The 72,089-nt window shown below is 35.2% G+C and overlaps 5 pseudogenes across 2 annotated transcripts; 4 read left to right on the top strand and 1 right to left on the bottom strand.

The window, feature by feature from the left end:
- Nucleotides 1-21,113: 21,113 nt before the first annotated feature.
- Nucleotides 21,114-35,023, top strand: LOC147474060 (midasin-like; annotated as a pseudogene). The gene is made up of 24 exons (XR_015210167.1): nucleotides 21,114-22,044; nucleotides 22,121-22,196; nucleotides 22,281-22,371; nucleotides 22,456-22,588; nucleotides 22,669-22,725; nucleotides 22,819-22,995; nucleotides 23,093-23,218; nucleotides 23,312-25,142; nucleotides 26,341-26,536; nucleotides 26,637-26,717; nucleotides 26,838-27,143; nucleotides 27,397-27,587; nucleotides 27,681-27,735; nucleotides 28,787-28,940; nucleotides 29,296-29,369; nucleotides 30,424-30,595; nucleotides 31,956-32,069; nucleotides 32,148-32,248; nucleotides 32,346-32,435; nucleotides 32,519-32,584; nucleotides 32,672-32,836; nucleotides 32,914-33,123; nucleotides 33,624-34,517; nucleotides 34,613-35,023. The product of XR_015210167.1 is annotated as a midasin-like (transcript).
- Nucleotides 35,024-35,026: 3 nt separating this feature from the next.
- On the top strand, nucleotides 35,027-36,207 carry LOC147474059 (midasin-like; annotated as a pseudogene).
- Nucleotides 36,208-36,907: 700 nt separating this feature from the next.
- Nucleotides 36,908-40,192, top strand: LOC147474058 (elongation factor 2 pseudogene; annotated as a pseudogene).
- Nucleotides 40,193-52,801: 12,609 nt separating this feature from the next.
- LOC147474057 (alpha-amylase type B isozyme-like) lies at nucleotides 52,802-62,048 on the bottom strand (annotated as a pseudogene). The gene is made up of 3 exons (XR_015210166.1): nucleotides 61,964-62,048; nucleotides 53,389-53,648; nucleotides 52,802-53,172 (listed from the first exon to the last, which is right to left on the bottom strand). The product of XR_015210166.1 is annotated as an alpha-amylase type B isozyme-like (transcript).
- Nucleotides 62,049-62,077: 29 nt separating this feature from the next.
- On the top strand, nucleotides 62,078-63,541 carry LOC147474056 (protein NUCLEAR FUSION DEFECTIVE 4-like; annotated as a pseudogene).
- Nucleotides 63,542-72,089: the final 8,548 nt, after the last annotated feature.

Below are 72,089 nucleotides of genomic sequence, written 5' to 3'. Positions count from 1 at the left end.
CGCACCATAGATTTAGCCTTAAAAAAATGGGGTATTTAATATGTATGCCAATATAATATCATGGACCTGAAAGATAACACTCATGTGAGTGTAACAGGTTTGTACTAGCTTTCGAACCCGTCCTACGAACGGGTGCCGTTATATTAAATTATTGTAAAAATGATTAGCAACTATGCATAGCTATGAGATATGAAAATTATATTAATCAGTCATTCAAATTTCTTGCACCACTCTCTATAAAAAGAAAGCACCAAACCTTGATAAAACTCATCGACTTCTTTTTGTTGTTAGGTTTAATAATAGAAGTTTGATTGAAGTTTTGTGAGAATGCCCAATGTGACGAAGATAATATTGAAGCTACTTGAATAGCATGACATTCTTAATCATAATAAAAAAAATTATGATAAACACTACTTAAAATGCAAAACTATATTTGTCGAGACATTTATTCCCCCTACATATAATACAAACATGTTTTAGGGTTATTAGTTCAATGTATTTGCATCAAGTTTCTGATTTTCCATTAATTATTCTTTGAGATTAGTTCAATGTAGTGCGTTGCATTCGGTTTCAATTTCTCATTAATTATTCTTTGAGGTTAGTTCAATGCGGTTGTATCAAGTTTCGATTTCCATTTAATTATTATTTGAGGTTAGTTCAGTTGCAATTGCATCCACTTTATAATTTTCCGTTAGTTATTCATTAAGGTTAATTCAATCTGATTTGCATCCAATTTTTGATGTTTAGTTAAGTACTCTTTGTGATTTGTTCAATACATCGCGCATCCGGTTTACGATTTCCCATTAATTGTTTTTCTAGGTTAGTTCGATAGTTTATAATTTCTAGTTATTTATGCTTTGAGGTCAGTGCGATATAGTTACATCCGGCTTCCGATTTCCAGTTCACTATTCTTTGAGGTTATTTCAATGCATTTGCATCCAATTTCTGATTTCCCGTTAGTTAATCTCTAATTTTAGTTTAATGCAGTTGCATCCAGTTTATGATTTTCCGTTAATTATTATTTGAGGTTAGTTCAATACAGTTGTATCCAATTTTCAATTTTATGTTAATTGTTTTTTGAGGTTAATTCAATGCATTTGCATCAAGTTTCTGATTTCCTGTTAATTATTTTTTGAGGTTAGTTCAATGCATTTAGATCAAATTTTTAATTATTTATTTAGGTTAGTTCAGTGTAGTTTCATCCCTTTTTCAATGTTTTGTTAATTAGTCTTTGAGATTAGTTCATTGCAATTGCATATAGTTTCCAATTTTCCGTTAATAATTCTTTAAGGTTAGTTCAATACATCTGCATCTAGTTTCTGATTATTTATGCTTTGAGGTTAGTTCGATGCAATTACATCCTGTTTCTGATTTCCCGTTAACTATTCTTTGAGGTTATTTTAATGCATATTTGCATTTAGTTTTTGATTTCTCACTAATTATTCTATGAGGTTAGTTCAATGCAGTTGCATTCAATTTTTGATTTTATGTTAATTATTTTTTGAGTTTAGTTCAATGCATTTGCATACAGTTTCTGGTTTCCAACTTATTATTATTTGAGGTTTGTTTGATGTATTTGCATACCGTTTACGATTTTCCGTTAAATATTTTTTAAGGATTTGCATCCAATTTCTAATTTTCCGTTAGTTATTTTCTGATGTTAGTTTAATGCAATTGCATCCAGTTTCCGATTTATAGTTAATTACTTTTTGAGTTTAGTTTATTGTATTTATATAAAATTTTCGATTTCCCGTTAATTACTCTTTGAGTTTAGTTATGTATTTGAATCCAATTTTCGATTTCCTTTTAATTATCCAATGTGGTATGTAAAACCAACTTCTACTTATCCATCTGTAGTGTCCTTGCAAACATGACATAGAAAATAAATTATGTTTGATTTACTATGTGGGATCATCAAAGATTATCCAGTTCCCGATTTCCCATTACTTATTTTTTAAATTATGCATGACTCACTACGTGGAATCTGCAAAGATTATCTACGAACGGGTGTTATTATATTAATTATTCTAAAAAATATTTGCAAATATACATAACTATTATATATTAATATTATATTGATCACTCATCCAAATTTCTTATAACGTTAAAACCTCACTCTCCATTGGAAAAAAAAACTCACATTTGATAAAACCCTTCAACTTCATTTTGTTGTTTAATAATATAAATTTGATTGAAGTTTTGTGAGGTCGCCTAATAAGGCAAAGTTCATATATATTGAAGCTACTTGAATAGTAAGGAGTTACCAGTCATACGGAAAGAGATAAGATAAACACCATTTTAAATGCAAAACTATACTTATCAAGACATTCTCACAACATATAATCTAACTATGTCTTGAGGTTAGTTCAATGCATTTCCATCCAGTTTCTGATTTTTCGTTATTTATATTTTGAGGTTAGTTCAATGCAATTGAATCCAATTTCTGATTCTCGTTAATTATTCTTTGCAGTTAGTTCAATACATTTACATCCAATTTCCAATTCCCTATTAATTGTTCTTTGAGGTCAACTCGATGCATTTACATCCAGTTTCTGATTTCCCATTAATTATTCTGTGAGATTAGTTTAATGTATTTGTATACAGTTTTCGATTTCTCGTTTATTATTTGATAAGGTTGCATTTGCATCTAGTTTTCGATTTTCCATTAATTATTGTTTAAGGTTAGTTCAATGAATTTGCATCCAATTTCCAATTTCCCGTTAATTATTTCTTGAGGTTAGTTCAATGCATTTGCATCCAGTTTATTTTTTAAGATTAGTTAAGTGCAGTTGCATCCGGTTTCCGATTTTCCGTTAACTATTCTTTAAGATTAGTTCCACGCATTTGCATCATGTTTCCAATTTATAATTAATTTTTCTTTGAGGTTAGTTTAATGCATTTGCATCCAGTTCCCGATTTCCCGACAATTATTTTTTTTATATTAGTTTGATGTATTTGCATCCAAATTTTGATTTCCCGTTAATTATTTTTTAAGGTTAGTTTAATGCAGTTGTATATATATTCCGATTTTCTATTAATTACTTTTAAATATTAGTTTAATGCTTGCATTTGCATCCAGTTTCCGATTTCCCGTTAAATATTATTTGAGGTTAGTTCGATGTATTTGAATATAGTTTTCGGTTCTCCATTAATTGTTCTTTGATGTTAGTTTCATTTAGTATTATATATGTTTTGAAATATTTGTCATTATTGCTTTGCCGTTATTTTTTTTTCCATTTTCTATTATATATTTTGATATGTTATTTTTTGTATAATTTAATTTTTCACATGTAATTTGTTTTGGTTTGGTATATAATTTATTTAATCCCAACGTCCACTTTAACTTAAAATTATATATATATATTGTGGCCAGAATTGTGATATATATATAGTGTTGAAAATTTATAAATTTATAAATTTAATTGGAATCTGCCGTAATTATTGTGACCATAATTGTGATTTTTGGAATCCTTCACTATGAATAAATGTTGAAATCCCATTGTGGATGACGCATCAAATCGAAAGGGTTTTAGGAAAATTGTTTTCGGTGGAAACTATTATTTTTAGCAATTTAGTTTTTTTGTCTCATTTTTTTTTTTTTGTAATTGGCTATATTTTTTGGGAAAAGTTAGAGACTCTATGAAACTCTATATAGGATTGTTTTTGTGAAACTCTAGATGGAATTGTTTTTTCGTAATTAGTTATAGTGTTTAGAAAAAGTTAGAGACTCTATGAAACTTTATATGAGATTGTTTTCTTATTTATATCATACTTTTTTATAAGTAGTAATAGAGTTTAGAAAAAACTAGAGTCCTTGCGAGTGTTCCAAAAAAATAGATTGGTAAGGGTGTTCCAATTCTTTATATATATATAAAGAATTGGAATATGTCATAATTATTGTGGTCGTAATTGTGATTTTTTGAATTCTTAACTATGAATAAATGTCTAAATCACACAGTGGATGGCGCATCAAATCGAAATGATTTTAGAAAAATCGTTTTCGGTGGAAATTATTGTTTTTAGCAATTTAGTTTTTTGTTTACTATTTTTTTTTTCGTAATTAGCTATATTGTTTAGAAAAAGTTTGAGATTTTGTGAAACTCTAGATGTAATTGTTTTTTCATAATTAGCTATAGTGTTTAGAAAAAGTTAGAGAGTATGTAAAACTCTAGATGGGATTGTTTATTTATTTATATCCTACTTTTTTATATTTAGTAATAGAGTTTAAAAAAAATTGGAGTCTTTGTGAGGATATAGTTATAATATATATCTAAGTATAAAGATAAATATTTGTTTCCTATTTTATCTTCTATTTTTTCTTAATTAGCCTTGACACGTGAACACTCTAGAAACGCTTCCTCAATTGAAGATGGTAGAGCTATAATATATATATAAAAATCGAAATGATTTTAGAAAAATCGTTTTCGGTGGAAATTATTGTTTTTAGCAATTTAGTTTTTTGTTTACTATTTTTTTTTCGTAATTAGCTATATTGTTTAGAAAAACTTTGAGATTTTATAAAACTCTAGATGTAATTGTTTTTTCATAATTAGCTATAGTGTTTAAAAAAAGTTAGAGAGTATGTAAAACTCTGGATGGGATTATTTATTTATTTATATCCTACTTTTTTATATTTAGTAATAGAGTTTAAAAAAAATTGGAGTCTTTGTGAGGATATAGTTATAATATATATCTAAAGATAAAGATAAATATTTGTTTCCTATTTTATCTCATATTTTTTCTTAATTAGCCTTAACACGTGGACACTCTAGAAACGCTTCCTCAATTGAAGAGGGTAGAGCTATAATATATATATAAAGACTAGTTTGACTGTTTGACCAATTATGGACCTGAAAGATAACACTCATGTGATTGTAACTGGTTTGTAGTTTTTGTACTAGTTTGACTGTTTGACCAATTAGAAAAGCCAAAAGTAAGTAGTTTGTGTATTATCTTCCCATTATCTTTATATATATATTATAGCTCTACCCTCTTCAATTTTAAGCGTTTAGAGTGTCCAATCAAGGCTAATTAAGATAAAATAGGAGATAAAATAGGAAACAAATATTTATATTTATCTTTAGATATATATTATAACTATATCCTCACAAAGACTCCAATTTTTTTTAAACTCTATTACTAAATATAAAAAAGTAGGATATAAATAAATAAACAATCCCATCTAGAGTTTTACATACTCTCTAACTTTTTTTAAACACTATAGCTAATTATGAAAAAACAATTACATCTAGAGTTTCACAAAATCTCCAATTTTTTCTAAACAATATAGCTAATTACGAAAAAAAAATAGTAAACAAAAAACTAAATTGCTAAAAACAATAATTTTCACCGAAAACGATTTTTCTAAAATCATTTCGATTTTTATATATATATTATAGCTCTACCCTCTTCATTTGAGGAAGCGTTTCTAGAGTGTTCACGTGTCAAGGCTAATTAAGAAAAAATATGAGATAAAATAGGAAACAAATATTTATCTTTATACTTAGATATATATTATAACTATATCCTCACAAAGACTCCAATTTTTTTTAAACTCTATTACTAAATATAAAAAAGTAGGATATAAATAAATAAACAATCCCATCTAGAGTTTTACATACTCTCTAACTTTTTCTAAACACTATAGCTAATTATGAAAAAAACAATTACATCTAGAGTTTCACAAAATCTCAAACTTTTTAAAACAATATAAATAATTACTTAAAAAAAAAAAAAATAGTAAACAAAAAACTAAATTGCTAAAAACAATAATTTCCACCGAAAACGATTTTTCTAAAATCATTTCGATTTGATGCGCCATCCACTGTGTGATTTAGACATTTATTCATAGTTAAGGATTCAAAAAATCACAATTACGACCATAATAATTATGACATATTCCAATTCTTTATATATATATAAAGAATTTGAACACCCTCACCAATATTTTTTTTTTTGAACACTCGCAGGGACTCCAGTTTTTTCTAAACTCTATTACTACTTATAAAAAAGTATAATATAAATAAGAAAACAATCTCATATAAAGTTTCATAGAGTCTCTAACTTTTTCTAAACACTATAACTAATTACGAAAAAAAACAATTCCATCTAGAGTTTCACAAAAATAATCATATCTAGAGTTTCATAGAGTCTCTAACTTTTCCCAAAAAATATAGCCAATTACAAAAAAAAATATGAGACAAAAAAACTAAATTGCTAAAAATAATAGTTTCCACCGAAAACAATTTTCTTAAAACCCTTTCGATTTGATGCGTCATCCACAATGTGATTTCAACATTTATTCATAGTTAAGGATTCAAAAAATCACAATTCTGGTCACAATAATTACGGCAGATTCCAATTAAATTTATAAATTTATAAATTTTCAACACTATATATATATCACAATTCTGGCATATATATATATATATATATATATATATATATATATATATATATATATATATATATATATATATATATATATATATATATAATTTTAAGTTAAAGTGGGCGTTGGGATTAATAAATTATATACCAAACCAAAACAAATTACATGTGAAAAATTAAATTATACAAAAAATAACATCACAAAATATATAATAGAAAATGAAAAAAAAATAACGGCAAAGCAATAATGACAAATATTTCAAAACATATATAATACTGAATGAAACTAACGTCAAATAACAATTAATGGAGAACCGAAAACTAGATTCAAATACATTGAACTAACCTCAAATAATATTTAACGGGAAGTCGGAAACTGGATGCAAATACAAGCATTAAACTAATCTTTAAAAGTAATTAACAGAAAATCGGAATATAGATACAACTGCATTAAACTAACCTTAAAAAATAATTAACGGGAAATCAAAATTTGGATGCAAATACATCAAACTAATATAAAAAATAATAATTGTCTGGAAATCGGGAACTGGATGCAAATGCATTGAACTAACTTCAAAGAAAAATTAATTATAAATTGGAAACATGATGCAAATGCGTGGAACTAATCTTAAAGAATAATTAACGGAAAATCGGAAACCGGATGCAACTGCACTTAACTAATCTTAAAAAATAAACTGGATGCAAATGCATTGAACTTATCTCAAGAAATAATTAACGGGAAATTGGAAATTGGATGCAAATTCATTGAACTAACCTTAAACAATAATTAACGGAAAATCGAAAACTAGATGCAAATGCAACCTTATCAAATAATAAACGAGAAATCGAAAACTGTATACAAATGCATTAAAGTAATCTCATAGAATAATTAACGGGAAATCAGAAACTGGATGTAAATGCATTGAGTTGACCTCAAAGAACAATTAATAGAGAATTGAAAATTGGATGCAAATGTATTGAACTAACTGCAAAGAATAATTAACGAGAATCAGAAATTGGATTCAACTGCATTGAACTAACCTCAAAATATAAATAACGGAAAATCAGAAACTGGATGGAAATGCATTGAACTAACCTCAAGACATAGTTAGATTATATGTTGTGAGAATGTCTTGATAAGTATAGTTTTGCATTTAAAATGGTGTTTATCTTATCTCTTTCCGTATGACTGGTAACTCCTTACTATTCAAGTAGCTTCAATATATATGAACTTCGCCTTATTAGGCAACCTCACAAAACTTCAATCAAATTTATATTATTAAACAACAAAATGAAGTTGAAGGATTTTATCAAAGGTGAGTTTTTTTTTCAATGGAGAGTGAGGTTTTAACGTTATAAGAAATTTGGATGAGTGATCAATATAATATTAATATATAATAGTTATGTATATTTGCAAATATTTTTTAGAATAATTAATATAATAACACCCGTTAAATAGATAATCTTTGCAGATTCCACGAGTGAGTCATGCATAATTTAAAAATAAGTAATGGGAAATCGAACCTGATAATCTTTGATGATCCCACATAGTAAATCAAACATAATTTATTTTTTATGTCATGTTTGCAAGGACACTACAGATGGATCAGTAGAAGTTGGTATTACATACCACATTGGATAATTAAAAGAAGATCGAAAATTGGATTCAAATACATAACTGAACTCAAAGAGTAATTAACGGGAAATCGAAAAATTTATATAAATACAATAAACTAAACTCAAAAAGTAATTAACTAGAAATCGGAACTGGATGCAATTGCATTAAACTAACATCAGAGAATAACTAACGGAAAATTAGAAATTTGATGTAAATCCTTAAAAAATATTTAACGGAAAATCGTAAACGGTATGCAAATACATCAAACAAACCTCAAATAATAATAAGTTGGAAACCAGAAACTGTATGCAAATGCATTGAACTAAACTCAAAAAATAATTAACAGAAAATCAAAAATTGAATGCAACTGCATTGAACTAACCTCATAGAATAATTGGTGAGAAATCAAAATATGCATTAAAATAACCTCAAAGAATAGTTAACGGGAAATCAGAAACATGATGTAATTGCATCGAACTAACCTCAAAGCATAAATAATCAGAAACTAGATGCAGATGTATTGAACTAACCTTAAAGAATTATTAATGGAAAATTGGAAACTAGATGCAATTACAATGGACTAATCTCAAAGACTAATTAACAAAACATTGAAAAAGGGATGAAACTACACTGAACTAACCTAAATGAATAATTAAAAATTTGATCTAAATGCATTGAACTAACCTCAAAAAATAATTAACAGGAAATCAGAAACTTGATGCAAATGCATTGAATTAACCTCAAAAAACAATTAACATAAAATCGAAAATTGGATACAACTGTATTGAACTAACCTCAAATAATAATTAACGGAAAATCATAAACTGGATGCAACTGCATTAAACTAAAATTAGAGATTAACTAACGGGAAATCAGAAATTGGATGCAAATGCATTGAAATAACCTCAAAGAATAGTGAACTTGAAATCGGAAGCCGGATGTAACTGTATCGCACTGACCTCAAAGCATAAATAACTATAAATTATAAACTATCGAACTAACCTAGAAAAACAATTAATGGGAAATCAGAGATTGGATGCAGATGTATTGAACAAATCACAAAAGTACTTAACTAAACATCAAAAATTGGATGCAACCGATGAATTAACCTTAATGAATAACTAACGGAAAATTATAAAGTGGATGCAATTGCACCTGAACTAACCTCAAATAATAATTAACGGAAAATCGAAACTTGATACAATTGCATTGAACTAACCTCAAAGAATAATTAATGAGAAATTGAAAATTGAATGCAACGCACTACATTGAACTAACCTCAAAGAATAATTAATGGAAAATCAGAAACTTGATGCAAATACATTGAACTAATAACCCTAAAACATGTTTGTATTATATGTAGGGGAATAAATGTCTCGACAAATATAGTTTTGCATTTTAAGTAGTGTTTATCATAATTTTTTTATTATGATTAAGAATGTCATGCTATTCAAGTAGCTTCAATATTATCTTCACACATTGGGCATTCTCACAAAACTTCAATCAAACTTCTATTATTAAACCTAACAACAAAAAGAAGTCGATGAGTTTTATCAAGGTTTGGTGCTTTCTTTTTATAGAGAGTGGTGTAAGAAATTTGAATGACTGATTAATATAATTTTCATATCTCATAGCTATGCATAGTTGCTAATATTTTTTACAATAATTTAATATAACGGTAGGACGGGTTCGAAAGCTAGTTTATTTAGAGTTCGTCTACCCCGGAGTGTCCTCATATGGATGAGGATTTCGAGACCGTTGGATGTGTGATCTAACGGTCCGAAAATCAAAAACAAATTCACATTTTTTATTTTGATTTTCGGGTCTGAAATAAAACATAGGTATTGACGTTAGATCCGGTTTTCAAGATAAGAAAAATCTCAGCCGTCGCTTTATGTTAAAGTTAATAGTGAACTGAACACTGGCGTACTTGGTCACCCTTTCTCTCTCTCTTCCTTCCTTCACAAAAAACCTATCTTTCTTCTTCTGAGTTATCTCTTTTCTCTCTTCCTTCTCAACAATGAAAATGAAAAACCTCTTTTTCTTCCTAATGAATTCTCTATATATGGTTTACCTTTTTCTCTCTCTTCCTTCCCAACAAAAAATAAAAAACCTCTCTTTTCCTATACATGTGTGCTTGGGTGTTCTTGGGTTTCAGTTTGAACCCTAACACCCTCAATACAGTCAACTATTTGTAGTTGAGAGTATTGAGGGTGTCGGTGTGCAAACTGAAACCGTCCTCGGACAAGCTCTTGGAGAAAAGATTAGACCTGTATTGATAGTAAACAAGATGGATCGTTGCTTTCTTGAGCTTTGATGGTCAGAAATTCCATCCTCTCCTCAGTGATGCAAAGGTGAGTTTTTTTTTTTCAATGGAGAGTGAGGTTTTCACGTTATAAGAAATTTGGATGAGTGATCAATATAATATTAATATATAATAGTTATGTATATTTGCAAATATTTTTTAGAATAATTAATATAATAACACCCGTTCGTAGATAATCTTTGCATATTCCACGTAGTGAGTCATGCATAATTTAAAAAATAAGTAATGGGAAATCGGGAACTGGATAATCTTTGATGATCCCACATAGTAAATCAAACATAATTTATTTTTTATGTCATGTTTGCAATGACACTACAGATGGATCAGTAGAAGTTTGTATTACATACCACATTGGATAATTAAAAGGAAATCGAAAATTGGATTCAAATACATAACTGAACTCAAATAGTAATTAACGGGAAATCGAAAATTTTATATAAATACAATAAACTAAACTCAAAAAGTAATTAACTAGAAATCGGAAACTGGATGCAATTGCATTAAACTAACATCAGAGAATAACTAACGGAAAATTAGAAATTGGATGCAAATCCTTAAAAAATATTTAACGGAAAATCGTAAACGGTATGCAAATACATCAAACAAACCTCAAATAATAATAAGTTGGAAACCAGAAACTGTATGCAAATGCATTGAACTAAAGTATTAAACTCAAAAAATAATTAACAGAAAATCAAAAATTGAATGCAGCTGCATTGAACTAACCTCATAGAATAATTGATGAGAAATCAGAAACTAAATGCAAATATGCATTAAAATAACCTCAAAGAATAGTTAATGGGAAATCAGAAACAGGATGTAATTGCATCGAACTAACCTCAAAGCATAAATAATCAGAAACTAGATGCAGATGTATTGAACTAACCTTAAAGAATTATTAATGGAAAATTGGAAACTAGATGCAATTACAATGGACTAATCTCAAAGACTAATTAACAAAACATTGAAAAAGGGATGAAACTACACTGAACTAACCTAAATGAATAATTAAAAATTTGATCTAAATGCATTGAACTAACCTCAAAAAATAATTAACAGGAAATCAGAAACTTGATGCAAATGCATTGAATTAACCTCAAAAAACAATTAACATAAAATCGAAAATTGGATACAACTGTATTGAACTAACCTCAAATAATAATTAACGGAAAATCATAAACTGATGGATGCAAGCGCATTAAACTAAAATTAGAGATTAACTAACGGAAATCAGAAATTGGATGCAAATGCATTGAAATAACCTCAAAAGAATAGTGAACTGAAATCGGAAGCCGGGATGTAAGCAGATCGACGACCGACCTCAAAGCATAAATAACTATAAATTATAAACTATCGAACTAACCTAGAAAAACAATTAATGGGAAATCAGAGATTGGATGCAGATGTATTGAACAAATCACAAAGAGTACTTAACGAAACATCAAAAATTGGATGCAACTGTATTGAATTAACCTTAATGAATAACTAACGGAAAATTATAAAGTGGATGCAATTGCACTGAACTAACCTCAAATAATAATTAACGGAAAATCGGAAACTTGATACAATTGCATTGAACTAACCTCAAAGAATAATTAATGAGAAATTGAAAATTGAATGCAACGTACTACATTGAACTAACCTCAAAGAATAATTAATGGAAAATCAGAAACTTGATGCAAATACATTGAACTAATAACCCTAAAACATGTTTGTATTATATGTAGGGGGAATAAATGTCTCGACAAATATAGTTTTGCATTTTAAGTAGTGTTTATCATAATTTTTTTTATTATGATTAAGAATGTCATGCTATTCAAGTAGCTTCAATATTATCTTCGTCACATTGGGCATTCTCACAAAACTTCAATCAAACTTCTATTATTAAACCTAACAACAAAAAGAAGTCGATGAGTTTTATCAAGGTTTGGTGCTTTCTTTTTATAGAGAGTGGTGTAAGAAATTTGAATGACTGATTAATATAATTTTCATATCTCATAGCTATGCATAGTTGCTAATATTTTTTACAATAATTTAATATAACGGTAGGGCCGGGTTGAAAGCTAGTTTATTTAGAGTTAAATCTACCCGAGTGTCCTCATATGGATGAGGATTTCGAGACCCGTTGGATGTGTGATCTAGCGGTCCGAAAATCAAAAACAAATTCACATTTTTTATTTTGATTTTCGGGTCTGAAATAAAACATAGGTATTGACGTTAGATCCGGTTTTCAAGATAAGAAAAATCTCAGCCGTCGCTTTATGTTAAAGTTAATAGTGAACTGAACACTGGCGTACTTGGTCACCCTTTCTCTCTCTCTTCCTTCCTTCACAAAAAACCTATCTTTCTTCTTCTGAGTTCTCTCTTTTCTCTCTTCCTTCTCAACAATGAAAATGAAAAACCTCTTTTTCTTCCTAATGAATTCTCTATATATGGTTTACCTTTTTCTCTCTCTTCCTTCCCAACAAAAAATAAAAAACCTCTCTTTTCCTATACATGTGTGCTTGGGTGTTCTTGGGTTTCAGTTTGAACCCTAACACCCTCAATACAGTCAACTATTTGTAGTTGAGAGTATTGAGGGTGTCGGTGTGCAAACTGAAACCGTCCTCGGACAAGCTCTTGGAGAAAAGATTAGACCTGTATTGATAGTAAACAAGATGGATCGTTGCTTTCTTGAGCTTTGATGGTCAGAAATTCCATCCTCTCCTCAGTGATGCAAAGGTGAGTTTTTTTTGGAGGAGTGAGGTTTTCACGTTATAAGAAATTTGGATGAGTGATCAATATAATATTAATATATAATAGTTATGTATATTTGCAAATATTTTTTAGAATAATTAATATAATAACACCCGTTCGTAGATAATCTTTGCATATTCCACGTAGTGAGTCATGCATAATTTAAAAAATAAGTAATGGGAAATCGGGAACTGGATAATCTTTGATGATCCCACATAGTAAATCAAACATAATTTATTTTTATGTCATGTTTGCAATGACACTCTGAGATGGATCGATAGAAGTTTGTATTACATACCACATTGGATAATTAAAAGGAAATCGAAAATTGGATTCAAATACATAACTGAACTCAAATAGTAATTAACGGAAATCGAAAATTTTATATAAATACAATAAACTAAACTCAAAAAGTAATTAACTAGAAATCGAAACTGGATGCAATTGCATTAAACTAACATCGAGAAATAACTAACGGAAAATTAGAAATTGGATGCAAATCCTTAAAAAATATTTAACGGAAAATCGTAAACGTATGCAAATACATCAAACAAACCTCAAATAATAATAAGTTGGAAACCAGTAAACCGTATGCAAATGCATTGAACTAAAAGTATTAAACTCAAAAATAATTAACAGAAAATCAAAAATTGAATGCAGCTGCATTGAACTAACCTCATAGAATAATTGATGAGAAATCAGAAACTAAATGCAAATATGCATTAAAATAACCTCAAAGAATAGTTAATGGGAAATCAGAAACAGGATGTAATTGCATCGAACTAACCTCAAAGCATAAATAATCAGAAACTAGATGCAGATGTATTGAACTAACCTTAAAGAATTATTAATGGAAAATTGGAAACTAGATGCAATTACAATGGACTAATCTCAAAGACTAATTAACAAAACATTGAAAAAGGGATGAAACTACACTGAACTAACCTAAATGAATAATTAAAAATTTGATCTAAATGCATTGAACTAACCTCAAAAAATAATTAACAGGAAATCAGAAACTTGATGCAAATGCATTGAATTAACCTCAAAAAACAATTAACATAAAATCGAAAATTGGATACAACTGTATTGAACTAACCTCAAATAATAATTAACGGAAAATCATAAACTGGATGCAACTGCATTAAACTAAAATTAGAGATTAACTAACGGGAAATCAGAAATTGGATGCAAATGCATTGAAATAACCTCAAAGAATAGTGAACTGGAAATCGGAAGCCGGATGTAACTGTATCGCACTGACCTCAAAGCATAAATAACTATAAATTATAAACTATCGAACTAACCTAGAAAAACAATTAATGGGAAATCAGAGATTGGATGCAGATGTATTGAACAAATCACAAAGAGTACTTAACGAAACATCAAAAATTGGATGCAACTGTATTGAATTAACCTTAATGAATAACTAACGGAAAATTATAAAGTGGATGCAATTGCACTGAACTAACCTCAAATAATAATTAACGGAAAATCGGAAACTTGATACAATTGCATTGAACTAACCTCAAAGAATAATTAATGAGAAATTGAAAATTGAATGCAACGTACTACATTGAACTAACCTCAAAGAATAATTAATGGAAAATCAGAAACTTGATGCAAATACATTGAACTAATAACCCTAAAACATGTTTGTATTATATGTAGGGGGAATAAATGTCTCGACAAATATAGTTTTGCATTTTAAGTAGTGTTTATCATAATTTTTTTTATTATGATTAAGAATGTCATGCTATTCAAGTAGCTTCAATATTATCTTCGTCACATTGGGCATTCTCACAAAACTTCAATCAAACTTCTATTATTAAACCTAACAACAAAAAGAAGTCGATGAGTTTTATCAAGGTTTGGTGCTTTCTTTTTATAGAGAGTGGTGTAAGAAATTTGAATGACTGATTAATATAATTTTCATATCTCATAGCTATGCATAGTTGCTAATATTTTTTACAATAATTTAATATAACGGTAGGACGGGTTCGAAAGCTAGTTTATTTAGAGTTCGTCTACCCCGGAGTGTCCTCATATGGATGAGGATTTCGAGACCGTTGGATGTGTGATCTAACGGTCCGAAAATCAAAAACAAATTCACATTTTTTATTTTGATTTTCGGGTCTGAAATAAAACATAGGTATTGACGTTAGATCCGGTTTTCAAGATAAGAAAAATCTCAGCCGTTAAACTTTATGTTAAAGTTAATAGTGAACCCCGAACACCGCGTGCTTGGTCACCCTTTCTCTCTCTCTTCCTTCCTTCACAAAAAACCTATCTTTCTTCTTCTGAGTTCTCTCTTTTCTCTCTTCCTTCTCAACAATGAAAATGAAAAACCTCTTTTTCTTCCTAATGAATTCTCTATATATGGTTTACCTTTTTCTCTCTCTTCCTTCCCAACAAAAAATAAAAAACCTCTCTTTTCCTATACATGTGTGCTTGGGTGTTCTTGGGTTTCAGTTTGAACCCTAACACCCTCAATACAGTCAACTATTTGTAGTTGAGAGTATTGAGGGTGTCGTGTGTCTAAACCGAAACCGATCCTCGACAAGCTCTTGGAGAAAAGATTAGACCTGTATTGATAGTAAACAAGATGGATCGTTGCTTTCTTGAGCTTTGATGGTCAGAAATTCCATCCTCTCCTCAGTGATGCAAAGGTGAGTTTTTTTTTTTCAATGGAGAGTGAGGTTTTCACGTTATAAGAAATTTGGATGAGTGATCAATATAATATTAATATATAATAGTTATGTATATTTGCAAATATTTTTAGAATAATTAATATAATAACACCCGTTCGTAGATAATCTTTGCATATTCCACGTAGTGAGTCATGCATAATTTAAAAAATAAGTAATGGGAAATCGGGAACTGGATAATCTTTGATGATCCCACATAGTAAATCAAACATAATTTATTTTTATGTCATGTTTGCAATGACACTCTGAGATGGATCGATAGAAGTTTGTATTACATACCACATTGGATAATTAAAAGGAAATCGAAAATTGGATTCAAATATATAACCTCAACTCAAATAGTAATTAACGGAAATCGAAAATTTTATATAAATACAATAAACTAAACTCAAAAAGTAATTAACTAGAAATCGAAACCGGATGCAATTGCATTAAACTAACATCGAGAAATAACTAACGGAAAATTAGAAATTGGATGCAAATCCTTAAAAATATTTAACGGAAAATCGTAAACGGTATGCAAATACATCAAACAAACCTCAAATAATAATAAGTTGGAAACCAGAAACTGTATGCAAATGCATTGAACTAAAGTATTAAACTCAAAAAATAATTAACAGAAAATCAAAAATTGAATGCAGCTGCATTGAACTAACCTCATAGAATAATTGATGAGAAATCAGAAACTAAATGCAAATATGCATTAAAATAACCTCAAAGAATAGTTAATGGGAAATCAGAAACAGGATGTAATTGCATCGAACTAACCTCAAAGCATAAATAATCAGAAACTAGATGCAGATGTATTGAACTAACCTTAAAGAATTATTAATGGAAAATTGGAAACTAGATGCAATTACAATGGACTAATCTCAAAGACTAATTAACAAAACATTGAAAAAGGGATGAAACTACACTGAACTAACCTAAATGAATAATTAAAAATTTGATCTAAATGCATTGAACTAACCTCAAAAAATAATTAGAAAATCGAAACTTGATGCAAATGCATTGAATTAACCTCAAAAAACAATTAACATAAAATCGAAAATTGGATACAACTGTATTGAACTAACCTCAAATAATAATTAACGGAAAATCATAAACTGGATGCAACTGCATTAAACTAAAATTAGAGATTAACTAACGGAAATCAGAAATTGGATGCAAATGCATTGAAATAACCTCAAAGAATAGTGAACTGGAAATCGGGCCCGGATGTAAGCGTATCGCGACCGACCTCAAAGCATAAATAACTATAAATTATAAACTATCGAACTAACCTAGAAAAACAATTAATGGGAAATCGAGATTGGATGCGGATGTATTGAACAAATCACAAAGAGTACTTAACTAAACATCAAAAATTGGATGCAATCATTGAATTAACCTTAATGAATAACTAACGGAAAATTATAAAGTGGATGCAATTGCACTGAACTAACCTCAAATAATAATTAACGGAAAATCGAAACTTGATACAATTGCATTGAACTAACCTCAAAGAATAATTAATGAGAAATTGAAAATTGAATGCAACGTCACTACATTGAACTAACCTCAAAGAATAATTAATGGAAAATCGAAACTTGATGCAAATACATTGAACTAATAACCCTAAAACATGTTTGTATTATATGTAGGGGAATAAATGTCTCGACAAATATAGTTTTGCATTTTAAGTAGTGTTTATCATAATTTTTTTTATTATGATTAAGAATGTCATGCTATTCAAGTAGCTTCAATATTATCTTAAATCACATTGGGCATTCTCACAAAAACTTCAATCAAACTTCTATTATTAAACCTAACAACAAAAAGAAGTCGATGAGTTTTATCAAGGTTTGGTGCTTTCTTTTTATAGAGAGTGGTGTAAGAAATTTGAATGACTGATTAATATAATTTTCATATCTCATAGCTATGCATAGTTGCTAATATTTTTTACAATAATTTAATATAACGGTAGGACGGGTTCGAAAGCTAGTTTATTTAGAGTTCGTCTACCCGGTGTCCTCATATGGATGAGGATTTGAGACCGTTGGATGTGTGATCTAGCGGTCCGAAAATCAAAAACAAATTCACATTTTTTATTTTGATTTTCGGGTCTGAAATAAAACATAGGTATTGACGTTAGATCCGGTTTTCAAGATAAGAAAAATCTCAGCCGTCGCTTTATGTTAAAGTTAATAGTGAACTGAACACTGGCGTACTTGGTCACCCTTTCTCTCTCTCTTCCTTCCTTCACAAAAACCTATCTTTCTTCTTAAAGTTCTCTCTTTTCTCTCTTCCTTCTCAACAATGAAAATGAAAAACCTCTTTTTTCTTCCTAATGAATTCTCTATATATGGTTTACCTTTTCTCTCTCTTCCTTCCCACAAAAAAAAAAAACCTCTTTTTCCTATACATGTGTGCTTGGGTGTTCTTGGGTTTCGGTTTGAACCACTAACACCCTCAATCTGATCAACTATTTGTAGTTGAGAGTATTGAGGGTGTCGATGTCTAAACTGAAACCGATCCTCGGACAAGCTCTTGGAGAAAAGATTAGACCTGTATTGATAGTAAACAAGATGGATCGTTGCTTTCTTGAGCTTTGATGGTCAGAAATTCCATCCTCTCCTCAGTGATGCAAAGGTGAGTTTTTTTTTTTCAATGGAGAGTGAGGTTTTCACGTTATAAGAAATTTGGATGAGTGATCAATATAATATTAATATATAATAGTTATGTATATTTGCAAATATTTTTTAGAATAATTAATATAATAACACCCGTTAAGTAGATAATCTTTGCATATTCCACGTAGTGAGTCATGCATAATTTAAAAAATAAGTAATGGAAATCGAACCGGATAATCTTTGATGATCCCACATAGTAAATCAAACATAATTTATTTTTTATGTCATGTTTGCAATGACACTCTGAGATGGATCGATAGAAGTTTGTATTACATACCACATTGGATAATTAAAAGGAAATCGAAAATTGGATTCAAATACATAACTGAACTCAAATAGTAATTAACGGAAATCGAAAATTTTATATAAATACAATAAACTAAACTCAAAAAAGTAATTAACTAGAAATCGAAACTGGATGCAATTGCATTAAACTAACATCGAGAATAACTAACGGAAAATTAGAAATTGGATGCAAATCCTTAAAAATATTTAACGGAAAATCGTAAAACGGTATGCAAATACATCAAACAAACCTCAAATAATAATAAGTTGGAAACCAGAAACTGTATGCAAATGCATTGAACTAAAGTACTAAACTCAAAAAATAATTAACAGAAAATCAAAAATTGAATGCAGCTGCATTGAACTAACCTCATAGAATAATTGATGAGAAATCAGAAACTAAATGCAAATATGCATTAAAATAACCTCAAAGAATAGTTAATGGGAAATCGAAATGGGATGTAATTGCATCGAACTAACCTCAAAGCATAAATAATCGAAAACTAGATCTTGGATGTATTGAACTAACCTTAAAGAATTATTAATGGAAAATTGGAAACTAGATGCAATTACAATGGACTAATCTCAAAGACTAATTAACAAAACATTGAAAAAGGGATGAAACTACACTGAACTAACCTAAATGAATAATTAACAGGAAATTATAAATTTGATCTAAATGCATTGAACTAACCTCAAAAAATAATTAACAGGAAATCAGAAACTCGATGCAAATGCATTGAATTAACCTCAAAAAATAATTAACATAAAATCGAAAATTGGATACAACTGTATTGAACTAACCTCAAATAATAATTAACGGAAAATCATAAACTGGATGCAACTGCATTAAACTAAAATTAGAGATTAACTAATGGGAAATCAGAAATTGGATGCAAATGCATTGAAATAACCTCAAAGAATAGTGAACTGAAAATCGGAAGCCGGATGTAACTGTATCGCACTGACCTCAAAGCATAAATAATTAGAAATTATAAACTATCGAACTAACCTAGAAAAACAATTAATGGGAAATCAGAAACTGGATGCAGATGTATTGAACAAATCACAAAAAGTACTTAACGAAACATCAAAAATTGGATGCAACTGTATTGAATTAACCTTAATGAATAACTAACGGAAAATTATAAAGTGGATGCAATTGCACTGAACTAACCTCAAATAATAATTAATGAAAATCGAACTTGATACAATTGCATTGAACTAACCTCAAAGAATAATTAATGAGAAATTGGAAACCCAGAATGCAACGCGTCTACATTGAACTAACCTCGAAAAGAATAATTAATGGAAAATCGAAAACTTGATGCAAATGCATTGAACTAATAACCCTAAAATATGTTTGTATTATATGTTGGGGAATAAATGTCTCGACAAATATAATTTTGCATTTTAAGTAGTGTTTATCATAATTTTTTTATTATGATTAAGAATGTCATGCTATTCAAGTAACTTCAATATTATCTTACGTCACATTAAATTCTCACAAAAACTTCAATCAAACTTCTATTATTAAACCTAACAAAAAAAGAAGTTGATGAGTTTTATCGAGGGTTCGGTGTTTTTCTTTTTATAGAGTGGTCTGAAAATTTGAATGACCGATTAATATAATTTTTATATCTCATACGTATCGATAGTTCTTAATATTTTTCTGATAATTTAATATAACGACACCCGTTCGTAGGATGGATTCGAAAGCTAGTTTATTTAGAGTTCGTCTACCACAGTAACCAGTTACTGGGATCAAATCCCAGCAACCATTACAAATTGCCGTTGGATTGTCTTGGTTACGGATCTCAGCACACACACACAGATCGCGGCGCACACACACGGATCTCGGATCTAAATCAACGGTGACTTGTAACGGTTGCTAGGATTTGAACCTCAGTGATGTCATGGTGTATCCAGAAAAAGGAACTGTTGCGTTCTCTGCTGGTCTGCATGGTTGGGCGTTTACCCTCACCAACTTTGCAAAGATGTATGCGTCCAAGTTTGGTGTTGACGAATCAAAGGTGATGGAAAGGCTCTGGGGCGAGAACTTTTTTGACCCAGCTACCAAGAAGTGGACTGCGAAGAACACTGGTTCTCCTACCTGCAAGAGAGGGGTTCGTTCAGTTCTGCTACGAACCGATCAAGCAGATTATTAATACCTGTATGAATGACCAGAAGGACAAGCTGTGGCCTATGTTGAAGAAGCTTGGTGTAACCATGAAGTCAGACGAGAAGGAGTTGCTTGGCAAGGCTTTGATTGATGAAGCGTGTTATGCAGACCTGGCTCCCTGCCAGCACTGCTTTGTTGGAATTGTTGGAAATGATGATACATCACCTCCCCTCGCCTTTAAAGGGCAGAGGTCCTCTTGATGACAAGTATGCTGAATCAATCAGGAACTGTGATCCTGAAGGACCTCTTATACTCTATGTCTCGAAGATGATCCTGCATCTGACAAGGAAGGGGCGTGTGTTTGCTGGAAAGGTCTGAACTGGTTCGAAAGTGAGGATTATGGGTCCTAACTATGTCCCTGACCAGAAGGACTTGTACACAAAGAGTGTCCAGAGAACTCTTATTTGGATGGCCTTGCGGTAATACAGTAACACTGGTTGGATTGGATCAGTTCATTACTAAGAATGCTACATTGACAAATGAGAAGGAAGTTTCTTATATGCGTATAATTTTGATTTGTATTTGTCTTACATCGTACTCTGTAATTTTATCCACTCTCGTTATGCATTGGGATGATGAGGACTTATTTTTCTTCGGGCTTGCAACAAATCCATTTTTGAAGGCCTTCTTGCTTCTTTTTTCTTCTTGGTTGGCTCTTAGAAGAAGTAACACCCCCAACAAAAAACTATGATCATGCTTGGCCAAGCAAGGAATCCCATCTTAAGATTGGACTTTGAAACTCCTCAATTAGTTGGCTAGTGAAAGCTCACAAATCAAACTTGCTGTTGGGATAACTGGAAATGCAAATATTCCTCTAAGTGGTTTTATTAGCTTCTTTTTCTTTGGCTCAATATCTTTGTTATTCTCAGTTTCATTAGTTATTTGTTGCTATGCTCATTTATATCTAATTGCAACTTAAATGTTACATCCACCTGTGCTGAAAAGTTGACGCGGTACCACCACATAGAGCTCTATGTCTGACTGTATGATGTTTTGGCAAGTAGGTAAGAGCACGCTTGGGGTCTTGTGGAGGAGAGTGTTGATTAGTCCATGTACAAGTGAATATTTCTTACTTATAATTAATAAGTTGTACCCAGAGTTGGAAGCTGTTGCTAAGAACCTTATAGGTATGTGTGTAGATTTCATTGTGCTAACTGCTTGAACATTTTTATGCTTAATGATAATGACTTGTATCAATGACAGAAGCCTACGAAGGGATTAGGTCTTCTCATTCACACCAGCTTGGTGCGTCTCAGCTGTTTACCAGATTTTCATTGCGGTAGGAGAAGCCTTTCCCACATTTGTTTCTTTTAACTCTCCTTCAAAATTTGTTATACATCATCAATTTGAATGTCAATGGCAGAGATCTGCTGAAGTGGTGCAAACGCATACAAAGCTTAGGATTTCTGGGGCATAGTTTGTCAGCCCACGAACGTAAAATCATTTATGTTGAGGTGGGATACTTGCGGCTCATTTTGCGACAAAGAACTACTTATATTTGCTATTTTGTCCCTAATGAGTAGGTTTTTGTTGTCCAGGCTGTAGATATTTTTGCAGCTTCCTCAGCTTCTTGTGTAAATCGGTTGCATAATGAAAGAAATTGCGAAAATCTGGGGAGTATCGGCCTTAGAAATAGAAACTTTACATCCCCATCATAAGCCTTCAGTTCAGGTCTATTGATTATCTGTTTTTGAGTTTATTGCTTATCTTTCCGCTTCATTACTTTAGGTTTTACCTCTTTAAATCTGTAGGAGTTGCCATCTGGATTTCAGATTGGTCGAATTACCCTGAATTGGAGTAGAAATGTGGTATGTGTGATATTTAAGCTTTGAATTTGAACATGATTCCTCGGATTATTCTTATTCTTATTCCGTTTGAATATCTTTATATGTTTCCCTCAGGTACATAACCAAACAAGACCTTTTGTAGATATTCCTAGTTCATTACATGTTCTTGAGAAGATTGCATGTTCTGTTAAGCACAATGAGCCTGTTCTTTTGGTTGGTGAAACTGGTACTGGGAAGACTACCCTTGTACAGAATTTGGCGAGCAGGCTTGGTCAACCACTTACTGTCTTGGTATAATCTCTCTCGACTCACTTCACAGTAGCTTTGAGATGCCTTCTTCATTACATGACGTGTCGAACATCAATTGCTTATATTATTTGCCTTGCAGAACTTAAGCCAGCAAAGTGATGTTGAAGATTTATCAGGGGGTCTTAAGTCCACTGATCCCCGATTTATATGCATTCCTCTTTATAATGAGTTCATGGAGCTGTTTCCGAGGACGTTTTCTAAGACGGTATTCTCCATTTGGAAGTTTTTGAAATCTCATCTTATTTTACTATTATTTTTTATTAGTAACTTCTTGTACTTGCCTCCTCTTTCTATTCAGGTTAATCCTGGCATTCTCGAATACTTGAGAAAACATAGGAATGACAAGAACTGGAAAAAGATATTAGAGACACTACAGAAGGCTCTTCAGAAGGTTCTTGATCTTACTCAGCGTGAAAGGCGAATAGCCGGAGCTGGCAAGCGGAAGAGACCTTTGAGTGAAGAAGTTTTTCAGGCTTGGGAACGCTTTACTGATAAACTCAATCTAGCCCACCGACAGATTAATGCCTCATCTTGCATGGCATTTTCATTTGTTGAAGGAGCTTTCATAACTGCCCTTAGAAATGGTCATTGGATATTACTTGATGAAGTAAATTTGGCCCCACCAGAAACATTACAAAGACTTATGGGTGTTCTGGTGGGAGGGAATGGCTCTCTTTGTTTAACTGAACGAGGAGATGTTGATTATATAGAACGTCATCCGGCTTTCCGCTTGTTTGGTTATATGAATCCCGACAACTGATGCTGGAAAGAGAGACTTGCTGTACTCCGTGAGGAGCAGATTTACGGAATATTTTGTTGATGAAATTCTAAATGATGAAGACTTGACTTTGTTTATTAATCAGTTTCTGGATGATAGCTGCCGTAATGGTGAGCTAGTTAAGAAAATCCTGCATTTTTATAAAGTTGCAAAGAGAGAATCTGAGGAGAGGCTGCAAGATGGAGCTAATCAGAAGCCTCAATTTAGTTTGAGATTTCTATATCGTGCTCTGGAATATTTAAAGAAGGCAAAGAGAAAATTTGAATTTCAGAAAGCCCTCTGTGATGGATTTTGTATGTTTTTTCTGACCTTATTGGACGAACCTCATTCGAAGCTTATGAACAAAATGATATGCTCATATTTGTTAGAAGGAACTATACCCGCCAATGTTCCCTTTGATAGTTTTCTGATGGTTGCAAAAAGGACGGAATCTGATTCTTCCCTGGATGATTATATTTTGACAGACAGTGTAAAAGAGCATTTAAGGATCTTGCACGCTCTATATTGATTAAAAGGTATCCTGTTTTCTTACAGGGGCACACGTCTAGTGGGAAGACAAGCCTTGTTCGTTATCTGGCTACGCTAACTGGCCATGAATTTGTGCGCATTAATAATCATGAGCACACTGATCAGCAGGAATATTTGGGTTCATATGTTACTGATGCTACTGGGAAGCTTGTCTTTCAGGAAGGTGTACTGGTTAAGGCTGTTCGGAGCGGATGCTGGATAGTCTTGGACGAGCTTAACCTCGCACCATCAGATGTTTTGGAAGCACTAAATCGCTTGTTGGACGACAACAGAGAGCTCTTTGTACCTGAGCTGCAGGAGACAATCAAGGCTCATCCAGATTTTATGCTTTTTGCCACCCAAAATCCACCTACATTCTATGCGGGACGGAAAATTCTTTCCTGACTCCTGAGCTTTCCGCAATCGTTTTGTGGAGATCCATGTCGATGAAATTCCGGAAGATGAGTTATGAACAATTTTGGAAAATAGATGTAAAATTCTGGCGAAATATGCAAAAAAAATGGTTGATGCATAGGCAGAGCAGAAAAGCTTTTGCTGGAAAACATGGTTTTATTACTCCGCGGGACTTATTTCGATGGGCTAATCATTTCCGGGAACTTGGAATATCAAAAGAAGATCTGGCAAAAGATGGTTATTTTCTCTTAGCTGAAAGGTGAAGAGATGATAACGAAAAGGCAGTTGTTCGAGATATTTTGGAGAAACACTTGAATCCACTTGTCGAGGCTGATCTGTACAAGCAGGTCTGTTTGTTACTCAATTCTGGCTGGTTAGTTAGCTGTCCAGTGTTCATTTTCTTAGGCTATATAGTGATCTGTCTCATCAAGTATAGACGCCTTCACTTGATGACTGCTAAAAGCCTAAAATTCTACCGCATAAATGCTGTTTTTAGAACCTCATGATGATATGATCTATCTATTTCTAATTGGTTTTGTTATACTATGGCTTACGTGTTGTTAAGAGCATCCAACTCAAAACCAATTGATAATGAGTGGAGAGACCCAAGATCTTATGTATTGTTATGCGAGACTTTCAATGTCCCATGTAGGACTAAATTAAACATCTCAACACGCCCCCTCATATTATGTAAGGCTTTCAATGCCCCATGTGGGACTAACTAAGCATCTCAACAAGATTCATAATTGGATTTGCTATCAGGGGCAGATCCAAGATTATCAGTGGGGTGTGCTAGTCACTACAACTTTTTTTGGGTGGGTAAATAGCTAGCAACCAAAGCGCAAAGCGCGAGCGAAAGTTGGTGTTAGAGCGTAAGCGTCAAAGCGCCTTACGTAAAAAAATTATAATATCTAAAGTGCTTCCAAAGCGTCCCTAACACAAATATATAGTCGCGTTATTTTAATTACTAATTACTCTTTTGTAGAATCAAATAATGATATTCATGTAGAATAGACAAACAAATAATGATATTCGTGTAGAGTCAAATGGATTGGGATGTGGTGTTTGTCTAGAGTGTAGAGTCTAGATATATTGCAAAAGCACAAGGATTATGTCTTTTTGATGGGCACGTGTAGGTAGGGAAAGTGTAGTTCCATAGGGTCTAGGTGACTAGGTCTAGTATTATGTAAAAAGTTTTGACACCAACACTAGTTTTGCACATAAACCAAGCATGTCTCTAAAAAGTGATGAGTGTGACCTGTTGTGATACGAGTAGGCTCAGACAAAAACTGAGACACAATACTACTATTATTTTTTCGTGAAAGTTTGGGGGGGCCCGCCCCTCCGGATCCACCCCTGTTTGCTATGATTCACTTCTTTCTATATGATAATTGCACATTGGTTTTCTAGTTACGTGGAGTCAAGCAGAATCCGTATGGAATAATCATTACTAATTGGAGAATGGTTCTTGGAACAGGTGAATGACTCGACCTCTGTGTTATCAAAGGATCATGGAACGTATGGTTTACACCAAAAACTTTTGTACTTATTTATTTGTTTTGGTGGATTTGCTTTTTTAGTATATTTTGCTCTTGATGACTTATTTGTTATTTATACATTTATTGCAGTGTTATATGGACTAGAAGTATGCAGAGGTTATATTTTCTGGTTGAGCGTTGCAACAAGTTGCGTGAGCCTGTCCTTCTTGTTGGTGAGACAGGTGGAGGCAAAACAACTGTTTGTCAGTTACTGAGTACTGATTTGAAGAGAAATTTAAACATTTTGAATTGCCATCAATTCACTGATACGTCGGATTTTCTAGGGGTTGGTTAAAGCATATTTCCTATCAACTATAGTGGTTTCTCACCAGTGCATATTGTGTGGCTTCTTTACTTGAGATGTTCTTCTATTATTTTCATTTCAGGGTTTCTACCCTGTTCGGGATAGATCAGTGTTGACTTTGGAGTTCAAACATATAGTTGAGCAACTGATGCTATCAAATGTTGTTCTAAGGTTTCCAGAAATTATTGTATGTATTTCTCATTGAGCGTACTATATGTTCCATATACTTTTGTTGCTCTTTCAATGATTGTTCTTGTTGAAATGTGCATCTCTGTTCCCACAGACATTATCTTCTTATATTGGGGAAGCATCTCTAACATTTAGGCAGCTGAATGATATTACAAATACTTACCGGATTGGACGAGCCTTACACACCGATGTAGCCGAAGGAGATCTTGTTACATTTGAGCAAATGAAGTTGAACTTAGTTGAGCTACACCAGAAGTGGCAGACTATATTCACGTGGCATGACGGACCCCTTGTTCAATCAATGAAGAATGGTGATCTATTTCTAGTGGATGAAATTTCCTTAGCTGATGACAGTATACTTGAAAGACTGAACAATGTCTTGGAACCGGAACAAAAATTGGTGTGTTGATTTCTTCCTTCATATATGTGTATGACAATTATTGCTTCACAATTCAGATAAATTAGTTTTAGCTTCATATATGTGTATTAAACATCTCACTGGAGTAAATGGATTACGGGCGGCCTCAAGGTGCTTGAGGCTCTCCTTGCGACGAGGGGCATAAAGCATTTCACAATTAGGCTCTTATATAATGTGACAAGATATAATGTGCCAAGATATTAATCCATTTCCTCTCTCGTCCTTATTTTTGCAGTCTTTGGCGGAGAAAGGGGGATCTATGCTGGAGAACATAACTGCCCATCCAAATTTCTTCTTACTTGCAAAAATGAATCCTGGAGGTGATTTCGGGAAGAAAGAGCTATCTCCAGCTCTTCGGAACAGGTTTACTGAGGCATGGGTTCCTCCTGTTAGTGAGATGAATGAGCTTCGAAGTATTGCTCTGAGGTATAGTGAATAATCAAAGTTTCTCTTTCTCTATTTTGCTCTTCCAGTTCCTAAACGGATCTCATTTTCTTTTTCTCCCTTTTGTTGATCTAGTTTTGTTGGAAAATCACTCTCATACACTGTGGATCCTATGTTGAAGTTCTGGGAAGTATGTACTTGACTCCTCTTGGATTTTTTTTTGTTTTTCCTGTTGATATGAATTTTAGAACTACCGGGGCTTCCGTTTTTTACTTGTTCTTTTGCAATGATCACGAATAAGACTATTCTTGATGATCATCACATTCACATAGTTCAGTATGTAAGGTTCGAGATCAATACTTTTAAGTTAGTAGCTGTTTTGCATTTGGTTTGCTACATCACAAGTGTTCAATGTCAGGGCTGAGGTCTTTTTGTAAGTCCATTCTAAGTACTCTAGAGTTCAAATCCCCCATATATTGAATTTACCATCTTGTCCTCTAATGTCTAAGATTAGCCTGAAAGTGTTGTTGCCACTTTCGAGCTGTTTGTTCCTCCAGTTTGTGTCATTGGAATTCAAAGTTAAAGCAGATGTGTTGATCTCAACAGAAATAATGTTTGTTCTGTGATAGTTTTTATTGTATAGTGTCTCTTTTTATTTATTTGACTCTTATTCATTGTCCTTTTTCTTGGGAAATCTGGAGTTATATTGTGAGCCAATCTGGTTGTATTGGGTTGTTACTTGATCAGTGAAAGAGCTATTGTGTTCTTGGGTTCTTAGGGTCCATTCCCCCTAAGGGATGTAGAATGTGGAGCATCTTACCTTCTGCTATCATTCGGGATTTGTGGTTGGAGAGGAACATGAGCACTCTGATAGATGTGCCACTAGGTGATTGTAGCAATAAAATGATTTTTTTTTTCTGTGGTCTAACTTTTGGGGGGAGTGTACGGATGCGTCATTCGGAGACTTCATGTTCAGATGAGGTTCCTTGCTCGGCCATGCATGATCACAACCTTTTTTTTTTATTATTGTTTTTCTGAGTTGTAGCTTTTTCTAGTATCGCTGTTGTATTTTTATTTCCCTTTGCTGTATTTGAGTAGGATATCTCATCCTACAAAGTTTTGACTTTATGATTATATATGCACAACACATTTAATATTTTACCGATCAAGAAAAAGAAAAAGAAAACTTCTGTTTATAAATTTGCTGCTATTGATAACACTTTTCCATTACTTGGTTGCAGTGGTTTAGCCAGTTACACACGAGCAGAACGTTAACAGTGAGAGATCTCCTTTCTTGGGTTGATTTTATGAACACGACAGTGACAAGTTTTGAGTCACCTAATTATGCATTCTTGCACGGCGCATTTCTCGTTTTGCTCGATGGCCTAAGTTTAGGTATACTCTGTTTGGAATGAATATATCATCCTTGTGCTGTATCCGTATTGTGTATTTCAGTGCACTTTATGTAGACATTTTGTTGCAAAAAATTGTTTCTTATGGAGTAGCACTACAAGGAAGTAGAGGCTAACTTTGAAGTTTTTATATCAGTTCCTAATTTGTCAAGTTGCTCAGAACCGATGTAAAAGAATCGGGACTACTTTTAGAAAGATAAAAACAACATTCAAATGAAGGAAAATAAGCTTCAATAGTATAATGGCACTTTGTATTTGAAGTTTGGGCTTCACATCATTTCCTTTTGTATTTCTCTTACTGAAATCTGGCATGTTATACTCACTTAAGACTCGTACAGGTACTGGTATTTCTAAGCATGATGCAGGAAAGCTGAGAGAGTAGTGTTTATCATTTCTTCTCCAATCTCTAAAGGTCCCTCCTTTGTCCCTTTTATTATGCAAGTTTTATACCAATTCAATTGTTTAAGAATGGCAATGAACAACAAAACAAGATGTTTGGCGGATAGTTTGTGTGACCTCATCACAGAAGCCACCTTGATAATATTGGATAATTGCCGCTTTCTTGCGTTTTTAGCCTTGTCAATGTAGGATCTGATGTTGGAGATGGCGATTGTACATCTGTCCATTTTTCAAAATTTCAAATGCTATGTTAAGTTGGATGTAATACTGATATAGTTAGTGGGCAATGATGTCCATGGTGACGGGATCATTTAGACACACAATATTGGGATCTTAGCTTATCTCCACATGCCCCCACTAATGTCTACAGCTGTAACAATTATCTCCCACTCTCCATCCCCGGTCTCTATCTTCCCTTAGTGTGAGGCCTTGGAATATTCTAACGATTAATGATCTTAGGAAGGGAATAATTTACTTCCTCTAAATTTTGTTCCATTTCTATTTCATATCAGCTGGTGGAGGATTCTCTGTTCTGTTGTTTCTGTGTGGTCTTTATCCCCTTTTTTTTTTCTTGTGATCTTTTATATTCCCTGGAGGTTATGGGTTTGGTGAAGGAAATCATAGTTCCATGGCATTCGATAATGTTTTCTTTGATAGGTAATTTCATTTTTGAGTATGCTTCGTTCGAGATTGTATTGCATTTGGTGAGATCTGGAGGTACCATTTTGAGGGAACACCATTTGATCTTTTGATTAACATTAGTGCTCCACTTCTTTTTGTACTTAGTTTGTTATTTGGTTTAACGTTATAGCTCCACTTGGGCTGGCATGATTTGGTGCTTTAGGAGTAATTGCATTTTGAAGCGTCATTGAACAGGAAAAATTCTGGATATACGTCTTATTTTGTTGGTTTACTTAGTTTACGATAGCAGTATAATAGCACTTCTATTGGATAGATCTTATTTAATATTTGATTGTTCTCAAAAGGCTTGTTCTTGTAGGATTTCCTTGTACGGTAGTTGAATGTTCATTTAGGTATATCCATTAGTGTGACCATCTGTTGTACAGCTTAGTAAGATTTACTGTTGTAACAGCAGAGCGATATTCATTCAGAGGATTCACAATTATCTCAATTGCAAATTTGGCTGGGATGCAATTGGAAGAAGCAAAGAAAGTATGTTGGATAATGTGGTGCAATCCCACAAGTATTTTGGTATTGCTCCATTCAAAATAAGTAAAGGTAAAGATATATTTATTGTCATTTATTTCATATTAAATTTTATGTCGTGTAGTTTGCAGTGAAACACTCAATGTAATTGTTGCACCAAACTTTGAAAATCTTAAATATAGCCTGGGATCATCAAATCAACAATTCGAGCAACAATAAAAAGTCACAAGTTAGTAGGAATGGCCATTTCATAAGCAACATCACTGTTATGCAAGAAAGTTTTAATATTTGTTTTTCGTTTATTTCTGTTTTTTTGCTAAGTTACATTGACACGGACACGTGTGTCCATATCCGGCACAGATACGAAAGGTCTGACACGGCAAATTAAAAAAAAGCTGAGGTATGTCACATACAATATGTCCGTGTCGTGTCTGACAAGGGCACATGGATACGTATCCGACACTGTTTATTTTTAAAATATGGGGTGTTGATGTAACATAGTTATTTTGCTTTGTTTTATTTGATACATTAGCTTTATTTATTCAATACCCAAACCGCCTTTCCCTGGTGAAGGTGAAAATTGTTATCGAGAACCTGGGCCCAACCTGCCAATGTTTGACCAGTAGGCCATGAGACAGGTTCATATTCCTATATCTTTAGTTCTAAAAAACATCATATTGTCTTTCTATGGTCAAAGATTTGGGAGGAGTGGACAGATACATTGTTCGGGGACTTTATGTTCTGATGAGGTTCCTTGCTCGGCTATGCATGATCACGTCCTTTTGTTTTAGTTTTCTCTCACAGTTGTAGCTTTTTCTAGTATCGCTCTTGTATTTGTCTTTCCCTTTGTTGTATCTGAGTGGGATATCTCATTCTACGAAGTTTGACTTTATGATTATATGTACATACATCACATTTTACCGATACAAAAAAACTTCCAGGATAAGTTAACATTGTCTTGAACAATTCTCAAAAAGGCTAAAAAGGTCTACAACCAATAAGAAAAAGAATAATGAAGTCTGAACCAAGCAAGCATATTAAATCTCCCCCCATTTGCTTGTCGCCATTGCTGTATGCATGATTGTTGTCATTCCCTAATTGTCTCCAAGTGGGCTTCTTCTTCCAAATATGTCTCATCATCATTTTCTAGTCTCTCCACAATCTCTAAAGAAAACAAAGCCCATCGCAACAGTAAATTTTTTCTTAAAAAGTGCCCACACACCAAGGAGCGCACCATAAGAAAAAGGCTAGTATGGCGCTACATGGAGAGTGCCTTAGTCTATGCGCCTTATTTGTTAACGCTGTTTGTTTTCTTAACATAGAATGGCACTCTCTATGTCCAAGTGGTTGCAGTAGGAGGACGAGTGGACGCCTTATTAGTCCCTGTCTTGCTCATAATCAAATTTTCTTTTCTTGGTTGTATCTTTATAAGGCGATGATGATTGCAAGCCTGAGGATTTGAATTCTTGGCACCAACCACCTGTAGAAATGCAATGTGGGTACTGCGAGCAATGCAACTTAGGAAGCTTGGTTTGTACCTACGACAGTATTGTTTCCGCAGAAATATCTCTTTAAATATTAGTTTCTTGTTTACCATATTTTAAATGGTCTGTATGTTTTTCAGTCCTCTTGGAAGGTAGCCCGGGTGTTGGGAAAACAAGCTTAGGCGTTGCAATAGGCAAATATTCTGGGCACAGGGTTGTGCGAATCAACCTTTCTGAGCAGGTGTCCATTTTTTCCATATTGCTCTTTTATGTCTCACACCGGTATTTACCATGCAATATACCTCTGACTCACAAATTTGAATATAATATGTTGTTAGACGGACATCATGGATTTATTGGGGTCTGACTTACCTGTTGAGGATGCGGAGGGAATGAGGTTTGCCTGGTCTGATGGAATCCTTCTTCAGGTTAAATGCCTTACTGTTGCAGTTGATTTACATTTCTATTAAATTTGACACAGTTATATCAAATATTCTGTCTCTTTTTGCAGGCTCTGAAGAATGGTGATTGGGTACTGCTGGATGAACTTAATCTTGCCCCACAATCTGTCTTAGAGGCATGATTAGTCTTATTTCTGTGTTGCCTTTTCCTTCTTTAGGAATACACCTTTCTGCCATAATGCTGATAATGCTATTGGTAACAGGGTTTGACTGCTATTCTTGACCATCGTGCTGAGGTCTTCATTCCAGAGCTTGGTCAGACGTACAAGTGCCCGACATCTTTCCGAGTGTTTGCCTGCCAAAATCCTTCTTGTCAGGGTGGGGGCAGGAAAGGGGTTCTGAAGTCCTTCCTCAATCGTTTCACTAAGGTTTGGGCTTTGCTTGATAAAAATTTCTTTAGTTTGTTGATAAGTGCTAGGAAGTTGATCCTCTTCCTTTTTTCAAGGTTTATGTTGATGAGTTGGTGGATGATGACTACTTTTACATATGTAATTCACTTCATCCGTCAATCCCAAAACCATTGCTTTCGAAGTTGATACTCTTCAATAAGAGATTGTATTCGGATAACATGATTTCTCACAATTATGGACGGGAGGGGGGTTCCCTTTGGGAGTTCAATTTGCATGACATTATTTGATCTTTCCAGATCATAGGTGTAATTTCCTTATCTTCTGTTAGGGGTGTGCATAAAACCGGCTGAACCGACAAAACCGACCAAACCGAACTGGTTGGTTTTGGGTCGGTTATGTTTATGAGTTGGTTTGGTTCGGTTAAGTATATTTGAAAACCGATAGGGTCAGTTCGGTCATCGGTTTAGTCTCAAACCCGACCTGATATATATATTTAATTGATTTAATTTAAAAATATGTAAAAACCGGTCTGTTTGGGTCGGTTAACATCGGTTAAGCTATAACCTAGTCGGTTTGGTTTGGATATCGGTTCGGTTGGAAATTAATTTGGTTCGGTTCAGTTAATATAATACAGCTGGTTTGGTTCGGTTCTAAAAAAATATAAACTGATAAGGTCGGTTTGGTTGTCGGTTTAGACCCAAACCTGACCCGAACTGACCCGTGCACACCCCTATCTTCTGTAGATCGGAGTCCTTTTTTTGTTTGTTAATCATGTCTTGTTATAAGCAATAATTCTGTACTATAGGTGCACCGGTTATTGAAGGAGGATGTCTTTCTCAACACTGTCTACATTCAAAGGATGCGTACAGCAGCTGACCGCCAAGAAGTTGTAAAACTATATGCAGAGGTTTTTGGGGTGAAGCCATTCATAAACCCTTTACCCAAGACTGCAGGTTAATCCACGTTACTTGATTGTGGGGAACACGGTTATTGAAAGAAATCGTTTCCAACCATCTGAAACTTTAAAGAGCCAACTTAGTATATTGCCAGGAATTCGTCATAGCTTGGAATCTGTTGCGCACTGTGTGCAGCATCAGTGGTTGTGCATATTGGTAGGTCCATCAGCATCTGGGAAGTCTACAGTGGTTAGATTACTTGCTGATTTGACTGGTAATGTGCTCAACGAACTAAATCTTTCATCTGCAACGGACATTTCTGAGTTGCTTGGATGCTCTGAGCAATACAATGCTTTTAAGTAGTTTCCCGCTCGCCATAACTCAAGTTGAGAGATACATTGATGAGTATTGCAGTCTTAGTTTGGAATTGGAGGATATAGTACTTGAACGAAAAAGATCTAGTCTCCAAATGGTTCAAATTGTTATCCAGCATGTATGGCAACCTGACAGCGGCATCTGCTTCAGCATATGCCGATAGTTGGAAAAGTGGATCAGGCAGTTCTCTTGCCCCATTGATTCTTATCGTTGAACAACTAAAACTTGGTCTGGAGAAGTATCACTTTCCTGTTTCTTGGTCAGCCAAGGACCTAAATAAAGTTCTGAAAAGCCTCAAAGACTTGCTAGACTATACGAAGAAAGAGGCAGCCCCAACAAAGTTTGAATGGGTCACCGGGATGTTAATAAAAGCTATCAAATGTGGTGAATGGATTGTTCTGGAAAATTCTAATCTGTGCAACCCCACAGTAAGCTGATAAGCCCATTTTGTTTTATTTGTTTTTTTGGTTTTTCCTTTTACTGACCGCCTTTTTCTTTATTTTTCCCGTTGTTCATTTATTAGGTTCTTGATAGAATAAATTCTCTAGTGGAGCCAAGTGGATCAATCACTGTTAATGAACGTGGGCTTGTTGAAGGGAGACCAATGGTTCTACGCCCGAAATGCAAATTTCGGATTTTCCTCACAGTTAATATAAAGTATGGTGAAGTGTCTAGAGCAATGCGCAATAGAGGAGTTGAAGTATTCATGATGCAGCCAGATTGGTTACACGAGGGTGAAGATGGACATAAACAGAAGGGAACAAGGATAAATGATGTTAAGAGGTTCCTAGTTCTCTCAGGTATCTCCTTGAGTGTATTGGTTGATGTGATGACTGAAGCACATACGTTTGCACGAGACACTGGTGTGCACCTTGGTGTGCAAATTACACTTCTGGAGCTTTCGCGCTGGGTCAGTTATTCCAGTAGCTTCTAATGAATGGAAGTACGCCTCCAACTAAGTTGGGAGCATACCTATCTATCTTCTTTGGGCGAGTTTGGAGGGAGGTCTGCTGTGGAACATGCAAAAAATTCATATTTGTCAGCTTCGAACTTGTCCAAGTTGGATGCGTGTTTGAGGTTTTCTTTGTCTCTTCCAGGAGGGTGGCCTACACCCCTGAAATTAAGAAATTTCGTTTTGCACTCTAAAGAAGCTTCTGTGAGACAGAACTGCATGTACTTGGAGTTCCTGGTGGCTCAGTCTGCATCTTATGAGTTAAGTGGTTCCCATAACGGAGACCTCACGATGCAAAGGTCACCTATGAATGGTGCCGGGCATATGTCAACTTCCTCATTGAATTCTGGATCGACTTCCTCATTTAATAAACTACATCCATCACTGATTCCTTTAAAGATGGTACTTCCTGTTCTATTTCCTACCACTCCATATCAGCTGAATTCTGGATCGACCAATCTTCCAAACTTTGATCTGGCACTGGTTAATAAGATGCTTTTGTTTGCAGCTAACTGAACAATTGAACAAGCTAACGAGGGTGATATGAAACTATATCTTCACTGGTTTAGCTTGTACAGTTCCCAATTGCATCCATACTGTCGTTTTTTTGAGTCTTATCTGAGTATACTCAAACAGGAATTAAGTCGTCGTATTTGGAATTGGATTTTTGATTGTTGGAGAGAACTTATTACTCATTGTGCAGTAGACATTGATCTCGGACCCATTTCTGTACTTTCATTGAAGATATTAAAGCATCTGATGAAAGTTTACAAAGATTAAAGAAGCGTCTCTACAATTCTGTTGTATGTGCGGAGTTGTTACGTCATAGCCTTCAACAGTGGAATGCTGAAGATGATCACAACCGCAGGGAAGAAAATACTTTTTCTCCTGTTTTGGAGTCTCTGCGAGAGTTGGAGAAGGAGGTTCTTGATAAGCTTGTGGACTCCCCTTCTTTCGATCTTCTGATTCAGATTTACTCTAATGTAATTGAGCATCACTCATTAGTTTGGATTGAGCAACCCGAAAAAAAAAAAAAAATACAAGTTTGCCATATTAAAAGTCTGTCATTAAATCCCAGGCCCAACAACCAATTCAACTGGTCTCGCCATAATGAATCTCCTGTGTTGTTTGAGTGTACACTCGAATGGTCTGTGCGTGTTGTTTGAAACAAAGCTCTTGGGTTTTAAATTTAGAATATGGTTGCTAGAATTTCGGTAGTCAACATGGTTGTTTGGGGACTCTCTGAAAGGATATGGGTGGGTTAGTTTGGACTAAAAACGATAAATTATTCCAAACACAATTTCAAACAAGTCAGTGGGTGAAGTTTACTCGAAGTGAAGGTCAATCAATTGAATTTTATTCGAAGTTTACTTTAAAAAACACGATCTCAAACAAGTCAATTAGTAGTGAAAGTCGAATTTATTCGAAGTTTACTTTAAAAAACACAACTCGAATTTGGTGAAGTCGCCAATTTCAATTCACATTGTTGATTCACAACTCAATATTCGAAGTATGTATACGACAAAAAACTCATTTTTTTTTTTTAGGTTCAGTATCGCGAGAGAGATGATATTGGCTAAAACAGTTTGAAAAAATGGTAGCTGGTATGCGTTGATGGGGTGTATTGGGCTATTGCTGTTGGGCTTGGGCTGGAGGCTGCCGGATCGAATTCCAGTGGTGCCCAATACAGGACCATTATTAGACCTATACAGCTATGGTCTAAAACAAAACATAGGTATTGAGTTTTGAAGGATAAGAAAGATCTCAACCGTTGCTTTATGTTAAAGTTAATCTAACGCCTGAGAGTGAACTGACTTTTCAGAAAATCTAACAACATCTTAAATAGAAAAAGGTGTTCTGAACACAGAAGTACTTGGTTATGAGAAACAAACCTACTTTTCTCTCTCTCTTCCTTCCTTCACAAAGAACCTATCTTTCATCCTCCTCAATTCTCTTCCTTCCCAACAATGAAAATGAAAAACCTCTCTTTCTTCCTAATGAATTCTCTAAATATGGTTTACCTTTTTCTCTCTCTTCCTTCCCAACAAAAATCTTTTCCTCCTGAATTCTCTGTGGCTTACCTTTTCTCTTTCACAATTGGATTTTCGCTGTCTTTCAAAAGTTTATGTGGCTTTCAATTGCTTTATAGAGATCACGGAGGCTTGGCAGGCAGTTTTGAGGACGTTCAAACATCATCTCATGTCATGGAGGAGAAGGAGAAGGATATTTGGCTTGAGGACAAGATCGGAAAGTCAGCTGGGCTAGGCCCCATACTCAGTTCAGGTCCAGGTACAGGTCCAACGGGTCGGGTCCAGGATCATGATCTGAACGGGTCGGGTTCTGCCCGACCCGAACCCAGAACGATTTATCCCCTATAAAAACCATAGTTAGGGTTTCTCACAGCAAAAAAAAAAAAAAGTCGGCCGCTCTCTCTCTAGAAATAGTTAGGGTTAGGGTTTCCTTTTCTCTAGAAATGAAGTTCGAGCTTCGTCGAATCATGGACGTGAAGGATAATATACGTAATGTCTCTGTGATAGCTCATGTCGATCATGGAAAATCAACTCTTACCGATTCTCTGGTTGCAGCGGCTGGTATCATTGCTCAGGAAACTGCTGGTGATGTTAGAATGACAGATACCCGCGCAGATGAAGCAGAGCGTGGTATTACAATAAAATCTACTGGTATTTCTCTCTACTATGAGATGTCTGATGAATCTCTCAGCGCTTTCAAGGGTCCAAGAGTTGGAAATGAGTTTCTCATTAACCTTATTGATTCCCCTGGCCATGTCGACTTTTCATCTGAGGTAACTGCTGCCCTCCGTATCACTGATGGTGCTCTTGTTGTAGTGGATTGTATAGAGGGGGTGAGAATGCAAACCGAAACCGTCCTCCGACAAGCTCTTGGAGAACGGATTAGGCCTGTATTGGTAGTAAACAAGGTGGATCGTTGCTTTCTCGAGCTTCAGCTTGATGGAGAGGAGGCATATCAGAAATTCCAGAGGGTCATAGAGAATGTCAATGTTATTATGACCACTTATGAAGATCCTCTCCTCGGTGATGTCATGGTTTATCCAGAAAAAGGTACTGTTACCTTCTCTGCTGGTCTGTATGGTTGGGCATTTACCCTCACCAACTTCGCAAAAAATTCTGGCGTCTAAGTTTGGTGTTGACGAATCAAAGATGCTGGAAAGGCTCTGGGGCGAGAACTTTTTGACCCAGCTACCAAGAAGTGGACTACCAAGAACACTGGTTCTCCTACCTGCAAGAGAGGGTTCGTTCAGTTCTGCTACCAACCCGATCAAGCAGATTATTAATACCTGTATGAATGACCAGAAGGACAAGCTGTGGCCCATGTTGAAGAAGCTTGGTGTAACCATGAAGTCAGACGAGAAGGAGCTGCTTGGCAAGGCTTTGATGAAGCGTGTTATGCAGACCTGGCTCCCTGCCAGCACTGCTTTGTTGGAAGTGATGATACATCACCTCCCCTCGCCTTCAATGGCCCAGAGGTACCGTGTTGAGAATTTGTACAAGGGTCCTCTTGATGACAAGTACGCTGAAGCAATCAGGAACTGTGATCCTGAAGGACCTCTTATGCTCTACGTCTCGAAGATGATCCCTGCATCTGACAAGGGCAGGTTCTTTGCGTTTGGTCGTGTGTTTGCTGGAAAGATCTCAACTGGTTCGAAAGTGAGGATTATGGGTCCTAACTACGTCCCTGGCCAGAAGAAGGACTTGTACACAAAGAGTGTTCAGAGAACTGTTATTTGGATGGGGAAGAAGCAGGAATCAGTTGAGGATGTGCCTTGCGGTAATACAGTAGCACTGGTTGGATTGGATCAGTTCATTACTAAAAGTGCTACATTGACAAATGAGAAAGAAGTTGAGGCGCATCCAATCTGTGCTATGAAGTTTTCAGTTTCACCTGTTGTCCGTGCTGCTGTGCAATGCAAGGTTGCCTCAGACCTGCCGAAGCTTGTTGAAGGTCTTAAACGTCTAGCCAAGTCAGACCCAATGGTTATGTGTACAATTGAAGAGTCCGGGGAGCACGTTATAGCTGGTGCAGGAGAGCTTCATGTTGAGATTTGTTTGAAAGACTTGGTTGACGATTTCATGGGTGGGGCCGAAATCATTAAATCTGACCCTGTAGTTTCCTTCCGTGAGACTGTGCTTGAGAAGTCTGTCCGCACTGTGATGAGCAAATCCCCAAATAAGCACAACCGTTTGTATATGGAAGCCCGCCCGTTGGAGCATGGTCTTGCTGAGGCTATTGATGATGGACGTATTGGTCCAAGGGATGTTCGCTCTAATATCTTGTCTGAAGAGTTTGGCTGGGACAAGGATCTTGCAAAGAAGATCTGGTGTTTTGGTCCTGAGACCACCGGTCCTAATATGGTTGTTGACATGTGTAAGGGAGTTCATTACTTGAATGAAATTAAGGATTCGGTTGTGGCTGGTTTCCAGTGGGCTTCCAAGGAAGGTGCATTAGCTGAGGAGAGCATGAGGGGTATTTGCTTTGAGTTGTGTGATGTTATGCTCCATGCGGATGCAGTACATAGAGGAGGTGGTCAAATAATTCCAACTGCAAGGAGAGTCATCTATGCTTCACAGATTACTGCCAAGCCAAGGCTGTTGGAGCCTGTTTACTTGGTCGACATCCAGGCCCCAAGCAGGCACTTGGTGGCATTTATGGTGTTTTGGATAAGAAACGTGGGCATGTCTTTGAGGAGAGTCTGATGCATGAATGCGTAAATATATAACATCAAAGCGTACTTGCCAGTCGTCGAGTCATTTGGGTTCTCCGGTCAACTCAGAGCTGAAACATCGGGAAAAGCCTTTGCACAGTGTGGGTTCGATCACTGGAACATGATGCCCTCAGATCCTTTGGAGGCTGGGTCACAAGCAGCAACCCTTGTGTCTGAGATTAAGTAGGAGGAAGGGCTTGAAGGAGCAAATGACACCTCTCTCCGAATTTGAGGACGAGCTATAAGGTGTTAGTTATCAAGTTGGGGTTTTCCCATCGTAGTTTTGGCTGTCATGTTGATATCTTCTTATTATGATTTTGACACTCTGTTGACTGCTCTACACACTTATGTTTCTGACTTTCATGTTTTAAGATTTACTCCTGTTATTTGGATTAGGTTATTTTATGGTTTACTTCATAACTGTTTTTTCCTGTTCTTTGTTTCTGTTGATTTTGGTTTTACTTCATATTGCTCTTAGCTCTTATTTTAGGAATCTCGTGGTAATGTAGTTTATATGTGAGGTTATTGAACTCATTGATCAGTTGCTACTGTAACTGTACCAATGAGGTTGTTTTCCAGCGATTTAATTTGTGATGCTGTTTGATCTGGAATGATCTCTTTTTCTAGGATTTTTTTTTGTTAATTATTTAGTGCTCGTCTGTGTTTTTATCTTTGGACAAGCATGTTACAAGTATAGACTATGATTTGATAAATAAGATGGGTGTAGAGTCACTAAAGTAAGCCCTATCTTGTCAGTGGACTCTTTTTGCCGCTATTGATTTGCTTGTCTCGTTATTTGTGTTTAGTGAATATTTTATCTGTTCTAGTTGCTGTGTCTTTCTTCTCCTTACTGCTTTAAATGGAGTACTGGAAGGGTTGACAATATGATGAATTGCTGACTTGTTGTGTATCGGTGACAATATATAGGAGATAGGTTGTTACATTGAAGTTGTGCTTTAGCTACGGTTTAGACTTAGAATATTGCACCCTCTCAAGACAAAACCCCTGCCAAGAAGTTTACCCAATCTTCCCATCAAGGTCACCTCCGCGCTCCACATAACTTATGTAGAATTAAAACAAGAAATCACATCTAACTTATGGCTGTTTTAATCTTCCCATCGTAGTTTTGGCTGTTTTAATCTTCCCATCGTAGTTTTGGCTGTCATGTGATATCTTGTTTTAGTCTCTGGACAAACAAGATAAAAAGTATAGAGTGATTTGGTAAATGAGATAGGCGTAGAGTCGCTGAAGTAAACCCTATCTCATCAGTGGACTCTTTTAAGCCCCTATAGATTTGCTTGTCCGTAATTTCTGTATTTAGTGAATATTTTTCCTGTTCTGTTTGCTGTGTTTTTCTTCTCCTAAATGGAGGAAGGGTTGACAGTATATGATGAATTACTGTTTTGCATCGGTGATAATATACATAAGATAGGTTGTTGCATTGATGTTGTTTTTACCTCTCCTTGCTCTGTTTAGATTTAGAATTTTGGGGGGTTGTAGTTATACTACACCCTGAGAAAATACCCCCGGCAGTGTTTTTGAAGAAATCTCCTTCCAATCTGACATCTAGGTCACCCTCTGACATGTTAGGAGATGAAGAATGGACTAAATACGAATACAAAAACAAATATGAATGCATTAATAAAGTCATTGGTTATACAGATGAACACATATATGCACTTACCTTGCAATGTAATGTTGCAATTATTGATAGGAAAACTCGTGGCAATATGTATGTAAGGTTGCTAAACTTTGAGAAGCCTGAGCTGAAAAACGAAGTACTTACTTTTAATTTTGAGAAGCCTGAGCTTAATAACGAAGTATTTGCTTTTTATGGTTACTTGGTGGAATTGTGTGGGCAAATTTATCTCGTGCGTATGTACATCTTAGGCTTGAATTTTGGTAACCATGCTGAGATTTTGATGATGGATCGTTCGAGGGAACTTTGGTTGAAAGTGGAATCCATAGGCGATAGGGTGTTCTTTTTATCAGGATTTGGCACTGTCTTTTGTCTGCAACCAATGTAGAATTGAAAGGAAATTCCATCTATTTCACTCTTTTGGAAGGACAAAGGTAGTTTGCATGTGTTCGATCTGTAAGATGAGAGTCTATCAGTTTCTTTCGCAGTTTGACATTATATTATGCAAACAGTACAGAGAAAAATACATGAAGTAAACCAAAAACAAAAGAAAAAGGCACCTCAACGGCTTATTTTCCTTAAAAAGTAGTTTTAAGGAAAATATGCATGCGTGATTCGAAAGTCTCAAGAAGGTATAGAAGCTAGTGTATTAACTGTATTTATAGAGGCAGTTTCCTAACTGAACACCGAGTCCATCCACTTCCATTACAAATTAGGAGCACCATATAAAAGGCTATATAAAGTATAAACCCATGTTTTATTATTTTATAAAAGCCAAAATTAAATTACTTGCCACGTCTATTTGGCTCACAAGCAGATTAGATTGCCTTAATGTGCATTTGGAACAATTACTAAGCCTGGGAAAGTGGATATCCATAGAAAGACAATGAGCAAACTATCTTTCTTGCTTCTTAACTCCGTTTTCTTGAGCATATCCATCAATTTTCTCAACCGCAGCCTGATGAACATCTGGTGACACAGACTTGCTACATTCATCATCCAATAATTTTCTCTTAGATCCAGATACGAAAGATAAGTTTTTCTCGCATGCGTTTCGTAATATCACACCACAATCAGGTCTTCTGTCTTGTGCTACAATAAGAGCAAACGCACCACCTTCAGACCCCTCAGTTTTCATTGGTCTGACACTACTACCTGCAATTTTACCGTTTGCGTGTGGCATTGGTTCAGGATCCAAAGCATTGAGAGACTCGTTCACATGAGCAACATTGGTTACTGATGGCATCTCTTTTGTAATTTTCTTCATCTCTTTCCCTTCTTTGGTGTCAATGTGATATCCCGCATACCCGTTATTATCGCCATTTCCATTTGGACGAAGCTCTTTGGAATCAGAAGACTTCAAGATATTGAACTTTATTCTCGGACTTGAAGGAACTTTATCATTTTTAGATATGGTAGGAATGAGCTTCTTGGAATTATCAGGTTCATATGATCCCATGACTACCGGCTTTGGTGGAACAGCTCTCCTCATGCTTTGTGGTGCATTACACCCATTGGAATGTAGAGGCTTCACTTCATTGGGAACAGAGTATGACGCAGCATGGCCGTTGTAATACTGAGGCTTCGCGCCATTGGCAACAGAGGATGACGCATCATGGCCATTGCAGTGTGGAGGCTTCACTCCATTGGTAACAGAGGATGATGCATCATGACCATTGCAGGATGGAGGCTTCACGCCATTGGTAACAGAGGATGATGCATCATGGTCATTGCAGTGCGGAGGTTCCACTCCTGTGGTAACGGAGGGTGATTTGGTTGGTCGCGGTCTTTGATTAGAACGGGAAAAGAAAAGAATATAAACCTTTTCAGACACAACCTCTTGTAGATTTGGTCCTTTCGTTTGATAGAGAGTGGTGCAAAAAATTTAAACAAGTGATTAATATAATTTTTATATCTCATAGCTATGAATAGTTGCTAATATTTTTTAGAATAATTTAATATAACGACACCCGTTTGTAGGACGGGTTGGAAAGCTAGTTGTTATATATATGAGAAATTGGTTAGTACAGTTTAACCTTTGTCCATTCAAAAAATTCTAGAGAATTCATATAATCAAAGTTTTGAATCAATTATACCATTATGAAAATTAGACAGAAAATCCATTTCAATACAAAAATTCCTAAACACTAATTCGTTTAGTATGTACCCTAAACTATGTGATGGAACATACCCAACAACCTAAATTCTGCTATTTAATTTTCTGACGCACTTTCTTGTAAAATTCACATCAAATAGAATATAAACTGGAATTAGTCAAGGCCAATTGGAAATGAAAGATGATTCAGAGAACTAAAATTGTTTAGTTCTGTCGAAAAACTAGCTACATCATCTAATTAGTCGAATTCAAGTCACAAGTCAGTACTTGTGCAAAATTCTGCAAATATATCATCGTTCCAAACGACAATGAAAATTTTAAAACAAATAACAAACATTCATAATTAAATATGAAACTTTTATAAAATGATAATGAAGCAAACAAGATAAAAATCACAAAAAAAATGATATATATATATATATATATATATATATATATATATATATATATAATATGTTTAATCACCTGAAATTGAATTTGCTAAAAAATACCAATGCTTCCTTTTCTCCAACCCCTTTTATTCTTTTTCCCTTTCTTTTTATTTCTTTCAATCAAAGGAGACTAGGGTTTTGTTTTTGAATAATAAGTTTTTTTTTTTACAGAGAAAATTCGCAGGTATTGTTTATTTAATGTTTTAAGTCTGTTAAAGTTAACCTATGGGCATCAAATGGGTCTAAAAACACTCAAGGTCCATACCTATATGAGTGGGTACATTTTAACAATGTTTTCAAGCCCAAAAATGATTCTAAAATACCCACAAAAGTTTTAACAAACAAATTCAAGTAAAAACAGTTTTGAAAAATCAACAAGCTATACTTCATAATATAATAGTTATTTTTAATTCAAATAATGTAATTTATGTTGTTTAAAAAATGGGTTTGTTATAACTATGTTCATGCACCGGGTTATCACTGAATGTTATCACTGAATTTAACAGGGGTAACAAGAAACTGATTTTGGTGTCCTTCCAAGTGTAGTTCTCAATTGATGTGGTTGGAAGCCATGAATGAAACTTGGTGGTTGTTGAGTCTTCATTATGAGGTAGCACAGCCTTCACTCTCCCAGATGCTTTCCGAATCTCAACGGGAGTTTCCAAGAGTACAGTGCACCGGCCACAAGATTTGAGGAATTTGGCCTTTGAAACATTTTTTATCAGGTCCCATAAAAAGTTATTAGAGAGAATTTAAGAGAAAAGCTATTAGCAGACACTAGTTTGAGAATGCTGAACTAGCAATTTTAAAAGAAAATAAAATTTAGATCATCACTGTCAATACTTTGTTGGCAAGGAGAGCTCAAATTACTAACTTTGAGACGACCCTTCATTTCTAAAAGATAAATTTTGGGTTTAGAATTAGAATGAGAGGGAGAACTTTTTCCTTTTGTTTGTTATAAAAAATGAGTGCCACATCAGCAAAGTCACGTCATTCATTGGTTTTAGTTTTGACCAATTATTTTTATGCCACGTGGCTTACTACAAACTGAAAGAAATTTAATTACCATTTTTTCTACAGTTTATTGTGTTGGAGTTTGAAAAAAAATTAAAAAAAACAAAAAAACATGTTGGATGTAATATAATGGTTGCATAAAAAAGTTACCGACAGAACCTAAATTTAATTGCCATTTTTATATACCAAAATCTACGGTGCGCCAGCTGCACTATAATTGTGGTGCGCAGCCTTCTGAGCCACATGTACTGCCGAGGGTGATTCAAATGCGACGGTCGATGGCTGTATTAAATGAAGTTAGGAGACGAGAAAGACCGATAATAATTTTGTTATGTTGAAATAGTTAATGTAAATGTAAACCGAAATCTGATCAAAAATAAAATCTACGTTGTAAATTACGTTTTCACCCTTCTAACTAAATGTCATTAAACTTAAAAACTTACATAGCTAGTTACCAAAAAAAACGTGGACTAGAAGTTTGCGCACCGGTGTACCCTGCACACTCTAGAAGCTCCAAGAGATACATAAAAAAAACATTAAATCACTATTGCAGAACACAAAATTGTAGATGAGGCTTCAAAATTTTAAAGTAGTATAGATTTGTGGTAATATGAAGCTATACATTTGTGATATCAAGAGTGATCCTCCAAAGGCAAGTGAAGTGCACACATCCTATTATTTGTTAATAGGTGCAGGTAATCACTACTTGGTGGAATGGTCAGGGGAGTTCGTTGCTACAAGTTATTCAAAAAGAATCTCGAAAAAAGTTTTGCATTACTTATGCGTTCAATGTTTTCAAATTTGATTTTGCTTATAATAGATGGCAGCTCGTGGAAACTTAATTTCAGACAACATACTTTGTTCTTGGGTTTTAATACTTCGGTTTCAGTATTGACACTATCCGGCTTCTTCACCCCTTCCTATTGCGAGGTTTCAACTACTAAATTGAATCAGAATTGCGTATTTTAAAAATACGTTTTTATCTATTTAATTAATTAATTTAATTATTTATTTTCAAAATTCATTTGGACCGGATTTGAGACACGCGGGGCTTTGGTTTTGGGCTGAAATTAGGCATTGAGCTGGGTTTTCTGGACCCAAAGATATAAACACTTTTTTCTGAAAATAGGGTTCCCGGAGAATAGAATAATTAAAATGGAAGCAGAGTGGTTTCTTTGGAAATTGGAAATACTTGGCTCTTCACTCGGAGAAATTCGTAGGAGCTGTTCATACAGGTGAGTAGCTATTTTTGCTATCTCACCGAACTTATGGTTTTCTGTGTATTGATACTGTTTATTATACTGCTGTGTTGGACTTCGTGACTTTTGTATTATTAAACTTTGTTATATTTCGGATTTTGTCTTTAAACTATCGAACTGTGGAACTGTGCCTTAAAAACTGTCGAAGCTCTGTAAAGCTTGCACGGTTCGTTAATGGCAGCGCACCCCAGGATCGTTTTTTGTATTCTGTTGATATGGTAAAACTTGTTGGGGTCGTGGGTTGATATCGGGCTGTCGAAGCTCCGTCTTCGACAGGCGTTCATGGCTGCCGATTGGGCTGTGTTTTTGGTTTAATTGGGTGTTGTTGGGTTGTGTAGTGCGTGATGTCGGGGCTGCCAAAGCTTGGTTGGAGGCGGCAATGGCGGCCGACAGTAAATCGTTTTTTTTTTTAAACTTTGTTGTTTGGATTTTGTTTGGGTATTTGAATGGATTGAATGGTTTGTAGTGATGGGACTGAGTGTTGTGAAGTGGGGGAGCGTTTGAACAAGCTTTAATGGAGGTCGACAGTTTCTAGATCTAGTTTTGGGGAAGGTTAGATCTAAGGAATTGAGGCTTTGGCGTTAATTAATGTTAGAGGGTTTTTATTTATGAGTAAAACCGATAGGTTGGAATGGGTAGGTGATTAGGATTAGTGGTGGCCGGATTTTTGGTGGTGGTGGAGGAGAAGTGAGGAAGAAGAAGCACTGTTGACGGCTTGGGCTTGGGCCTGGGTCGGTTTCAGTGTTGGGCCGGTCTAATTTCTCTTGAGGCTTGGGCCTTGGGCCTTAGCAAGGTTAAGTTGGTTTGGGCCAAATTCTATTAGTGGCTTGGCCGAAATTTCGATGGAGGAACTCCGAAATTTCAGTTTTAATTTTTGTGGGCCGAAATCTAATTTAAGTGGTTGGGCCTTTTCTTTTTGTTTTGAAATTTTTGGACCGAACCACTTAACTGTTTTTGGGCCCGTTTCTAATTTTGCATGGACCAGTCCATTGGACTTAAACTAGATCTACATGGGCCTTTCACTGTTTAGACTTCCGGGTAATAAGGTTTGGGCTTGGCCAGTTGGGTCCGAATCATGACCTTACGAGCCCCCACATGAGCCACGACCTTTGACCTTGAGCGAAACCACGGGCCACTACGAACCCTGTCGAACACGAAAACGACAGTTTGACCTTGACAGTTTGACTTTGACTAGGACAGTTTGACTTTGACCATCGACCGTTGACTTTGACGGTTGACTTTGACCTTTGACAATGGCATGTTGACTTTGACCTTTGACCATGGACGGTTGACTTTCACCTTTGACTTTGACCATGACAGTTTGACTTTGACCATGATATGTTGAGTTTGACCTTGACCATGAGGTGTTGACCTTTGACCGTTGACTTTGACTGTTGCCCGTTGACTTTGACCGTTGACTGTGAATGTTGACTTTTCCAGTTTTTCATATGTTTGTTTATATGGATATATATAGTAATAAAAAATCTTGTCGGATATTGTATAACTTGGTTGGTAAATTATCTAATTTAGATTTGACGTGAAGTAGTGTGTAAAAAGATATTGGGCTTTGATTGTGGGATCGTTTAATTGTCTTCACGTTTTATGTGTATATATTATATGGACATATATAGTAATAAAATCTTTGTGGAAAGAGTATATATTTTGGTGGTCATTATCTAAGAAAGATTTGACCTCGATGTTGTGTTTTTTACACGTGATGATATTGAGATGTTAGGAGACATTATATTCTAATACGTTATAATAAAAATGTATGTGATATCGTTGAAGCATTATGACGTGATATCATATGTTGGGATATTTATATTAATCTGATATCTTGGAAAATGTATATACACTCCATTATTTTATATGTGAGATCTTAATATAGCATTGGTGAATATTTGCCTCACCTGGGAGTGTGGTGTAGTCTGAATAAGATATTGGCGTGAAAGTATGAAAATGGTTATGAGATATATTGAGATATTTCTGTAGATTGTGGCTTAGTCTTGATAAGGTAATTGACCTTAGCGTGATATAGTAGAAATGTTTATGAGTCATAGATGTATGACACCAATAAATTACGTAATCGAAAATCCTAGAACCGACTACCAATAACTCATGTGATTTGCCCTTCCTACGCTTTGATTAAAATTTGAATGGCCTTTGGCCTCTCCGGCGTAAATTTAATAATGGCTTGATTATTCCGTTCGCGAAAAATAACGATGATCGCGCCAATATTTTATGCGAATAGTGGCGGTCTTACATAGATTTGGCTTCCGTGTGAGGATTTACGGTGTCGCGGCATCCCGCCAGGGGGTGATTACGCATCTGAGCTCATTATGTAAGGGAGGCATGTGGATGTACATGTTCGGCGTTGGGTTCTGCGATTGTGGTGGTAGCGGAAACCAGGTAAGACATAGATCTGACGTGATTTTAGGGACACACAAAGAAAGCCCGAAATAATCTAATTATGGTAATATGTTTGGTTGGTTATTTGTTTAGTTAGAACTTAAAGGCCTCGATTGGAGGAACTAACTACTAGTAGGATTGTGTATATATATGTATAATTATATGTTATATTTTAGAGCTACTCACACCAAATTGTTTATTTATAATCAATCCCGATTTGCATGTTTGCTTATCGGGGTGTTCATCCAATGAACATAGTTGATAAGTTTTGACGGGTTTAGTGTTGAAGAAGATCGGTTCTTTCTTTGTGGTTTTTAAGTTAAGCGTTAAATCTCGGGATAAGTTTTGTTTTCCTCGAGGTGATATAGATTTTCAACAGATAATATTATTTGCATTTTTCATTTATAAATTGTTTTGGTAATGAAGATGACTGTTGTTTAAGTTAAAATTTTTATTGGTTTTAATTATCCGCGTATTTTAAAACTGTTTATGGGTTTTGGAAGTGGAGAGTCGTCCCACACCTCGGAGATCGAAGAGTCGGGGACAAATAGTGTTTTTCCGAATTCTGTCGAAATTCGGGGTGTGACAGAAACGCTACCGAACCCAACTCTAAAGAATGATGGCTTGCTACTATCCAAAGGTTATTATACTTTTTTTTTTATTCAACCCTCCTCATTCGGATGTTGGCCACCAGTTCCGCAGTTTTAGAGCTTGGCAAGAAGGGGTCAGAACTCAGAAGGCACCAGGTCCAAATGATTAAATGCACAAAAGCTGAACGCAAATTTATTGAAAAAAAATGGTCCTATTAAAGCTTTATCAAAGAAACTTTAAAAATATGTATTTGTAGTGAAGAAATCCAAATCTCAATCCTAAACATTTAAACCTCATACAAACCATGAGGTCAAATATATAAAACAAAACAAAAAAAAATAATAATAATAAAAATTATCGAGATAATCAAAAGATTGTAAAATGTTATGGATGTCAATGTGATGGTTGCTTGCTCAATCTAACGAGTTTGTTTTTAGGAGATCGAGTGGGATTTGCTATTCAGAAATAACTAGTGGCGCAATTTGCAGCGCGCTTATCACCTCTCCAATGTAGTTTGTTTATATATCAATAAAATCCATTTTAAACAAAAACAAAAACAAATTAAATAACAAAAGAAAAGATGAAGAAACAACCCAAGGAGAAAATGGGGATCAAACAATCAATTAATTAGAAGACTCTCATGGACAATTACTTGCCGAAAAGGAGAATTCAAAAGTAAACAAACAAAAACAAGTGAAAACAAAAAGATAAAAAAACATTTTGTACTACTAACCATGAGGAAAAAATTCAAAACGTCGAGCCTACCATCAATTAACCCGGGCAAATAAAACAAGTTCAAATGATCTAAAAGAGAAAGAAAGAGTACTAGGCTAGCAAAGTCATTCATTTGTTTTGGACCATTTAGGTTATGTGACATGTGGATAACTAGGAATCGTTGATTTTCGTTTAGATCACACAACTTACAAACTAGAGGTGATTGTTGATTGATGAATTGGGCTATGCACACTAGGGGGTGTCTTTTTTTGCAGAATTTCCGATTTTGCCGAATCCCGACCCAAAATTGGTCTGGCTTTGGGTCTATTTTTCAAGGTCCGAGAACCGATTTTCCAATTTTCAAAAATTTCAAAAAATAAGCGGATCGGATTTGGATATAACTCTCGAATCCGATCCAAAAGTTCCGAAATGTAGCTGATCCGAAATTTCCGACATTATTTCCGATTTTTTGTGAAACCATGAACTTATAATATAACAAAACTCCATTGTCCATTTGATAATATCATTACCATTCAATCATATGCTAGTTTTCTACACTAGCAAAACAAAACAAACAGCTAAACAAATCTTAGTAGCTACTCCTCTCCCTCACCATGGTAAGTAGGGTTCTTAAATTAGCTTTTTATAAGAACATTTCCTATAATATTTATTTTTTAGTTTCTGACATGTAAATTTTTGGTTTTTTGAAGTTCTAATTTGGTTTAGTTAAATTTTCTTTTCCAAAAATAGTGGAAAGTAAAGAGATTTATGAAATTTACTAAGAATTCTGAAATTTTCGAGTTTTTATGAAATTTCCGAATTTAGACAAATATTTTGATTCTGAAAAACAATTCAATTGGATTTGGCTCAGCTCGCATATTGGGTTCTGAAAATATTTGGAAAATTTTCCGAAAGAGGTCAATCCGATCTGATCTGAAGTAACCCCTAATGCACACTCAAAAGTCAAAGATTCGTTTGGACTTAAATTGATTACAACAAAAAAGAATATTATAATGTTTGATTGGGCAATGTAGATTTTATTGGTGGAACACTTCAGTTTAACAATTTACACTTGAATTAAACAAACAAAAGACAACTCTTTTATTAAATCTCTCAAATCATAAACATCAACACTCTAAAAACACAGCTCCCCCAAACCCTAACCATAAGCCATTTATTTATACTAACTCTAAAAACAATAAACCAATAGTAACACGACCATGTGTCACAAATAATAACTTGAAACAATTAAACTATTGGACTCTGGATCCATTGGGCTTGGACTCGAACTATGGGCGCCCGGCACACACCCATAAAATCAGAAGAAAACAAGGGCACACGTACCCCTTGTCTTGGTAGCAACAACTTCAACATCTTCATGCTTTGCATCAATATTTCTTGCTGTTGTTTCTCATTACACACAATTGTAATCATTCCTGAATTTTCAAAACTAGCTAACTATTGATTCTTTTGTACAAAATGTTTTCGCTACATATGAGCATAAATGAATTTAGTGACTCTGGAAATATTTGCGTGTGTTGGCACACGAAGTTGACATAATCTTTTTTGAAAAGGCTTGATATCTTCTACATATCGTCATCATCCAAATTGATTGATATGTTCTCTAAGCCGTATAATCCAGCTGTTGAAACCTGCTGCGACCCAACCAGCTACTCATCATCGATAGACCTGAAAAAGTTCGAACAACTTCATTTTAAGTTCAAGGTGCCTAAAATTATAACCTAAAAAGTAAGTAAGTAACAATAAAGCTACACACGGTCATAGTGGATTGCATATTTTGAAGGGAGTGGGGGAGAAGTGCACACACCTCCAACCATTTTGTACAGAGCTGACCACCATCCATCTTTGGGAATCTGTTACTGATTTAAAGTGTCTTTTATAACTTTGTCATGCTTCCCTTCCAACACACCTGGGTAATGACTAATGACTGCATCCTTTGTCTTCTGTTGGATGTTGTTCTCATCTTCAATCTCTAACTTTTGCAGGTCATTTTGTGAAGAAGTGAGGCTAGCACCAAGTACAAACTGGGCAGCGGCTGCCCATCGTGAAGAAGCCAGCTGTCATCTCCTTTGCCCATCTTGCTGCATGGCATCTTCTACGTACCCAACTTGTTTTCTTCTTCTCTAAGTACTAAGCTCCGCAAGACCGCAAGTACTGAGCATTTGCTGATCCAGTGCCTTGATGAACCATCTTAGAGAATGCACTCGTTTCATTAAACAAGAGATGCCCAGGTGCATCAAATTCCAAAACCTGAAGAACAAGGGTTACATAATTTGGTGAAAACCTGTAGTACAAACTAAACTCACAAGAACTATAAATATATATGAAGTATAGTATAAACCTAATTATTCTCATTTATCTGTCTGCTGATTCAGAAAAGAGAGATTTTTATTTAATCACAACCATACAGTTTACGCAATACAAAGGCAAGGAAAACCGCATCTACAAACTCTCTCAGCTTATCCTTGTAATATGACATGGCATTCATATTTCTTTGCATCAAAGACCATTAATACTGAGTAGTTGAGAATGCTCCCAGGAACCCACGTCAGCTCCTTTTTTCTCTCTAAGGTGGACACCTCAGCATTTAGAGTAATTCGGGAGAAAAACGGAATTCTACGCACACTTTTCTCAATTTCAATTGTTCGTGAACCAAATAAATTAAAAAAAAAAAAAACAAAACCCGGTGAATAAGTGGAAAGAAAAAAGAAAACATATCCTCTCCAGCAAAACCCATTCTTCCTCATTCTCCTCTATTTTTCCTCACCAATATCTCTTAATTTAAGACCCAAAATAAAACTAACTTCCTTTAAAATCAAGCTAGATAGACATCAGCATAACAACATGGAGTTGCTATTGGTGATGGACAACTGTTATGCAGTTATGTAGTTATAGCGTTCGATAAATACATTTATTTATTTCATGATGATTATAAAATCGTTTATGGTGTTTTCTCCGACACAGCATAGTCATTTCCAGAGGTTGCTATTCAGAAGTTTGGTGGGATAACGTTTCCAACTTCAAACCTTGAACCAATCTTGGCAATAATTTTCTCATCGATTGCAGCTACATAAAGATCGGCATCTGAGGTAATAATACGAACAGCGCTATTTGGTTGGATCCCATTCCTAGACCTTATAGCCGTCAATTTACCAATCTCCTCCTTCAATCCCCAATCAAATAAGTGGTCATAGAACTGCACAAGGAAATCAGATATACTTTTTAGTGGGTATAAATTTGCATATATGACACCTGGAATAAGCACTTCCATACCATTATGGTAACAGTGAGTGCTACACATGTAGTGCTGTATGCTTTTCTCTATTAAGTGAAAGAAAATAAAACTTGAATGGAACTATGGAACAAATCAGTTGATCCAAGCATGAGAAAACACAAGAAAAGTTGAACTTACTATAGATGGTATGCCTGGATGAGTGAGTATGTAGACATATCCTTGCATGACTTTATCTGATGGAAATGGCCACTTTTTCTGTGTCGAACCTGTGTCATGGTTGTTGATGAAAGTAACACTATTTTCTGGTGATAATCCTATCATTCCTGGTGCTTTTCCATTTGAATCCTTCAATCTCGATAATTCTTCTGTCACTGCTGCTTGGAGGATTCCCTTTGTAGTGAAATCAAAGGTTGTGACCTTACCTCCTGCTGCTTGAACTTAATATTGTTAGAGCAGAAGCTGTTGATTATCCAGGTGGAATGGGTGTTCATACAGGAAAGGATCCGAATGTGAAGAAGCCGGCGTGATTACAGCAGAAAGAACCTCAAGGGGAGAGGTTTTTAGAGGTTAAGGAGTCTTTGTCTAAGTTGAAACTTAATACTGTTTGTGAAGAAGCTCAGTGTCCCAACATTGGAGAGGTTCTTCTTCTTTACTTTCTTTTATTTTTGTTGATTTATTATTGTTTAATATCCGTTTGCTTAATTTCTTAATCGTTTTTTGAAAGTTTAAACAATTTTTTTTCCTCACGAGTCATGACCTAAGCTAACAGCTTGCCGCACACACCCCTTCCTCTCTCCCGTCTATGGCGATCGTCAGTAAGTATATGATTTTGCAAAATTAATTAATTTGTAAGCCATCTGGGGTGAGAATATATGATTTTGCTTGGTCATAAGAGAAATAGTAACAAACGTTGGCACATTTTTTTTTTTAATTGGATAAAAATCTTTAAATTCTTAATTTGATTGTCGCCTTGAGTTACTCTTGCATTGCCAATTTTTTCTCACTAACTTCTCAGTTTACTAATATTTTTTTTTCTGTGCAGTAGAAGGTGTTAAAACCCAATTCTCTATTTTAATTCTTAAATTGTTTTCTAGCAAAACAAAACGATAGATTGTTGCCTTTCCATCATAGTACTGACTATTGAGCATCGACATTGATCTCTCAAGCTTGAAATCAGCTGCGTTTCACCTTCAATCAACTACTGTTCAGGTACACAATGTTTAACAACTGTATTTTGGTTTTTAATTATCAATGTTTGATCATCAGTTGGTTTTTATAAATTTAGTTACCAAGTATCGACATTGATCTCTATTCAGACTATGCATATCTGTGATCAATGGCTACCTAAGCTATCTTTTCTTTGGTGTTGCTCTAGCTCAATGGTTTTATCCATAAAAAACATATGATTCTTCAAGCTGAATAATCCAACACGTTTTAAGCCCGTCCTCTTCCCCTGCCCCCTAAATTTTCGGCCATATCTAGCTTGGTTCTTGGCTTGATTCTCTGCTAATCTTAAGAGATAAGTTTCATGCAATGGGTGGTTGCGCCACTAATGTTTTTTCCCCCTTTTTTCTATAAGGTGGACACCTCAGTTTTTACAATGATTTGACAGAAAAAAAATGAAATACACACCTTTTTGTACGCATAAAAAATGAAAAAACAAAAAACTCAAGAAATACAACGCCCGTGAATAAGAAGAAAGAAAAAAGAAAGCATATCCTAATCTCTTTCCTTCGCATCTTTTTTTTTGCCAATTCCCTTCCTTCCTCCACATCTGAACAAAGGAAGTAACCCAATTTTCATTTTCCTTGATAATGAGTTTTTTTTATCACAAATTTGAAAAAGGGTCTAATCTTCAAGAACATCATACTTCTTGATAAAAACCCAGTCCGTCGTCTCAATATTCACGAATATCGGGTTCTATTATCTAGATCTTAATATCTTTTCTTTCACCTAGCTTCAAAAAACCTTTTCTCATATACCCAAAACTTGAAAAAAAGTATTGATCCCCCTCTCTCTCTTAAAGCACAAATTATAATTAGCATACGAGATTTTTCGATCATTGATGGGGTTTAGATAATCACATTGGTCTAGCATCAAGGTATTCTCTTTGTCCCCTTTAATTCACTAGAATTTATTTGGCAATAACAGTTTTTTCCCCTATTTGTATATACCCAAGGATATCGATATATAAAACCTTCAAAATTGTATTCGATTGTTTGGCAGAATTTGCATGAGAGTGTTGAATAGTTTTTAATTTGATCAATCATATGCTAGACCATTGTAATAAAAAAAAAATGCATGATAATTGGTTTATGTGCTAAAATATTTGGAGACAAGTTTCTGTTCGGCACTACATCTTCATCGCTGTGTGTAGGTATATTTAACTCATATAATATGCTACTTGATTTTATGCAGTGAATAATTTTTTTTTTTTTTTTTTTTTTTTTTTTTTTTTTTTTTTTTTTGAGGAGAATTATTCAGAAATGGTACGTATTTAGTCTTTCAATAAATAGTGCTCTCAATAAAACTAAAAGTTCATCTGTAAAAACATATTGTAACATGTACACTAACACCCGGCTTACATACCATTGTTCAATATGTAATTTAAACAAACAACGGCAAGCGAAATAAGTTTACATTGTAAGTGTGAATTTTCTATTGTATGTGAAAATAAAAATGACCTAGATCTCTTCTTTCCAGTTCAAGGTAGCAAGGTAGCATTTCCTCCTGGTATCTTATCAATGTTCTATATGGCGTATGTTAAGATTGATAAGCCATTGTGAGAATTCAACAAAAGCGAAAAGACACGCTTTCTCCTACATTGACTATTGTGGAAGCAAGAAACGGTACGTCTCTACTTTTTATTTATAATCCATGTTTATTGTTTTGGAAATAATGTTTTGCTTTAAATTTGTGAGGCATTATGGATATATATAATTAGACTGTTCCAGGAGAATTGGATATTTACTATACATTTATGATTAGCCAAGGCAAGACATTTGTGGATGGGATACTATACATCTATGCGCTGTCAAAAATATTCTTATTAATAAGAGTCAGAAAGAAGTTGTCTTATAGAGGATCTACTATGGTTACTAACACACTTCATGTCTCCAGAATTAGATTGGTAATGAGAGAGATATGTTCTTATTTTCGAGATATACACAATTATACATATAGGTTTTTTGAACAAGGTGAAAATGAGAATTCAATTAAAGTTAGGTATGTATACATGGAGACCAACTACTTAGGAATTGTAAGCAAGTAATTTTCCCTTAAGCCTATGATGAATTCATTTTAAAAGTTGCTTTAAACTGTGGACTGTGAAAGCGTGCATCATATGAGATGAGCTTTAGCAGGAAATTGGTCTGGTATATATATATGTTAAAATTCTCATAAATTGTATGTACTGATGACATCACATAGTAGTCCAAGAACTTATGTACGCTCTAATATAGTTGAAACATTATACACATATCATATTCACCCACTAGACTACCAAATTTAACTTTTGCAATTCCAAGTAATATATCACACTCAAAATCGATGTGTATAAACATATAGCTTAGGTTTTTGTATAGACTTTTGAATTGGTGTGGTATATTGAGCTTCTTTTGGCATTGCAGGACAAATGGGTATTTTGTGCATCTTCTAAGTGAAATGGCACCAAGTATTGGTTGTATTCTCAACAAGATCATTTGGCACAGAGTCAAAATCGACATGAACATAAGTACTTCTCCCAAACTTTAGTTTATTGTTTTGTCTTTGTAATACATGTACACAATTATGAGTGCAAGAGATGACATACATTTGCGTGCTTATGGTTTTAACTGAAATAATTATGACCAAGTAGCCCAATAGATTCAATGTGAAATAATTAATGATTTTACCATGTATAGCAATTAATAATTATGATTTGTGATCTCCCTGACAAATTGAGTTTTTTTAAGCACTACCTATTTTTTATTTTTCCAAGATTTGAATAATGATAGGGTTCTAACGGATTTGAATTAGTATTTTTGTTGCATATTTAATAGATTAAGCATTGCCATGGTACTAATAATTTTGTAAAGTTCAATAAGGTTTTGGTAAATGTATATATTTGTAGTTTAAGCACTGATGTTAGGAAGAAAAGAAAAAAGAAAAAATAAATTTTATTAGGAAGAAAATACTAATGACATGTATTGTGCTTCATAGTTTTCATTTTTTCTAATATAGTGTTTCTTGCTGCGTCTATAATCAGGTTTCACATAATAGGTTAGTATTTCTCTTTAATCTTCTAATTCTTTTCAATTGTGTGTTTCTCATGGCTAAATGAATTTCTTTTGAATATCATTTTGTCTTATTGGTAATTCTCTAGATCAATGTTTGCACATGTAGTTTGATGAATATCATCTGTAAGTAAACGAACAGTGTTTGTTCCGGTAAGTAAACGAACAATGTTCTATTATTGTAATCTTTTTTCTTTGTTGTAAGACACTCGATGTTTTTTCGTACTTTTAACATCCTCGCACTTGCGTTCCTGTACACTCTCTCTCTCTCTCTCTCTCTCTCATTTCATGCCTGTCCAGTAACCATCTCTCAATTTTGTTAATGTTTGTAATTGCTTTCTTATTAGTTTTGTTTCGTTTAGATTGTAGATTTAAAACAACTTATTCAGCTTGATGTAAGGGGTTAAAAACCCTTTTGCTCAATCAAAATCCACAAAACAGTACCCCTATAATTCATTGGGGAATATTAGATGCCTACAAAGCTTTTGATGGTTTGGAATACCATTGCCCTATCTTTTCTAATCTGTTGTATCTATTTGGTAAGCTTTTTCATTCTATTTCCTCTATTTTATTATATATATTTTTTTTCATACATAATTTGGGTTTTTTTTCATTGAAGATTTACTTTGCGGTTTATTTACATTTTTTGAATTAGGTTTGCAATTTGTAACCATGTTTATCACTTCATCTATATTAGAATAAGACAACGTTATCTTTAAGTTGTTGTGTTGAAAATTTTAACTTTGATCTGCATTGTATGGAATTATATAAAAAAAATATATGTTTCCCAATCTTTTTTAATTCTTTTTTTGTAGTGATTTTCAAATTGAGTTCTACTGGCTTTATGCTTATATATATATAGAGTCACTGAGTTTGAATGGAGGGATTTGGTTGAATAGGTGGTAAATAAAGTCATTCATAGAAAATTCTGTTAGTTTGGTTTCTCCTTCGCCCACCTTCTCCTAAGCTTAATGTCATCCATCTGTAAACCTAGCTACTTAAAGATCCAAGCTTCATATAGTATATATTCTGACTTTCTAAGAATGTAGTTTCCTTAAACTCCATCTTTTCTTTGTTGTGATGCCGCCTTAGTTGTTCATTCGAACTGTGTATGTATTTTGAGAAGGCCAAACTGACTTAAGATTCCATTTATATTCTTCAAATTTGCACACAATTTGATAAAACTAAAAACTTTTTCTATGATCCACAAATACATATAAACAGTTATTATGCTTTACACGATTTGTAGATCAAACCGCTTGACCAAGTAACTTATATTTTGTTGCATTTTTTCTCGATCCTCGATAGCTATACTGCTAGCAATATAGGCACAGTTAATAAATTGATATATGATATACCTTTGACTGCTACTTAGTGCATATATTGTTTTCATCTAACAGTCTAAAATTATGCATTTATTGCGTATGTTTAGGAGTCGTCTGTTTTAATTTTGGTGGTCGCTGGTTCTGACTTCGGTACTTTGGCATACTATTATCAAATATATTCACTGGACTGTTACACCTCTCACATTGCTGTTGGCGATGGAGGTATTGGAATTGGCATTGGAAGTAGTGTTGGTGTTGGGGCTGGTACTGCCGTTGCTACCTGAAAATATGCTTCCTCTTTGAAATTTATTTATAGAGTAATCTATACAGATATTGCTAGCACAATCTTAATAATAAAACTGTGAGTTAGTGAGTGAGATCAAGTGTAATTTGTGCTCAACGCAATCTGTAATCTGTGATGTTTTTTTTTTTTTTTGCTTCGATGAGATTTGAATGTATCTGTAACGTGGAGATGTATGTATGTTAGTTGCACTGTATAAGTCGTGTATTAGGGTTTATAGGATGTTTGCATATTTATAGTTTTCTTCTTATTTGAGGATTGGTTACTTGACTTAACTGGCATTGGTCGAGATGGTTAAGTAGCTGGTTCTACGAATCAGTATATCTTTTAGTAATTGAATTTGCGACTGAGGTACGAGGTTTTATATTTGGTTTGGATGTATTTTTATTAAATTTTCAGTTTATGAAGGTTTATATTTATGAAATGTCGAATATACAAAGGAGATTCTGTTGAAATTTTATTAGAAAAGTCACGTATCTTAGGTATGTAATTGCATGAGATTTGGGGCGTTACAAAGTAGTATCATTGTACTAATATTGCATATATATTCCTGTTGAATTGAATTATTCTCCAACTACCTATGTCGATCACTTTGTTCTCTTTTAGCTTTTGATACTTTCCCCTCCTAAAAAAAATTCGTAAATCCATGTTGTTCCCTGGACTCTGTAATAAACTTAATTTCTTATTACATAATTGTGTGTGTTAAGATTTATACCAATTTGGTCAATATTTTTTTTTGGCTCTCAGTTATGTCATTGAGGTAGACATTGATTACACTTGAGGTATTATATCTTTCTATAATCCCTTTAAAATTTATACGCACTTAACGGATTGTACCCTCATTTTAGGCCACTTAGGTGAATATGATTTCATTGCCAATTGCAGAACTTTGAAGTTACATCTCTTTCATTTGGGTCAACTGCGCCAAGGTAATATCCTTTTCACACTATTAACGCTCCAGCGCTTTTCTTTTAACTTTGTACTTTGTTTATCTTAACCTTGCACTTTGTTTCTTCATCTCTATTTTTAGATTGTAATAGTTTTACATTGTAGGTTTATTATATGTTTATGTTTCTTTCATTTAGTTACATCCGATTGTGTAACTTCTTTAGTTATCATACATTGTACCAGGCATTTACTAAGAGGTTCAGTTGACATAAACAAAACAAACATGTTTACAACATTCAGAGCTTTGCATTCAAAGGCTTTCGGAGGTAGGAGAGGGCACATTCAGATTTCAGCATTCAGAAGCTAAAAAAACCAAACTGGTCCCCAACTCTAAATTTCAGACACGCCCACAGATAAATGAGAAACACATTGCATTCAAAGGCTAAAAAACCAAACGGTCAACTCTAATTTTCTGACACGCCCACAGATAAATGAGACGGTATTCACAACAACATACCCTTCCAAGTGACTAGAGAATAATATCACAACTACAATTACATTCAGATGGCAAACATTTGTGTGGTGCAAATGTGACTTATCTTAGCCCAACCCGGTCTAAAAAATAACTACCTCAAGGACAAGCTTTTAAAGTTGCATCTACTTCAAAAGACTATAAAATTCAGCTATCATGTATAACAGTTTCCTGAAGTAGTCCTAAGTACAAGGAATTGATGGAGCAAATGTCAATCTCCAAAGCAGGTAACCTGAATGATCAAATTGACTTGGGAATCTAAAGAAATTAATTACATTTTTGTTGTGATAACTATTATTTGTCTCAATACTTCAATATTGCAAATGGTGCAATATATGGTGTACAAACAAACATTCATTGTCACCTATATCATGATATTCATCTAGATTTGAAATTGACATTATCGATTTGTCTTTTCATCATCACGATGTATCGGCCTTAAAAAAAATAATGCATTACACTTACTAGATCAAGGTTTGAGAGCTTGCAATCTTTTAAAAAAAAATAGAAAAACATAAACCTTTTAAACAAAGTATGCAATGAATCATTAACTATTAATATACATATATTATTTATTCAAATGGACTTTAGGCTTTTGAGTCATTAGCTATCTATGTAGCAAGTCCGCCCATAGGGCGGGCCAAATGGCTAGTTTTTAGTAAAATGTGGTAAATGAGCAGTGTTAGAGTTCTAGGAGGACATCTCCAGAGGGGCGGACCCAATATTTTAGGCAGTTTCTAATTTTTGTAAACCCCTAATTTTCATATATATCTATTGAAGTGATACAAGGCCAGAAGCAATTAGGCCGTATCCACTTTCCTCCAAACTTCTTCTCCATTAACACAATTACAATTTTACTAGTAGAAACAATGCTGAGGAGGCTTTTGCTAACAAGGTTTCAAGCCATTATGCATCACATATTCACATGCAAGTATTAACGACAAGTAGGAAACCATTAATTGGATGAGCAGTTAAGGTTAAAGCCATGATATCATACCTGACCAGCATGAAGCAGAAGAACCCGGTCACAGTTGAATATGGTATTTAGTCGATGTGCAATAATGAGCATGGTGCATGACTTGAATTCTTCCCTAATAGTTTTCTGAATAAGAGCATCGGTTCTCACATCAACAGCTGTCGTTGCCCAACACTGAAATTCTCTCCTGCCTCAGAGACCTTGACAACACAAAACATCAATGGTCGAATTAAAATCTCAGGATGAGATGATCAGATTTAATTCTGATAAAAACGCGAAATTTCGAACTATTTCGGAAACCAAAATGCGAAATATTTGATCATCTTCTTCTCCGCTCCAGAACGTTTACCAAACAATTAATCAATTTTCTGATTAACAAGAACATTATTCAGTTTCAGAGAGTTTCTCAATTTTCGATCTAAGCTTCTTATAACTAGATCTCATTTATGAACTCACACGAAATTTTCAATCTAAGCTTCTTATAAATAGATCTCTTCGATCTAAGATTCTTATGAACACACAAGAAATTGATCTCAGCCATGTTAACAATCTCATCACGAACCCGAATCCCATCTTAACTTACTTGGTTTTTTTAAGGATCTTGGCTCTAATACTGGTGTTTTTTCTGGTCTAATTGCTGAAGTTACTCTTAGTTGGTGCTGCTTGCTGTTACAGGAAAAATAGCCAAGCCTAAAGTTCGGCAAATGTGTTTGTATATCTGCATTGGTGCTAACTCTCAGAATTTTGCCAATACTGGTGTGCTTGTTACTTGTCTTAGGAATTTCCCGCAGGGTAGAGGTATTATGTTAGGACTCTTAAAGGGTTTTACTGCACAGATTTATCTTGCTGTTTATGGTAACGACTCAAAATCTCTTCTTCTACTTATTGCATGGTTCCTGCCGCTTTATCGGTTGTGTTTGTGTATACTATTCGATCTATGAAAGTCGTTCGAAGGGACAATGAAGTGAAGGTGTTTTATAAATTTCTGTATGTAGCACTTGCAATAGCTTCCTTTAGTATGGTTGTTACTATACTGCAGAAATAGTTTGCTTTCACTCATGGTTGGTATGTCGCGAGTGCTTCTGTTGTGTGTTGCTTGCTCTTTGTTCTTCTAGTAATTGGAATTAAAGAAGAGTATTTGATCTGGATTGAAAAGAAGCTAGCTGATGCTATGCCACCTACTGGGGTTACAATAGAAAAGTTACCATTGGAAGAACCAAAATCATCGACATTGCCTCCATCAAGCTCCATTGGGATAGAAGAGAAAGCCACAACTTCATTCTTTGCCAATATTTTCAAAAAGCCAGATAGGGGTGAAGACTATGGCATCTTGCAAGCGCTATTTAGTATTGACATGTTACTTATTTTAATCGCGACCTTTTGTGGACTTGGAACTAACCTCACAGCAGTTGATAATTTGGGCCAGATCGGCAAGTCATTAGGCTATCCAACTCTTACCATAAGTACCTTTGTTTCACTTGTTAGCATTTGGAATTTCTGTGGAAGAGTGTTTGCTGGCTTTGTATCTGAAATCCTTCTTGAAAAATTTAGCTTTCCTCGCCCACTTATGATTGTCGCTGTACTTCTCTTATCCTGCGTTGGCCACTTGTTTATTGCCTTCCCTAACCTGGGCTCCATTTATGTTGCTTCTATCATAGTTGGCTTTTGTTATGGAGCACAACTGAGATCTGAGATCTTCGGCTTGAAACACTATGCTACATTGTTCAATTGTCGGCAATTGGCGAGTCCTCTTGGGTCCTATGTGTTCAATGTGTTGGTAGCCAGGAGGCTTTATGACAAAGAGGCATTGAAACAACTCGCTCAAAAAGGTATGAGCAGGGATTCAGTGAAGGAACTAACTTGCGGGACAAAGAGTGTTACAAACTACCATTTATTATAATTGGCTGCAGTGGCATTCTTTGGCGATTTTCTGTAGTGGCCCATTATATAACACAGGACTATGTCAAAGACAAAGGGGGGAGGCAGTGTAACCGGGTAGGCTGGGGAGTATGGGATCATGTCCGCAAACCCTAAAGAGTGGATGTGGCACGGGTACGGCTGCAAGATGGGCCGAGGGATGGAAGGAAGAGGGACGTTCTGGATGGGGGAGTCTCAATGAAGGAGCGAAGACCAAGTCAGCGGGACAAAGAAGGGAAGCAGTTTAATACGCTACCCCAGGGAGCAGGAGAACCGGGCCGTGGAACCCTAGGGGCAGACGTGGCCGAGGTACGGCTAACAGGAGGCCGTCAAATGAAGGGACAGATGGATAGTTAAACTGCTACCCCCGAAGGGAGAGAACCGGCCGCGAACCCTAAGGGGCGACGTGGCGAGGTAATGCGGCTAACAGGAGGCCGTCAGATGAAGGGACAGATGGATAGTCCAGAAAGAGAGGGGAGGGGTATAAAAAAGAAGAGAAGGAATACAAGAAGAGGAGGCAGCCATAGAGAGGAGAAAGGGGAGGGAAAAGAAAAGAGAGAAAAGAGGGAAGAAAGAGAGACAGAGTACTTCGTTGTTCTATTTGAGATTTCTTTGTGTTTTATTCCATTGGAAGTTTTTGGTTCTTACATTTGGCCCCGTCTGTGGGGACGAGAAGCAAGAAAGAGATGGCACCTAAGAAACAGGTAGGGAGACCGAAGAGGAACCGATGCCTGAGGTAGTGGTTGGGGAAGAAGGAGACAGAAGAGAGGAACAAGAAGCGGAAGAGACGCGGCTCATGAGAGAAGAGATCGGGAGGCTAAGAGAGGAGAATGACGAATTAAGACGGGAAATGGAAAGGGAACAGGAAGAGATGGGTGAAGAGTCAAGCGAGGATGCGGAAGAGGAAGAGAATAATGAGTCAAATCTCGTGGAAAATCCGGTAACCGGTTTGACGGTTGAGCAGGTGCAAGAAATGATAAATAACGATAGGGAAGCTAACCGGCAGCAGACGAAGAGTTGTGGGGGAGCAGCTAGTCAGGTGACGGCCGGGCTGAATCGCAACCCATTGGCGGATGACATCTGGGCTTCGGAAGTCCCAAAGCATTTCAACTAGCCTAAATTCGAAAGGTACGATGGAAAAGGAGATCCAGCAGACCACATCCTTCATTTCCGGCAGCAGATGCCACTCTGGCAAGAATCTAGATAGCCGGGGCTGGCAAGCGGAAGAGACCTTTGAGTGAAGAAGTTTTTCAGGCTTGGGAACGCTTTACTGATAAACTCAATCTATCCCACCGACAGATTAATGCCACATCTTGCTTGACATTTTCATTTGTCAAGGAGCTTTCATAACTGCCCTTAGAAAATGGTCATTGGATATTACTTGATGAAGTAATTTGGCCCCACCGTAAACATTACAAAGACTTATGGGTGTTCGGTGGGAGAGAATGGCTCTCTTTGTTTAACCGAACGAGGAGATGTTGATTATATAGAACGTCCATCCGGCTTTCCGCTTGTTTGGTTATATGAATCCCACAACCGATCTTTGGAAAGAGAGACTTGCCGCATCTCCGTGAGGAGCAGATTTACGAATATTTTGTTGATGAAATTCTAAATGATGAAGACTTGACTTTGTTTATTAATCGGTTTACGGATGATAGCTGCCGAATGGTGAGCTAGTTAAGAAAATCCCGCATTTTATAAAGTTGCAAAGAGAGAATCGAGGAGAGGTCGCAAGATGGAGCTAATCGAAGCCTCAATTTAGTTTGAGATTTCTATACCATGCTCGAATATTTAAAGAAGGCAAAGAGAAAATTTGAATTTCGAAAAGCCTCTATGATGGATTTTGTATGTTTTTCTGACCTTATTGGACGGACCTAGTTCGAAGCTTATGAACAAAATGATATGCTCATATTTGCTAGAAGGAACTATACCCGCCAATGTTCCCTTTGATAGTTATCTGATGGTTGCAAAAAGGACGGAATCTGATTCTTCCCCGATGATTATATTTTGACGACGCATGTAAAAAGAGTATTAAAGGAATCTTGCACGCCTATATTGATTAAAAGGTATCATGTTTTCTTACAGGCCCACGCCTAGTGGAAAGACAAGTCTTGTTCGTTATCCGCTACGCTTAAATCGCCATGAATTTGCGCGATTAATAATCATGAGCGACCGACCGGAATATTTGGGTTCATATGTTACCGATGCTACCGGAAGCTTGTCTTTCGGGAAGGTGTAATCGCTAAGGCTGCTCGAGCGGGTGTTTGGATAGTCTTGGACGAGCTTAACCTCGCACCATCGATGTTTTGGAAGCACTAAACCGCTTGTTGGATGACAACAGAGCTCTTTGTACTGAAAGCTGCGAGGAGACAATCAAGGCTCATCCAGATTTTATGCTTTTTGCCACCCAAAATCCACCTACATTCTACTCAGACGGAAAATTCTTTTCCCCGAAGCTTTCCGCAATCGTTTTGTGGAGATCCATGTCGATGAAATTCCGAAGATGAGTTATGCACAATTTTGGAAAAGAGATGTAAAATTCGCTAAATATGTAAAAAAAAATGGTTGATGTAATGAAAGATTTACAACCAGATAGGCAGAGCAAAGAAAGCTTTTCTTTGAAAACATGGTTTTATTGTTCACGGACTTATTTCGATGGGCTAATCATTTCCGAACTTGGAATATCAAAAGAAGATCCGGCAAAGATGGTTGTTTTCTCTTAGCCGAAAGGTGAAGAGATGATAACGAAAAGGCGCTTGTTCGAGATATTTTGGAGAAACACTTGAATCCACTTGTCGAGGTTGATCCGTATAAGCGTGTCCGTTTCTTACTCACCTTCGGCTGGTTAGTTAGTCAGTCCAAAGTTCATTTTCTTAGGCTATATAGTGATCTGTCTCATCAAGTGTAGACGCCTTCACTTGATGACTGCTAAAAGCCTACAATTCTACTGCATAAATGCTGTTTTTAGAACCTCATGATGATATGATCTATCTATTTCTAATTGGTTTTGTTATACTATGGCTTACGTGTTGTTAAGAGCATCCAATTCAAAACCAATTGGTAATGAGTGGAGAGACCCAAGACCTTATGTATTGTTATGCGAGGCTTTCAATGTCCCATGTAGGACTAAATTAAACATCTCAACAGGCCCCCTCATATTATGTAATGCTTTCAATGGCCCATGTGGGGCTAACTAAGCATCTCAACAAGATTCATAATTGGATTTGCTATCAGGGGCAGATCCAAGATTATCAGTAAGGGGGGGCTGCTAGTCACTACAATTTTTTTTGAGTGCTTCTACAGCAACACACACTTTGAACACAATTTGTGAACACAATGACGTGGCAAGCTGAGAGACCTTGATTTTCAGTACTTCTTTGAGAAATACACACGCACCCCCTGCCTGATGAGTGCCACATCATTGTGTTCCCAATTTTCGGTTCATTTTGTGTGTTGCTAAAGACTTTTCCATTTTTTTTTGGGTGGGTAAATAGCTAGCAACCAAAGCGCGAGTGAAAGTGGGTGTTAGAGCTTAAGCGTCAAAGCGCCTTACGTAAAAAAAAATTATAATATCTAAAGCGCTTCCAAAGCATCTAACACAAATATATAGTCGCGTTATTTTAATTACTAATTACTCTTTTGTAGAATCAAATAATGATATTCATGTAGAATAGACAAACAAATAATGATATTCGTGGAGTCAAATGGATTGGGATGTGGTGTTTGTATAGAGTGTAGAGTATAGATATATTGCAAAAGCACAAGGATTATGTCTTTTTGATGGGCACGTGTAGGTAGTGAAAGTATAGCTCCATAGGGTCTAGGTGACTAGGTCTAGTATAATGCATAGCTAGTAAATTCGTGGACGGCAAAAGTTCGATACGTCAATTATTCGCCTAAGATTCGAAATTTTCAACAATAATACTTTTAAATATTCGGTCCAATAAAACGCTTAACGGTAAAAATACGATATAATGTTTTATAATGGGTATAATACTGAATATATTTCTTTAAAATTCGCTATATATTTTACATTTAAAATTTTGATATATAAGTATATAACGTTTTATTTTTATTTTTACAATTTTATTCATGAAAAAATAATACAAATATCATTTTATTCGCCAAACCTTATAATTCGTGAATAATTCGCTAATAATTCGCAATTATAAGCCCGACCCAACCAATTAAGTGAATTAAACCGTATCATTCAAAAATTCACCAATTATTCGGGTTTATTCGCTTAAACCTTATAATTCGCGAATAATTCGTGAATAATTCGGCGAATTACTAGCTATGGTATAATGTAAAAAGTTTTGACACCAACACGAGTTTTGCACATAAACCAAGCATGTCTCTAAAAAGTGATGAGTGCGACCTGTTGTGATAAGAGTGGGTTCAGACAAAACCGAGACACAATACTATTATTTTTTCGTGAAAAGTTTGGGGCAAAAGTTCGATACGTCAATTATTCGCCTAAGATTCGAAATTTTCAACAATAATACTTTTAAATATTCGGTCCAATAAAACGCTTAACGGTAAAAAATACTTTATATCGTGTTTTTAAATGGGTATAATAATGAATGTATTTCTTTAAAATTCAGCTATATATTTTACATTTAAAATTTTGATATATAAGTATATAACGCTTTTATTTTTATTTTTACAATTTTATTCATGAAAAAAATAATACAAATGTCATTTTATTAATACAAACCTTATAATTAAGTGAATAATTCGGCAATTATAAGCCCGACCCAACCAATTCGCGAATTAAACCGTATCATTCAAAAATTAAGCCCGAATTATTCGCTTTTACTCGCCAAAACCTTATAATTCGCGAATAATTCGTGAATAATTCGGCGAATTACTAGCTATGGTTATGTGGAGTTAAGCAAAATCCGTATGGAATAATCTTTAATAATTGGAGAATGGTTCTTGGAACAGGTTAATGACTCGACCTCCGCGTTATCAAAGGATCATGGAACGTATGGTTTACACCAAAAACTTTTGTACTTATTTATTTGTTTTGGTGTATTTACTATTTTAGTATATTTTGCTCTTGATGACTTATTTGTTATTTATATATTTATTGCAGTGTTATATGGACTAGAAGTATGCAGAGGTTATATTTTCTGGTTGAGCATTGCTACAAGTTGCGTGAGCCTGTCCTTCTTGTTGGTGAGACAGGTGGAGGCAAAACAACTGTTTGTCAGTTACTGAGTACTGATTTGAAGAGAAATTTAAACATTTTGAATTGCCATCAATTCACTGATACGTCGGATTTTCTAGGGGTTGGTTAAAGCATATTTCTTATCAATTATAGTGGTTTCTCACCAGCAGGGCCGGCCCTGAACTTTGAGGGCCCAAGGCGAGTTTCTTAAAATGGGCCTATATTATTGAGAAAAAAAACAAGTCTTTTATACAGTGTTCTAAAAAACGCTAGGCGGTAGTCGGGCGGTGGGAGAGCGCCTAACGCCTAGACTTTTTAGGCAGTGCCTAGATGGATTAGGCGCTAGACAGTTTTTTTTCCCTAATATATATAGTAATACACACATCTACTACAAGAAATGAAAAAAATCATTTACCATAACTCAAAAAATAAACACATACAAAGATACTTATTACAAAAATGCATAATAGTTGAGAAATATTGACTTCATATAAAAACATACTCTTTGTTATAGTGGCATATAACTTACATTAGATTTAAGTCTTTTAAACTCATTCAAATCTTAAGCCTACACGGGCCTTTATTTTTCGACATTTAATCATTCAAAAAAAAAAAAAAAAAAAAAAAAACCGACCGCCTAGACTCACCTAGTCCGCCTAATCGGTCCGTCCCAGACCCCTAGTCGGTCCACCGATTTTTAAACGACTAGGGCCTAGGCGAAGTCGGTTAGGCACCGCCAGCGCTAGAGAGACCGCCTAGACCGAATTTTAGAACAATGCTTTTATAATGATGGGGCGTGGGGCCAATGTTTGAGTGGACTAGGACCGAACAACCTTGAGTCCTTTACATGTGGTCTAGTGGGTATAAAATTATACTTGATGCCCAAAATTTAACCAACAAGTTTGGGGGGCCTAGGGCCGCCCTAGTTGGCTCGCCCTCCGAGGCCGACCGCCACCTGCATATTGTGTGGCTTCTTTACCCGAGATGTTCTTCTATTATTTTCATTTCGGGGTTTCTACCCTCGTCGATAGATCGGTGTTACCGCATTAACTTCTTTGCTATATTGCTTGTGACTTTGAAGTGTTGTTAACTAAAAATACCGCAAACAATTGTAGGTGTTTATGCTCTAGAAATGGCCCGTTGTTCTATATAACGCTTTGATAAATATTTGCTCGAGTTGAAATTTGTTGAGTGTGCCATCTTCAAATTTGAAATATATTCTTGGCGGGTTTCCTCAAGAGATTGTTTTGGCTCTTTGAAACTTGCCTATCTTGAATTTTATGGTGGCTTAGTGTTGTCAATCCATGTTATGGGAAGCATCGTGTCATGAAGAAAAGACAGAGACTTGACAAAGAAGACTTCACTAGCTTGTATATTCATTTGTTTATCCGTTAGGTGAGAATGACGACCGGAAAACTTGCCATTTGGAGGAGGAAAGTTAACGGGGTTAGTAAGTCGGCGAGGCAAGTTAGGCGCTGACGCGGTAACCGGTTTATACCGGTTTGATCGCTTGACCAATTAGAAAAGCCAAGATAAATAGTTTGTCATTAAAGCCCGTGCCCAACAACCAATTCAACCGGTCTTGCTATAATGAATCCCCGTGTTGTTTGAGTGTACACTTTCCGATGGTCTCAGGCGTGTCGTTTGAAACAAAGCTCTCGGGTTTTTAGCTAGACGATATGGCTAGGTCATTTGGGTAGTCAACATGGTTGTTTGGGGACTCTCTTAGGCGATATGGCTGGGTCGTTTGGACTAAAAACGATCAATTATTCCAAACACAATTTCAAACAAGTCAGTGGGTGAAGTTTACTCGAAGTGAAGGTCAATCGATTGAATTTTATTCGAAGTTTACTTTAAAAAACACGATCTCAAACAAGTCAATTAGCAGTGAAAGTCGAATTTATTCGAAGTTGTCACGCCCCGAGACCCAACACACATCCCGAGGACGTGAAATGAATCTCGAGGCCGACACCTATCCCGATTTCTACCGAAATTTCGGCAAAGTTTCCTTTGTTTGATCGACATTCGTAAACCCTAAAACCTGTCATAAACCTGTCATAACCTGTCATAAACCTGGAACTCCTAAACTACAACCTTCCAACAAACATATATATGTAACCCAACCTTCTAAACAACATTATATACATCCACCCACTGTTTAAGTCTAACTGCTACTCAAATACATCAAAAGGAGCGGAGCTCTCTATATATACAACCAAAATGGCTAAACTATCTCTATACCACCCAAAATAGGAACTTGACTCCGTCCTCGTCAAGCATAAGGGAATCCTCCCAAATCCCCATAACCCTCATCGCTAGGGTTAGGAAAAGCCTCCTCCGCAACTGGCTCGTCTGAAATGTTAAGTAGGATGAGCAACAACTATGCCCAGTAGAAACGCACATAACCAATAAATAACTACTTATAGAAAACATTTAAAACATGCAGGTTTTTATAATAATATCCAAATATCGCGGACTATACAATAAATCACTAGCTAGCATAAATCATATCGGATGCTTCTTTAATATTCAAAATATAGTTTCCACACGGTCATCATACAACTATTGTGGGGCACGATCCTATTAGAATGGTGAGGGTAATGACCGGTACTCTTCCAAATATTTCAACAGTAAATCTCGTTCAAGACTTTCCAAAGGTGAACCATGCACCGTTGTTTTCCTGATTTTACCCAAGCAGGGAGTCGAAATGCCATTGTTGTGTTCAGCATTACACACAAAATCCCCAAAGCTTTTAGGGCTCGGGTGGGCCCTGTGACCACGACCCCCATCTGGGGCGTCACCTAACTTACGGTGGTCAACCGCTCGACGACCGCAGACCGCCAGATCCCGACACATCCAGAGTGGACTAAACTCTCACTCGCGGCCTAAAAACCTCATCGAGGTAACATGTAACCCCACACAAGCTAATCATCATACAAATGACACGCATAAGCATGGTTATCTAGAAAAGTAGAAAAGGAATTCCCGGACTACATCCAAAGGATGCATCCCTTTAAAGGTGGCCCACCACCTCGAAAAGTGTACACCACATTGGAATCCTGGAAATAACCGCCTCCTCGAATTTCGACAACAGCCTTTTTATAGGAATTCACAATTCCTTTTCTAAATCCCCTCGTGATAAGCATAATAATATCTATATATATACTCGTATTACCGATTGTTTTCAAATACTCTATTTACCTATTTAGTTTTTCTTTTAAAACTGTTGATTATGTAGATGTGAGTTCCTGGATTTCCCATCATCGAGTAGAACAACCTATGACTCCCAAACGGGCCAGTCATAGTAAATAACAACCGATGATTCCCAAACGGCGAATCATCGTAAATAACACGACCATCCCGGGAACAATCCAGAACCTCGCACCTAGTTACAAACAACCGGGTAATCCTTACCCGCATTACAAAATCTATCTCTCTGTCTCCTTACTGAGACAAGAGACGCGAACCTTTCCCAAAACCAGTTTTTCACCT

Source organism: Coptis chinensis, unplaced genomic scaffold (genome assembly GCF_015680905.1).
Source record: "Coptis chinensis isolate HL-2020 unplaced genomic scaffold, ASM1568090v1 utg136_pilon_pilon, whole genome shotgun sequence".
NCBI lineage: Eukaryota > Viridiplantae > Streptophyta > Magnoliopsida > Ranunculales > Ranunculaceae > Coptis > Coptis chinensis.
The sequence above is the reverse complement of the archived record's forward strand: the minus strand, read 5'-3'. Positions and strand labels throughout refer to the sequence as shown.